This window comes from Gopherus evgoodei, chromosome 4 (genome assembly GCF_007399415.2).
Source record: "Gopherus evgoodei ecotype Sinaloan lineage chromosome 4, rGopEvg1_v1.p, whole genome shotgun sequence".
Classification (NCBI taxonomy): domain Eukaryota; kingdom Metazoa; phylum Chordata; order Testudines; family Testudinidae; genus Gopherus; species Gopherus evgoodei.
In genome coordinates, this window is record NC_044325.1 from 128775984 (window position 1) to 128845739 (window position 69756).

The 69756-nt window shown below is 56.0% G+C and overlaps 1 long non-coding RNA gene across 2 annotated transcripts; it reads right to left on the minus strand.

The window, feature by feature from the left end:
• Positions 1-11240: 11240 nt before the first annotated feature.
• On the minus strand, positions 11241-34889 carry LOC115650722. Of its 2 annotated transcripts, none has more exons than XR_004000203.1 (4): positions 34565-34889; positions 32583-32717; positions 16385-16389; positions 11241-11253 (listed from the first exon to the last, which is right to left on the minus strand). It is a non-coding gene; the product is annotated as an uncharacterized LOC115650722 (long non-coding RNA). The 2 variants fall into 2 exon arrangements; XR_004000202.1 differs by lacking the exons at positions 11241-11253; positions 16385-16389 and adding exons at positions 14258-14270; positions 14367-14372.
• Positions 34890-69756: the final 34867 nt, after the last annotated feature.

The window sequence follows — 69756 nt, forward strand, 5'->3', positions numbered from 1 at the left end:
CATAGTACCAGATGTGCTGTGTTAGGGTAGCTCGTTCGAAGAACTGATAAGAGCCCTAGTTTCCCAGCCTCCTTGTCTTCACTCCCTGGTTTTGTTCTTTGTTTGTTTTTAACTCCTCTACATTTCTAACTTTAGGCATGCATGTATACTAAAGATGTCTAGTTTCTAGTTGTTAGAAGAAGGGGGTGGGTTGCTCTCGTGAATAATTTATGACGCGACGGAACTGTCTATATAGGCTTATACTAAGATGTAAAGGGCAGGCTGGTTCCCTCTGGAGATGAGCTGCTCTCTATTGATGCGTGCACTTGTGAATAAAGAGCTTTTGATCGGACCTTGCTGGTGTTGCCTGTCTCTCTCGCGGTCAGACAACGAACTTTGCCGTCGAGGTTAGAGTCCCTGACATCTTTGGTGACTCCCCCGGGACCCGTCTGACTCTCCGGAGGGGGATCGGACCCTGAGGCAACGCAGCGCACATCCTCCGGTTTAGAGGAGCCTTGCCTGGTGATCTGATCTCTGCGTCGGCGATAAGGTGTATTCTGTGAACCAGCTGAAGCTCGTAGAAATCCAGCAACGTCCACTTACCCGTTGAGTAGGGTCCAGGTTGTCAGGGTTAGAGTCCCTGACAACTTAGGCCTGGGTTAGAGTCCCAGTCCAGGTCTGGGTTAAAGTCTCAGTCCAGGTTTGCGCAGAATCCAAGTTGTCTGGGTTAGAGTCCCAGCCTGGGTTTGAGTCCCAGTCCAGGTGTGCAAGTCCCTGGAGAGGTAAGTGAGCTCTCAACACAGGGAGGTTGGGGTTAGAGTCCCTTTACCTTAACCCAGGGAAGAGGGGTTAGAGTTCCTTCATTAAAATGGGACAAGTTGGCAGTAAGTGCCTGGGGGACGCACCGTTGTCTCTGATACTAAGAGATTTCTGAGACCGCTGGTCTAGTTAAATTTAAGATGAGAAATCTGTGTTGGATCCAATGGCCATCACTTACCTTTCATTTGTCCCCGACTAGAGACTGACCGGAGGGTGAAACCTTTTCCACAGATAGAATGAACTCCTTAAGGGATATTTTGGTTGATCTTAGGCCGGGACAAATGGATTACTTGTTTGTATGGTATAATTATGAACCCATGGAGGGATGGATAGCTTTTGAAGCTGTTTGTATGGAGAGCTCTTGTAAAAAAGTCCCACACCATATGCCCCAGAGCTGCACCGGGAGGAGGACAATTTTGTTCCTGTTCTTCTCGGCCTGATGGAGTGCAAGGATTCAAAAGCAGGTTAGGGACAGTTCAGGGACAGAGGAGAAACAAGGGGGAGCTCAGAGTGATGTTCCCTCATCTTCAGAAGAATCAGGCAGCCTCACCCCCTCCGTGAAGCCTCCAGCCAGCCTTTTGCAAACTTGGTCAGGGACTGCTTTTCAAACACCCCCAATACTACAGCAGCCCTCGTCCTTGCCCTTGTGGACCCCCACTAGGTTACTTAACTCCATGAGGCAGAATGTTTCTGAGACACCCCTGATATTACAAGCCTCGTTGAGAACTTATCTGGTTCTACTGGTTGCTGGGGAACGTGAGATGGTTTTACCCATACTCTGTTTGCAACTTCAGATTTGTTTAACTGGCAGTGCACTATGCCTCACTTATGAGACTATCCTGAGGCAGTGGAAAGAATGTTCTGCACAATCTTTTTCACTCATGTGCCCACTTGGGCAAATGTAAATCAGTTATTAGATACTCTCATGACAGAAGATGAAAGACAAAAAGTAAAAGAAAAATCTGCAGCTTATTTGAATGCTCCTTGGCTAATTACTGACCCTAACTGGAATCCCAATAATCCAGCTCAAAAGACCAAGTTGGTTAAATTTTTGAAAGCTGTTTTGAATGGTATTAGAGATGCAGGGGAGGCTACTCCAAATTGGAGCAAGGTGACTGCTTGTGTTCACCATCCAGACAAGCACCCCTCTGACTTTTGTGCTCGACTGATTTGTGAAGTTAAAAAGCATGGGAATTTAAATCCTGAAACTGATCATGGAAAGGAGATGGTTAAAATGGTTTTCATGTCACAATGTGCAAAGGATATTGCAAAGAGATTTAGAGAGCATCCGGATGGTACGCAAGGAAAAAGTTTGTCTGAAGTAGTTAGCATTGCTACTAGAATGTTTAATGGGAGAGAGGAAAAGAAAAAAAGTTTTTGGTGTCTGTGACGTGTGTGAGTATGAAAGGGGCTTCGGGCTTGGGGCATTAATATTTTCCTGAGTGATGTGGGAGCGTTCCCAACACTCTCCTTTGGGTTGTTTTATTATTTTATTAATGAAGCTTTAAAATTCAGTTATATGGTGTGTTTTCTTTATCTTCCCCCAACGATCCTGTAGTGTCAGCCTGATCACCTGACAAGAGGGATAGATTGGTAACAGAAATTTGTCACAGTTTGGTGAGCAATTAAGAAGGGGGGAGCCCTGCAGAATTTACACCATCTATTTGTTTTACCCTTGTTATTTTGTGTTTGCTTTGCTTGGTACTGTCGGTGTTATATGCTGAGAACTGCATGAGTAAAAGTGAGTCCTAATAGGATAAGGAAACACTATCTGGTTCTGGTTCTGTTCTATTTAACCGGTTACTATTGTTTTTTTGCTCTGCTCATTTGGGTGTTAGGAGTGTGGGCGGAACTGAACCTCTCGTTTGTAATTCCTCGGAGTGGAAGCCATGTGTGCGAGAAAGCTCTGAGGTTGAATTGAGATCCTTCTGTCCCGTCCCCTGTAGCTGTCAGTGTATAGAAGTGGGAAAGTCTGGCTTAGACTGTAATTCCCTCTGATCTCTGTGTAATTCTCTTTTCTGTTTAAGTGTCAAACAGATGAATGAGTCTCTGGGTAAACCCTCTAAGAATAGTCCTTTAACTTATATGTTAAGTAAATGGCCTTTGCCGAATGGGCCATGTGTTTTTGTCCAGGTGGCAAGCCTCATGAAGGAGGACTCGGGTAGTCTTGTGAGTAAGAATGTTTAAGGGAAGAGACCAGGAGGGATGGGGGCTAATTGAGAAGCCCACCCTCCTAGCTAAACTGGTAGTGGAACAAGCCGGTGCCTATGGAAGGGACGGTTCAGTGAGAAAAGCAGGATTGGGCCCCAGGCGGGCAGGCAACAGACAGAGAGATTGGAAAACAGGTTGGAAAATTTTGAGGGTGTAGTGGAAGGAAGGAGTAAGTAAGTGTAAGCATGGAGATTTCAAATACTCAGGACTTACTTGGAATGGTGATTTGAGTTGATAAAAGTGGCTGTTGGGAGACAAGCAAGTGATTTAAGGGAGTGAGAAGTTAACTCTGTAGTTGCTGGAGAAAACAGCAGTTGATCTTTGTAAAAATGCTAAAGAGGAAAGTTCTTGGTGTCTTTGAAATGTTTGTAAATAAATTAAGGCAAAAAATTGTTAATTGCAATCATTTAGAATTTAGTTGAATTAGCTGAAGAATGTAGACAGTGCTATGTAATTGAAATTTTATTAGGCTCTAAGGGCGCTATAAGTGGTGATATTTTCTTTCAATGTTTGAAAGCAAGAGTTAAAAGTAAAAAGCAAGCCAGAAAGCATCTGTATTAATGCAAATTTTTAACTGATAAGGTAGAAGCCACTGAAATCTGGGCTACCTATGAAACACATAAAATATGGGATAATTCCTCTGTTTCTCCTGAAACCAACAAGGGTATTTGTCTATTTTAAGCAATGATTGACTGCTCAGAAGGGGTAGACCTCTGTTTTTTTTGTCTTTCAGATAATCAGAGAAAACTGATGCCAGCTGAACAGCATTCAACGTACCATGCATTTACTGGCACAATAGGAATTATGTTTTGTGTTCTATGTTCTGTCTTGTGGTGTTTGTCTTGTGGCCAGAATTGTTGTGTTTAGTGTTTTCATGGGATGGTCTGGTTTGGAATCAGGCAAAAAGGTTAAATTAAAATGCAGATACTTGTTTTGTTCAACTTGGAATACAAAGTGTTTGGATAAATCAGGAGAATGTGATATACTAAAGTTTAATGCATTTCCTTAAGTAAGGAAAAGAAACTTCATTGGTCAAACTGTTAATTGCAAAAATTGTTGTTAAAATTTGCATATCAACAGTCTTTGAAAGCAAGGACATGAAAAGTTAACCCACTCCCCATATTGTACATGGGATCCTTCTGGCTACCTCAGATTTCTAGCCAGAGGGCTGGGGATGGTGGGAAGCTATTGGACTAGAGGTTGTATTAAGTTAACTCCTCAAAGTGGGTGTGCTTGTCCTGGCCTGTTGCTCCAAAGTTCTGTAATAAAGTTATTTTAGTGAAAGGGTATATGTGGCATACATTGAATAATAAGACTAATGTACTGTATAATGGCAATGTTTATGTGTTCATGGTTGGGAAAAAGGTGTATAAGTAAAAGTGGAAGTTTCCTTTGCAAGTTAAAAGAAGCCAAGAAGGAAAGAAGAACAAAGAACAGAATGAGTTAATTGAAAAAAAAACCACAAAATAAAATAGCAAGCTCAGGCTATAGATAAGACACTAACTCCATTCAAGGACACTGCTCACAGTTAAGACTTGGCTAACAACCAGGAAAAGGAGGGCTTGAATTTGCCCACGCAGCTATAAGGTTTGCAAAACACTGCCAGGCACTAATGAAATGTGTTAAGTTTCTTTTCTCACAGGTAAAGAAGCGCTACCCAAAGACCCTAGCAGCCCTGCCACTCCTTGAAATCAGGAAACTGGATTGATGCAAAGGTCCACTAATGAAAGACTGCCTTGGCTCCACCCTGGAAAGGCCCTTATCAAGTCCTGCTATCTACCAACACCACTGTAAAGTGCCAATGGCTGACTGCTTGGACCCATGATTCTCACTGCAAAAAGACCCCTCCAACTCAGGAGAATTCTCCTACTGATGATTAGCCTATTTCTCCTTCTAGCTCCACTGTGTCTTCTGGACAGTAGGGAAAAAGTACAAGGTGACGTGCTAGTAACCTCTCCCTTGTCCACCGACAGATCTATTGTGCCTTTGAATTTTTCTACAAAAAGCAAAGCCATTACAGGGTTGTGCTAGTAACCTCGGCCCTGTAGGATGCTGCACCACGACTGTTTTGGGAAAGAAGAAGGAACACTCACTCCACTGAAATTGCCAAAGTCCAGGAATTCCTGACTAGAAAAGACATTAAGAACTGACCCTGGTGAAGAAACAAAGAATTGTACACTGGCAGAAAAAATTTGTGGGACCCATGCTTGAGAATGTGGTATTGATTGGATGTTGGGGTTTATTCTACAGGCTGTGCCCTGTGTTCTGGATAAATTTTTCAGCATGTATTGCTCTCTCTAATTGGATTTTAAATAACAAGTACCCAAAGAGTTTGTTCTGCCACTGGAAATTTTACCTGTATTGAAACCATTCCAGTGACTAATAATGTACCCCCCTCCTATGCTATTAATGTCAATGCCTTTTTAAAAGTACCTGAAAATAGTTAAATAACAAATGTAATATAGTACTACACCAAGGAAAGATGGTATTAAATATCACTGAGGCTGGGAAGGCATTGCAGTGGGATCTAGTATGTTTAGGAATTCAGAATTTCCTGAATGACCAGCTGATGGCCATTCGGAGTGATCTTGAATACCAGAGTTGGCCCACTGCCCTTACAGACACATCAGCAGTACCATCTGATCTGTGGTCATGGAGATATACTAAAGACTTTCTGGGTGGAAGTGTGAACATTTACAGTGCTCCTTCCAAGCATTTGGACCGGGGGGTGTGGGCTTCCACATACCGAATCCTGACGGGTCCATAGGGAGGATGCACATGGGACTGGATTATTCACTGAAACATCTGGGAAATTAAACCACTTGGTATACCTAACTGATTTATAGTCAGTGCCCCAATCCCTTAGTTGTCAGACAAACAGGATTCCACTCTTTTGTCCGTGCACTCATTCCTGGATTGTGGGTGGCTAAGCTCAAGAGAGCAGTTGTAAATATTTCTGCAGAGCTTGAAAAAAACAGCTAATGCATTAATAGACACTTTCCAAAAGTTGCAACGAGAGACTGAAGTGGCAAAAGTGACTTTGCAAAATAGACATGTGCTAGATGCCATGAATGCTGAATTAGGGGGGGCTTGTGCTCGCATCAGGGAAAAATGTTGCTTTTCTGTTAATCACTCTGGCTTAATTGACAAGGATTTATAAGCTATTAAGAATGTTGCCGTTGTTTTCCATGCTGTATCTCTTGATCACACTTTAGTTTTGAGGACCTCCATCCAGACCTTGGGTCATGGTTTACTAGCCTCTCCCGTACAATTGTTAAATGGATATGTGTCCCAAGAGTCCCATTATGGTCCTCTAGGGACAAAGGGGGGATTGTTAGGCCTGAATAAAGATATAGCAGTCAAAACCAGGTATGCCAACCTGACCAAAGTCAGGCTAACAGAGGTTTGTGGGTAATCCCTTTGTGGAAGACACTGAGAAGCAGCAGCATGTCTCACAAGCGCTGGGAAAAAGTGAGATAAGAGAGAAGCTACATTCCTGGCATAGTACCAGATGTACTGTGTTAGGGTAGCTCGTTCGAAGAACTGATAAGAGCCCTAGTTTCTCAGCCTCCTTGTCTTCACTCCCTGGTTTTGTTCTTTGTTTGTTTTTAACTCCCCTACATTTCTAACTTTAGGCATGCATGTATACTAAAGGTGTCTAGTTTCTAGTTTTTAGAAGAAGGGGGTGAGTTGCTCTAGTGAATAATTTATGACGCGACAGAACTGTCTATATAGGCTTATACTAAGATGTAAAGGGCAGGCTGGTTCTCTCTGGAGATGAGCTGCTCTCTATTGATGTGTGCACTTGTCAATAAAGAGCTTTTGATCGGATCTTGCTGGTATTGCCTGTCTCTCTCGCAGTCAGACAACGAACTTTGCCATCGGGGTTAGAGTCCCTGACAGCACGCTGCCCCCACTCTAATTCTCCTCCCCTCCCAGGCTTTCCTCACTAAACAGCTGATTGACACCGCAAGCCTGGGAGGCGGGAGAAATGGAGCGGCACCGGCGTGCTCAAGGGAGAAGGCGGAGCAGAGGTGAGCTGGGGTGGGGAGCTCCTGCAGAGGGGGCTTCCCGGCTCTTCCCCATGGTCCCCGCCCCTGCTCCACCCCAGCCCCGGACCCCCCGCGCCTGCACTCACTGCATGGTTAGTGGAGTGACCGAGCCCCAGCCTGGTCCACTCCTGTGGTTCCCAGCCACGCTGCCGGCGAGTGCTGTGGGGCGGTTCCCCCCTCCCCCCAAACTTGGGAGCCAGGGGAGCAGAGCAGGCTCGGGCCCCAGGCCTGTGTGGGGGGAAGCAGACAGGATGTCAAGGTTCCTCTCCCACTCTGAACTTTAGGGTACAGATGTGGGGACCTGCATGGACACTTCTAAGCTTAATTACTAGCTTAGATCTGGTAACTCTGCCACCATCCAAAAATTTCAGTGTCTGGAACACTTCCTGTCCCCCCAAAACCTTCCCGTCCCTGGACAGCCTTGAGAGGCATTTTCACCAAGTTCCTGGTGAACACTGATCCAACCCCTTGGATCTTAACACAAGGAGAATTTAACCATCCCCCCCTCCTTTCCCCCACCAATTCCTGGTGAGGCCAGATCCAATCCCCTTGGATCTTAAAACAAGGAAAAATCAATCAGATTCTTAAAAAGAAAGCTTTTAATTAAAGAAAGAAAGGTAAAAATCATCTCTGTAAAATCAGGATGGAAAATACTTTACAGGGTAATCAGATTCATATAGCCCAGAGGAACCCCCTCTAGCTTTAGGTTCAAAGTTACAGCAAATAGAGGTAAAATTCTCTCAGTAAAAAGGAACATTTACAAGTTGAGCAAACAAAAATAAGACTAACACACCTTGCCTGGCTGTTACTTGCAAGTTTGAAACATGAGAGACTGATTCAGAAAGATTTGGAGCGCCTGGATGGACGTCAGGTCCCTCTTAGTCCCAAGAGTGAACAACCCCCAAAACAAAGAGCACAAACAAAAGACTTCCCCCCCACCAAGATCTGAATGTATCTTGTCCCTTTATTGGTCCTCTGGTCAGTTGTCAGCCAGGTTTACTGAGCTTCTTAACCCTTTACAGGTAAAAGAGGCATTAACCCGTAACTATCTGTTTATGACAGGGGGGCTGGTCCCAGGCCTCTGTGGGGGACGGAGTGCTGGCTACTTCCTGCGAGAAGTGGAGTGATCTGGCCCCAGTCTGCTCTACTGCCCTAGTCCCAGGCTTGTGTTGATGTGGTCTGGATTTGTGCACGTTTTTGTGTATATTAGGAATTGTGTGTGTGTGTGGCTGGATTCATGCATATGTTTGCAATTGTGTGTGTGTGTGTGTGTGTGTGTGTGTGTGTGTGTGTGTGTGTGTGTGTGCATTCTGCTGCCCTCTGCTGGCGTGACAACCATTTCTCCGTATGTCACAGCCCCCATACCGTCGACCCCGGTGGTGATTTCATCTTACAAGGGCTGGCTGGCCTGACCCTTCTCCCCTCTGTGGAGTGTGACGGGGGCTGCAGCTCACCCCCTGTGGGGCAGAAGTGCCAAGGTGTGGGGTGCTGGGCTCCAATGCACCTGGAGAGCAGCTCAGGTGAGGCGGGGCAAGGCGTGTGGTGTCTGTTCTGCGTTGCCTGGTGCTGGGCCATTGCACAATTCCCAACCACGCCACACAGCATGCCCCGGGAGGGAGTGGGAGGCCAAGCAGATGATCCAGCATGAGGGGGTCATTCTCATTGTTAGCTGTCCAGTGGCAGTGAGTTCAACAGGCCTTGGCACATGCTGTGTGGGGCAGGAGGACCTTGTATTTGGAGCAGTGGGAGTGAACTGAGTGCAGTTGCGTCTCTGAGCACAACTGTGAATGTTATGGTGTGTGTGGGAGAGTGATTGTGAGTGTGGCTGGGGGTGTGTGATTGTTGTCTCTTTGGGGGTTGGGCTAGCATGTCCCTCTGGGTGTGTTGTGTGTGAGTGTTCTTGGGATTGTGTGAGTCCCTTTGAGTGTGTGTGTGTCACTTGCTGCAGAATACAAAATCCTGCAAAGCCATTTCCTAGTGGTTAGCCCAGCAACACACTGATACAAACAGTGTCACAGCTGCACACACACACAGAGCAGGGCTCAGCCCCACCAGCAGAGGGCAGCAGGGACACACACGTCTCCCCTGGCCCAGCTTGGACAATTTCCCATCATGACCCAGCACAGTGCTGGTGCCCCCACACGGGGGTTGGTAGTGATCGGGCGGGGGGGCAGATGTACTGGACCTGTAAAAGCAGCAAAGAGTCCTGTGGCACCTTATAGACCAACTGACGTACTGGAGCATGAGCTTTTGTGGGTGAATCCCCACTTTGTCGGCTAGATTCAGAAGGAAGCACTTTGGGAAAATCAGTCAAGGCCCTTAGCAGAGCTGGGACACAGACCCAGTGACCCCTGTACCACTCTGGGAGGGCAGTGGAGTTTAGGGGTCAGAGCAGGGAGGGGGCTGGGCACCAGGACCCCTGGGTTCTATCCTTGGCTCTGGAAGTGGAGGGGGTCTAGAGCAGGGGGACTGGGATCCATAGGGGAGACTGTTTTTCCCTGTGCTTCTCTCCCTAGAGATCCCAGCCCAGCTCCCTAGTGGAAACTGAGCAGGAGTGGGGGGACTTGTTCTCCCACTTTGGAGTTATGATTCAAACACCTCCCACAGATGCTGTGATATTACAGAATCTGCCCCCCTCAACACAGAGAAAACTAGGGGGATTAGGAGGGCTCTAGCTACAGACACCCCTTGTCATTACAAGACATCTCCAAACCTACTTGCACCCACAAAACACCCTCTCAGGGTATACATCCCCTGCTAGGACAGGACTTCTTGCTCCCACCACTATTCTTATCACCACGAGCTGCTCCCAGCCAGGCACCACACCCGATTCATACACCTTTTGTCACTACGTAGCTCAGTGGCCCCGAAGTGACTCCGGTGCAGGCACTCTGCACACGAACTCCCCACACCGGATTCTGTCCACACACAGAGAATTCTCTCTGCCTGGCTCCTTCAGTTCATTTCGATGCTCTCCCTACTGCCACCAGACACTGCTCATCTGCATAACCCCGCCCATGGAAACGTGACCCCTTCGGTCCTGCCGGTTTCAAGTGACTGAGTTGCCCTTGGGGAGTGGGCAGGTCACAGCAGGTCACAGCCCCAATGCACGTCACAGCCCCAACCAGCGAGGGCCCCAGGCACCAGCTCAGCAAGCAGGTGCTTGGGGCGGCCAAGGGGAAGGGGCGGCACGTCGGGCTCTTTGGCAGCAATTCTGCGACAGGTCCCTCGGTCCCTCTCGGAGGGAAGGACCTGCCACCGAATTGCCGCCGAAGAGAAAGGCGGCACAGTGGAGCTGCCACCGATTGCGATCGTGGGTTGTTTCTTTTCCCCACTGCTTGGGGTGGCAAAAACCCTGGAGCCAGCCCCGGTCCCAGCACACGTCATAGCACGTCACAGCCTGGGGCAGGGAGATATTGGGGGAGGGGATGGGGGGAGGGAGAGACTCAGCCCCATAGACCCGTAGGGGCAGAGGATATTGGGGTCAGGAAGAGAGGAGAGGGGGTTGGTAGAGACCCAGCCTGGGCTGCAGGGGAAATGGGGTGGGGTGAGGGAGCTGGGAGACAGAAGAGACGTGTGGAGTGTGAAATGTTGGTCCAGGGAAACTGAGTCACACCCAGGACATGCTGTGCAGGGGTGAGCACAGGAGCAAGGAGAGAGACCCAGCCCCACAGAGCCCAAGAGGGATATTGGGGGCAGGGGATGGGATGAAGGGGTGAGAGACCCAGGCCCATAGACCTCCCCTGGCTCCCAAGTTTCGGGGGACGGGGGAACCGCCCCACAGCACTCACCGGTGGCGTAACTGGGAGCCAGGGGAATGGACTAGGCTGAGGCTGGGTCACTCCACTTACGATGCAGTGAGTGCAGGGGCAGGGGCCTTTGGGAAGAGCCGGCCAGTCACCCCTGCAGCAGCTCCCCACCCCAGCTCACCTCTGCTCCGCCTTCTCCCTTAAGCACGCCAGTGCCGCTCCACTTCTCCCGCCTCCCAGGCTTGCAGTGCCAATCAGCTGTTTAGTGCGGCAAGTCTGGGAAGGGAGGAGAATTAGAGCGGTGGCGGCGTGCTCAGGGGAGAAGACGGAGCAGAGGTGAGCTGGGACAGGGAGCTGTTCCCCTGCAAGCCCCCCGTTACTTGCTGCTGGCAGCCCTCCCCTGCACCCCCCCAAACTCCCTGCCCGAGCTCACCTCCACTCCACTGGCACCCCTGAGTGCGCTTTTTGGTGCCCCCAACCACCTGGCACCCTAGGCCGCCAACTAGTTCGCCTAGTGTTTGCACCGGCCCTGGACACTGCCTATCAGCAGGATTCCTCCTCCTCCTCCTCAGTGAGATTAAATCTCCACACCTAGACAGCCTCTCCATCCGCTACACCACAATCCCCCATGCCTGAGCCTTCCTGCCAAAGCCCTGCACCCGGCTCCAGAGAATTAAGTCTCACATCTCACTGGGAACTCAACTTCTTGTGCCCAGAGAGTCTCGGCCCCCCTCAGTAGCTGACCTGAGAAACACAGTGTCTGCAAAAGCAGCAAAGAGTCGTGTGGCATCTTATAGACTAACAGCATTGTTAGCATTGGAGCATGAGCTTTCATGGGTGAATCCCCACTTCGTTTGATGCATCAGTGTCTGCCTTTTCCAAAGAAGTGCTTGGAGGGCCTTTTTCTATGTGTCCTGAAGGACTTCGGATCAGGCGATTAAGAGTTCGAGTCCCTTTGTGGTTGTGCTTGTGCAGTTTTACCATTGTGCTGAAAGTCCTGCTCCCTTCAGAACTGGAACCTCTTCTGGGCTGCTCAGACCAATGCTCTGGCTGCAGCTAGAGCCCCAGGAAGGAGTTGGGGGTTGGATGTCACAAAGGCTGGGGCAGGAGCCCCAGGTGCTTTCAGTCTAGCCTCTGGCCTTCCTGACTTGCCAAAGAAAATGGGCGGCTGCCCAGGCCAGTGTGTAGAGCAGTTTCCCTCTTCCAAAGGTGCTCCAGTCCCTGTGCTTGAGGGGGTTGCTACATAGTGCTTTGGGAGCCTGGGTGTTTCTCTGCTTCTCGCCAGCTGGCGAAAAGCCTCTTGGGGTAAAATCTCCTGCCCCACTGCAAAAGTGAGCACCTTGAGTGGGAAAAGTAAGAGGCCCCACCAGGGGGTCTGGCCCTGCTTTCCTACCATCTTGTGACGTTGGCCACAGAGCATCAGCGGTCGCAGGTGGCCTTCAGTGAGTGTTTGGCATGGCAGGGAGCAGCCTGGTTGAGTGTTTTTGTGCCTGTCTGAAGACCATTCATAGGCATGGTCCTGCCCTCCTATTGCCCTGACCTTGGTTGTTCTCTGGCATTTAAGGCTTCCCTTGGAGCCCTCAGTGCCACCCACCTCTCCTCTAGGTGCCCAGAGGAGGAGAGATGTGCTGGGCTCCAGCCTGGGAAGCCTGGATCTGGCACTCCTTCCTTTAAATGCCATGTGGGCAAGAAGAAGAGCTGCAGCTTCAGGGACCAAAGTTGTGGACATCAGGTGAAGCAGCAAGAAACCTCTCCATCAGTTCAACCCGCAAGAATCTCTAGCCAGACAGTTAAGTTCTAGGACCCCACCCTACAGCGGCCAGCTGGACCAAAGACCTATCTGCAATGGGCATCAGTGACCCAGAAGGAGGAGAAAAAATGCTTTAGTTCACCCAGGTAGAGGGTAACCATACACATTGAACGCCAAGCTTTGCAGCAAACCACAATATCTCCAGGAAGTCCCACTGAGTTTTGGACTCAGATTCCAGGATTCAAAGTCCTGCAGCCTGCCCATTACACCATGGAACCAGCTGCTGTTTTGTTTTCTAGACCCCTGTGTCTCTTGGCTGGCTGGTTTGCACTCTGCACTTACTGCTTCCAACCAGCGGCTTCCTCTCACAAGACTCTCTCTCTCCTCCTGCAGCGACTGTGGTCCTGCACTATGGGATCCGCGGGTCCTGCCCTGAGTCCCCACATCCCCCTGCTTGGTCTCCATTCCCTGCAGGCTGCAAAAATGTCAGGGGAGGCCTCTCCTCTCTTCACTCGGTGCTCCCGCTCATATCGGCCAGCTGCAGCCTCATCTCCTGGAACTCGGGCAGGTGTCACTTGATCCGGTCATACATTCACAGGCTGAGTGGCTTCCCAGCCTGGATGCTCTTGTGGAAATCCCACAGGTGACACTGCAGAACATGGCACCGTTGGTTTCTTTGATGTTGCGGTGTTTGCCTGATGACTGGAACAAAGCCGCCAACTCCTCCCTCACCGACTTCCGTCAATCCCCTGGTTGCCATAGAACCCTCTGATGCTTTCCTGTTCTGCCAACACCGCCAGGCCTCGCCCCCCTGCTCTTTTATCTTGCAAGCTCGGGATGTTCAGCTTCCAATGTCCTCTGCCCTGGGTCAGGGACAGGGGCGGCTCCAGGCACCAGCGCAGCAAGCGCGTACCTGGGATGGCAAGCTGTGGGGGGCTGCCTGCCGGTCACTGTGAGGGTTGCAGTCAGGCTGCCTTTGGCAGCATGCCTGCAGGAGGTCTTCTGGTAATGCGGATTAGGTGACATGCCTGCAGGAGGTCCTCTGGTAATGCGGATTAGGCGGCATGCCTGCAGGAGCTCTGCCAGTCCCACAGCTTCCATGGCAATTCGGCAGCGGGTACGCTGAAGGCGCGGGACCGGCAGACCTCCTGCAGGCATGCCACCGAATCCGCGTTACCAGAGAACCTCCCGAAGACATGTCGCCGAAGGCTGCCTGACTGCCATGCTTGGTGCGGCAAAATACATAGAGCCGCCCCTGGTCAGGGAATTGCCCACATTGAGCACACTGTGAGAACTGCGTGATCCGAACAGTCCAAAGGCACTACCCTGTACTGGGTTGTCGACGTGCTCTCCTTCATGTAAATCCGGTCAATGCAACTCCTGGTCTGTCCCCGCAGAAAGGTGAACCCTCTTTGGGGCTGGTGTGAGCTCCTCTAAGCCCACCTCACTACATATCTGCGCCAGGTAGTACTCATTGTAAAAACGTTTCGTCTGACAGTCAGGAAAACAGGACCAGCAGTCCACAGGCCAGCTGACACAATTAAAATCCCCCCAACACCAAACAGTCCAGAGGAAGAGAGCCAGTTTCTTCCACTGATCTTTCCATTCATGCCTTAACTGGGGACCATACACACTAATATAGCCGTAACCAGTGCTACAGAGCACAAAGCCCACCAGTAATGCCTTCCCTGGTCAGAGCTCCACCACCTTCTGTACTCACACCGTGAATGTGAAGAACAAGACCCCAACCCTATGGTTCTTCCCTGGCCTGGAGGACCAGAGAGATGGGCCCTTCTTCCACTCAACCTCTTCCTGTTAATCTACCCTAAACTCATGAATGTGCATTTTCTAAACACCCACCATGTCCAAGTCCAGCTTCCCTAAGGCACTGAACATCAAGTGCCTCCTCCTTGGCCCCCAAATCCCTTTCACACAGCTGTTTTCACAGATGCCCTTTCCAGGGTACTGCCCTTGCTAAGATGCACAAAGGAGTTTTCATCCCCAGTCCCGGCCTGTCACTGCCCAGCAGTCCTCTGGCACCATTCCTGAGGGCCACCCTGTCTCACTCTCTTCCTGCCATATTGGGTGCACCAATAACTCATGTAGTAGAGACAGCTCCTTTCCCTCATTGTTGAAGGTCAGGCCAGACAACTAGAGGCAGAAGCCCACAGTATCTTTTTCTACTGCAGAGCCCAAGCTCAGGGACTCACCTTGGGTGCAGACACTGCTGTGCTCCCAGAGAGCAAGCCATCCCTGCACAAAGAAAGATGAAAGGACCTGCCAAAGCCTGGGATTTAACCCAGGACCTTTACATCTTCAGTCTAATGCGCTCACAGCTGAGCTACTTTGGCAGCTGTATGGGATTACTTTGGCCTGTTGCCTCTCTCTTCGGGATGTTTTTGCAGCAGTTGTACACAAAAAGGACGTCATTGTCAGCGGCCCATGAAGACAAGTCTCACTTTGGCCTGCTTTGATCAGCTTGACTTGCTGCCTCACCCGGTTCCTGCCCTAGTGCCTGGGTTGACCTGGTGGTGGAAGGGGACTGGGGGCCAGTGGCGCGGGGAGGAAGTTGAGCTGGACCCTGAGCTAGACTAGACCCTGGCAGTGAGAGTCTGGTCACCATTTGCCTCCCCACTCTCCTGTCCTAGCTTCCCCCACTGGACATCATTTTGGGAGGGAAGTGGGGCTTCTGCCTCTCCTCCCCGATTTTCACACGGCAGAGGAGTGCAAACAGGAAAATGAACAGCTGCTCCACACCCCCACCGGAGGAACCTGATGCCCTTAGCTGTGGTGAGTAAGAAGTGTCTGTTGGCTGACAGGGCCTGTCCCCGGGGAGCTGGAACAGCAGCTGCTGCCTCCCTCTTGGCTCCAGGCTGTGGGAAATGCTCATTGCCTGGCTGCATGGGCGGATGCTGCTCCGTGCTCTGGAGAGCGTCTATATTGCTCTGTCAACCTACCCCGGGTTATGTAAGAAAGGGGCAGCACAGGACTCTGGGCCATGTCTCCCCAGCCCCTCGCTCCCACACGCTGGCGAGTTGGGTAACTGGCGAGGGATTGCACAAGAGAGAGTCAGAGACAGGGGAGAACCCAGGAGTCCTGGCTCCCCCCCGACATACACTCTAACTATTGTACCCCACTCCCCTCCCAGGGCTGGAGATAGAACCCAGGAATTCTGACCACCAACCCACCCCCCCTGCTCTGACCACTAGACCCCACATTCCCTTTTTAGATTTTAGGCTCGCTGCCTCTTCTATCCATCCACCCCACCTGTCCATCCCTTTGCTGCAGGTTTCTGGGGTGTCACCCCTGCTCTGCACTCCCCCAGTGCAGCCCAAGGCTTTTCCTCTCCCCAACCACACATCCTCTCCCCCTCGTGCTGGATCATCTGCTTGGCCCCCTGCCTACTCTTAGGGCATGCTGTGCGGTGTTGCTGGGGATTGTGCAACGGCCCAGCACCAGGCAATGCAGAACGGACACCACAGGCTCTGCCTCGCCTCACCTGAGCTGCTCTCCAGGTGCATCGGAGCCCAGCGCCCGGCACCTGGGCACTCCTGCCCCACAGGGGGTGAGCTTCAGCCCCCGCCACGCTCCGCAGAGGGGAGAAGGGTCAGGCCAGCCAGCCCTTGTAAGATGGGGAAATCATCACTGGGGTTGATGGTATGGTGGCTGTGACAAACAGAGAGACAACTGTTGAGCCAGTAGAGCATGCACACACGCACACACACAATTGCAAACATACACAAACACATGCATGAATCCAGCCACACACACACACAATTGCTAATATACACAAACACCCGCACAAATCCAGCCAACATCAACACAATTGCTAACAGATGCAAACACATGCACAAATCCAGCCACATGAACATATACACTTGCACAGACACAAACACAACCCCCACAGCTGAAATAATACACCCCCCTACACAAAACCCATACAGAAAACCACACAAACACATACAGAAATCCATCCATCCATCCCCCCCTCCCCACATACACACCCATCCCCATTCTGTGCACAACCTTGGGTCACTGTGACACTGAATACTTCAATTGGATGGGGGACCCAGCACCATGGTTATTCCCTGCCCCCCAGGACTGGCAGGGGGTTGATTGGGGGCACAGGCAGTGCAATCCAGTGCCAGCCAAGGGGAGATTAGAGGTGGGGACGGGGGCTGTGGTTTCTGCACCACCCGGTTCCTGGCACAGGCTCCTTCGAGGATTTGCTTTTCTTGGTAGTTTTCACCCCATCACCACTTCCTGCCCAGTCCCCTCCTGCTGTGCTAGATGATTTGGCGGGGGATGGGAAGAACCCAGGAGTCCTGGCTCCCAGCCCCACCTAACCCCAGTGCTGGGACTGAAACCTAGGTGTCCTGACAACCATCTTCCTTTCCTCTAACCACTAGACCCCACTCCCGCCCTTTTGGGGAGCCAGGGCTCCTGGGTTCTGTCCCCAAGACTGGGAGAAGAGTGGTGTCTAGTGGTTAGAGCAGGAGGAGCCAGGACTCCTGGGTTTTATTTTCAGTGCTGCTGTGTGACACTGGGCCTCTGTTTCTCATCCCACTTTTTGGGTATGGAGCCTGTAAACTCTCTGGGGCATGGCCTGTCTCTCGCTGTGTCTGGGCAGTGCCTGACCCAATGGGGCCTTGATCTCAGCTGGGGCAGGGACTGTCTCTGTGTCTGTGGAGTCCCCAGCACAAAGGGGGCCTTGATTCTGTCCTGGTCTCTGTAGGTACTGCTGTTGTGCAGATAAATAGTTGTGATACTAAAAGGCGTGGCAGTGCGTGAGTGCACCACCATTGCAAGGGCTAAATGTGATTCTTATCCTTGTGACCTCCCGTGCACCGTCCCCCCCAGCTGCCCGATTCTGCACCCTGAGCCCCTTGTGCCGCTGCCCTTGTCAATGGCAGTGCTGAAAGCCATCCAGCCCTAGCGCCAAAAGAAGAAGATGGGGGGGAGGAGCTTTGCAAAAATTGGTCACACCAATAGGAAACCAGCCCCAGCAGTTTGTGACTTCACGTTCCAAAATTAGATGTATGCGCCAACACACACACACACACAAACACGCACACGCACACACACACACAGAGCCCCCTGTGCCAATGCACCACCTCACCTCGTCCAGGGAGGTCTAGGCGGGGAGCTTTGTGTGGGAGTGGCGATGGACGGCACCATCAAGGTAGGTTCTGGAGATGGTCCTCCAGGTGTGGGCATCTCAGCTCCAACTGGCACTGGGCTCACGCTGGGCTGCATTCAGTTCCTTTCTCTGTTGTGCACTCCGGCTCCACAAACGCCCCCTGTCATAATATAATTCCCAATTCTGAACCTTAGTGTCCAAAATATGGGTACTATCATGAATTCCCCTAAGCTTAATTACCAGGTTAGATCCTGTAGTGCTGCCACCAATCAGGACTTAGAGTAGAGCGCCTGATAAAACCTGGTCTCCCCCAAAACCTTCCCTGGGGACCCCAAGACCCAAATTCCTTGAGTCTCACAACAAAGGGGAATAAACCATTTCCCTTCCCCCTACTTTCTTGCTCCCAGCTCCTTTCTGCCCTGGGTACACTAGGAGATCACCATGATTCAAACTCCTTGAATCACCACACAGAGAGGATTGATACCTTCCCCCCTCCTCTTTTCCCTCCCCCCCCGCTCTCTTTCCCTTCTCCCCACCAATTCCTTGGTGTGTACAGACTCAGTTCCTTTGAGCCTTAACTAGGAGAAAAAAATCAGACAGGTCTTAAAGCAAAGCTTTTAATAAAAAGAAAGAAAAAAGGTAAAAGTTTATCTCTGCAATTTAGATGGTAAAAAGTTACAGGGTCTGTCAGCTTATAGAAACTAGAAAGAAGCCTCTCCCCCAGAAAAATACAATTTAAAATACTTCCAGCAAACTACACATTTGCAAATAAAGGAAAACAAATAAAAAGACTATACCGCCTTTCTACCTTTGTACTCACAAAATTGGGATAGAAGATTAGATAGCCTATAGGTACGTGTGGTCACTCTCAGAGCCCAGAGAGAACAAAGCAAAACCCAAAAAAACCAAAAAAAGGCTTCCCTCCACCAAGATTTGAAAGTACCTTGTCTCCTGATTGGTCCCCTGGTCAGGTGTTTGTTTCCCTGTTTGTTAACCCTTTACAGGTAAAAGAGACATTAACCCTTAACTATCTGTTTATGACACCCCCGCCCCCTGCTCTTTCCTTCTGGTACAAAAAATATCCTCTTCTTTGGCCCCAGAGAGAGACACCCATGGTGATGCTCAGCACGCCTTCCCCCCACCTTCCCCCCATTCCCAGGAGCGTTTGGGAAGGGGGTCAAGATTGGGGAGAGCTGGCATCCCGAGGGGAGGATATGCAGGGCCGACGAGGGGTGGGAGGGGAAGCCGGTACAAATTACCGGGGCCCGGCTGTCTAGAAGGGGGCCCGGGGCCTGGCTTCCCTGGCTTCATTGGCCCTGTTTAGCTGCTCTGGCCTTGCTGAGGGTCCCCCAAAATTTTTTTCACCAGGGCCTGTACCAGCTCTAGGAGGCCCTGAGGGGGCTTGCCCCCTCCACAGAGCATGGGGCTGCCAATAGGCACCTATGCATGGTCCCCCTCAGGCAGGGCCAGGATGGAAATGGGGGGCCTGTGCCCCCAACATGGAGACTCTGGTGTGCAACCTTGCTTAATAGGTCAGTCTGTCCTTTCTCTGACTGTCCCATTCCAGCTTCAACTAGCGCTTGTGGTTCATTCATTCTTTTTCATTCCTTTCCTTCTCTAGCTTGTTTGTTCTTGCTTTCTTTTTTCCCCTCTACCTTTCATGCTCTTCCTTTCTTTCTTCTTTTTCTAATATTTTTTTCTCCCTTTATTTCTTTCTCTGCCTTTCACGTTCTTTCACTTGCTCTCTCACAAGTTATTTTTTTCACTTGCTCTTTTCCTCGCACCTTCCGAGCCAAGCGGGTTGTCCTCGCACACACATTTTGACAGGTTTTCCTCCTGATCAGCAAGTGGATTAAGCATGTCTTCAGTGGGGGTTTGGCATGCCAGGGAGCAGGCTGGCCGGTGTCTTCGTGGCTGTCTGCTGGCTACGCATAGGCATGGTCCTCCCCTCCTCTGGCCCTGTCCTCAGTTGCTCTGTAGCTTTTAAGCTTCCCTTGGAGCTGTCAGCACCAGCTGCCTCTGCTCTAGGTGCCCAGAGGAGGAGAGGTGTGCTGGGCTCCAGCCTGGGACTCTGTCTCCCTCCTGCCTAGCCCTGACTATCAAGCCTGGCCCTGGCACTCCTTCCTTCAAGTGCTGTGTGGGCAAGAGGAAAAGTGTGGCAGGAAGCACAAGGGCCAAACTTTTGGGCCCCATGTGAAGCAGCAAGAATCCAAACTACCTGGTCAAACCACAGGCATCAGCAACCAGGATAGCAAGTGCTAGAGCTCCAACCAATTTTGGCTATCACAACCCAGCTCCAGTGGGCAAGTCACCCAGCAGGAGGGGAAAGATCTGCTCTTGTACAGCTGGAGACAAGGAAGTTGAGCAATGTGAGCTTCAGGGCTTTACCACAAGCCAACACAAGGTCCCACTGAAATTTGAACTCAGATTGACAGGACTCAAAGTCCTGAGTGCTACCCATTACCCCATGGGACCAGCTCATGCTGCTTCCTTTGCACATCAGTGACTCTCACAGGGCTGGCTCATGTAAGGGACTGTTGGCCCTTTACTAAAACTTACTGGGGGTTTTGGCTGGTTAGTTCCCAGTCCCAATAGAAGGAGGAAGGGCCAATGGGAAATCAGGACCCTGAGACTGACAGTCCCCAGGGACAATGTGGAGATGCCAAAGCTCCAAGTTAGCCACACTAACAGGCCAGGCAGTGTAATGAGGGAGTCACCCCGCCAGGGGGTCCCATCCTCCTTATGAGCTGGAACTACCTGGGCCAGAGTGGGGCAGAGCTACGGAGAGAGCAGGAGTCTGAGAAGAGCTGGGCAGCAGAGCTGCACCAGCCAGGGAGAACCAGGACAGATCCCTGCTGGGAGCCGAGCAGCAGCAGCACGAGCCATAGAAGCTTTCCAGGGAGCAGATCTGTGCTGGAAGAAGAGCTGCAGCAAGCAGAGCCAGAGAGTCTAGAGGAGCAGGCCAGGGCAATGGAGGCAGAGCCGCAGCAGCACTGGGGCTGGAGTTGGGTGCAGTGGGCAGCTTGGGAGAGTGAAGGGGACCCTGGGCAGAAGGCCCAGCACAAGGAGATGCCACCAGGCAAGAGGCCTTGCAGGCCAGACTTTCAGGGGTTAGGGAGATCGTATCCCCTACATGGGGGCTGACACTGGGAACAAGGGGCCTGTCACCTAGAGCATGTGGCCACTGCCAGAGCAAGTGTCCAGCCCATGATGTCCCTGCAGCACAGCCAGTGTTAGCCAAATAGGCTCGTTTCCCCCTGGAGCTACTCAATTACCCCAAGGAGGCACAGAAGACAAGATGACGGATACCAGACCTTTATTCTCGATCAGCTGAACAGGTGCCTCTTTCTCGACTAATGCCAAAGGAAGAGGACACACTTTACAAGCTCAGAGTCAGCCTTCTTATACTTTGTAACAAACAATTTAGCGTGCATACATTCCATTAACCTATACATTGTTTACATTCCTTTTTAGGGGTAATCAGGATGCATCTGCCTAGCGTCTATCCTGAGTGAGTGGGGAGGAAACAGCCTATATGATAAGCGAATAGTTCACATAGTTAACCCTTGCTCTAACACTAGGTTACAAACATCCTTTTCGTGCAGAGCTTCCATTTCTCAAGTTCCTTTTACAGACAAGTTGGTTCCGCTTAACATCTTTCTCCTATGTATTTTGTCTACGTGCATTAAGTAGGGTTACATACATGCAAAGATTAGCTGGGAAGATAATGGGCGGATAAGCAGAAGTTGCCAAAAGCAAGGAATTGGCACTCCCTTTTGCTCCAACACCAGGGCCTGGGAAGGAGGCCTGGGACATGTGAGGGAGAGACTGTGACCTGCCTTGACACTCCAGAGACACTGGTTGTGATCTCCCTGCACTACAGAACGGTGACCTGTTTTCCTTTTCCATCTTTCTTTATGTTTTACATTAATTGCTGGGTAATAAATGGTATTGGCTTGATGCTCATGCAATGAGGAGTGAATCAGGGAAGTGCCCAGAGCTGAGAGAGTACCCCAGAGTGGGGACACCATAGCCCTGTTCAAGTGATCATGACAAGATTGGGGGTTGGCCAGGGTTACATGGTCTCTGCCACACATAAGAGTGGAAAGAGTCCTCAAGGTTAGGCAGCCTCTGGGAAAAAGAGTGGGGACTCATATCCTTCTGCTGGCCAATTCCACCAGGGAAGTTCCCCCCAATAGCCAGACCAGAATCTCCCTGCACTTGCCCTCATTGCTTCTCTTTCTCCCCAACCCACCTCTGCTGATCTCCCTCTGGACTTTCTCAGCACCTGGCCCCACAACACTTCCTGGCAGCCAGAAACAGTGCTTTCTACACCTGTTCCTGGGGATGTGGCCTCTCTCTTGGCTGCTAATGAAAGGAACCTTTCCAGGAAATGGCCAGGGCTTCTGAGAATTTGCATGTGGCTGTGAACATGATTTGAGTGCTGGCACACAAGGCAACTTGAACGCTGAGTACCCAGACTGAGGCTTGAAAACCCTGGACCCTCAAATTAAGAGCCTGATGCTCTACCAACTGAGCTAGTTGAGAAGAGTTTCACTGCTCACCACAAGAGCCAGCAGGCAGGCAAACGTGAGGCAAAAACAGTCCCAGGAACCCCTCCTCTTGTTCTGCACAGACACTGCCTATCAGCAGGATTCCTCTTCCTCCTCAGTGAGACTATATCTAAGCACCCAGACAGCTGGCCTGACCGCTGCACCCCAGGACCGGCGCTAGGGGTTTTAGCGCCCTAGGCACATGGCAATTTTGCTGCCCTACGTGCTTGTCCCGCAGCTCCAGTGGAGCTGCCGCAATCGTGCCTGCGGGAGGTCCACCGGAGCCGAGCAGCCGACTGTCCGCAGTCGCAATTGCAGCAGCTCCACCAGAGCCGTGGGAGCAGCTGACCGTCCGCAGCCATGACTGCGGCAGCTCCACCGGAGCCGCCTGCCACCCCCTCCGGCAAAACGCCGCCCACCAATAATCCTGGCACCCTAGGCGATTGCCTAGGCCACCTAAATGGAAGCGCCGGCCCTGCTGCACCCCAATCCCGCATGCCTGAGCCTCCCTGACAAAGTCCTGAACTTGGCTCCATTGAATTAAGTCTCACATCTCGCTGGGAACTTGACTTCTTGTGCCCAGAGAGTCTCAGCCCCCCCACTACATGCATCTGACGAAGTGGGGATTCACCCACGAGAGCTCATGCTCCAAAACGTCTGTTAGTCTATAATGTGCCACAGGATTCTTTGCTGCTTTTACAGATCCAGACTAACACAGCTGCCCCTCTGATACTCAGCCCCCCTTAGCAGATGACCCAAGAAACACAGTGTCTGCCTTTTCCAAAGAAGGGCATGAAGCAGCCTAGCTCTTGTGACTACATGACCTAATGGATAAGGCCTCTGACTGTAGATCAAGTGCATGTGGGTTCAAGTCCCTTGGTTGTTGTGTTGCTGCAGTTTTACCTTCATGTTGAAAGTCCTGCTCCCTTCTGGGCTGGAACCTCTTCTTGGCCGCTCAGACCAATGCTCTGGCTTCAGCTAGAGCCCGGGAAGGAGTTGGGGGTTGGGTGTCACAAAGGCTGGGGCAGGAGCCCCAAGTGCTTCCAGTCTTGCCTTTGCCCTTCCTGACTTGCCAAAGAAAATGGGCGGCTGCCCAGGCCAGCGTGTGGAGCAGTTTCCCTCTTCCAAATGTGCACCAGTCCCTGTGCTTGAGGGGGTCGCTCCATAGCGCCTTGGGAGTCTGGGTGTTTCTCTGCTTCTCGCCAGTTGGGGAAGCCTCTTAAGGTAAAATCTCCTGTCCCACTGCAAAAGTCAGCACCATGAGTGAGAACGGTCAGAGAACCCACCAGGGGCACTGGCCCTGCTTTCCTACCATCTTCATTAATGACCACAGAGCATCAGCAGCCCCCCCACATGATGGTCTGTGGGTGGCCTGCAGGCAGGGAACAGGCTGGCCGGATTTCTTGTTGCCTGTCTGCTGGCCACACATAGGCATGGTCCTGCCCTTGTTTAGCCCTGCCCTCAGTTGCTCTCTGGCTTATAAACCTTCCCTTGGAGCTGTCAGCACCAGCTGCCTCTGCTCTAGGTGCCCAGAGGAGAAGAGGTGTGCTGGGCTCCCACCTGGGACTCTTCCTCCCTCCTGTCTATCAAGCCTGGCCCTCCCACACCTTTCTTCAAGTGCCATGTGGGCAAGAGGAAAAGTGTGGCCACAAGCACCAAACTTGCAGGCATCAGGTGAAGCAGTAAGACATCCAACCACCAGACAGCCACAGCCACTTCTAGACCCCAACCAAAGACCTGCCTCTAGTGGGGAAGGAGTTACATGACTCACTCTTGTAGAGCTAGAGATAGGAAAGCACTTTGAGCACCTGGTCTTTACCATCAGCTAACACAAGGTCCTACTGAAATTTGAATTCAGGTTGCAGGATTCAGAGGCCTGAGTGCTGCCCATTACACCATGGGACCAGCTTGGGTTACCTTCTCTGGACTTTGGTAACTCTCATAGGGCTGGCTTGTGCAAGGGACTGTTGGCCCTTTACTATAACTTAGTGGGGTTTTGGTTGGCTAGTTCCCAGTCCCAATAGAAGGGGAAAGGGTCAATGGGAAATCAGGACCCTGAGACTGACATACCCCTGGGGCAATGGTCACCAACTGGTAGGGAACAAGTGAGAATTTGTTAATGGAGAAAACTTCCTGGTGAAAATTGGCAAAGCTGTGGAGATTTTGAAAAGTTCCAGTGAATTTACACATGAAGATACAAAAAGAGAGACAAACACACAGAGAGAATGAGAAAATCACACACTGCACAGACCCACACAGACATAACAAAAACCAAATCCACACAGCACACAGAGCCATATACACATAAGGGAAAGCCACACAAAATATAGAAAGAACAAATCCACACGAAAAAATACCTCAAAAGCCCACAACAAGAAAGCACAAAACCCACATACCAAAAGAATACTAAGCAAAAAACCAATCTGCATGCAAAAATCATACACACACCCACGCACACAAAACTATGCAAGGTATCCACAAAAATCACACAGGACCCACATGCACATCAACACGACAGACGAAAACCACACCAACATACAGAAAGCCAGGCAGGCTTTGAGTCTCACAGCGAAGAGGGTGAGCACAAAGGTGGTTTGGGGAGCAAAGATTGAGTGGGAGTTGGGGGCAGTGCTCTGGGCTCTGCTTGACCCCTCTTGACACAGGCAGCTGGTGGAGAGCAGAGCCGGGTAGATCTGTGGAATCTGCCCTGCTCTCTGTAAAGCAAGAAGACCTCAGTGTCTTCTGAGCTGGAATTGTATTTTCTGCAGGACAAAATGATTGGCAGAAGCAATTTGCTTAAAGAAAACTAGCACTCCAGGTGAGGTTTGAACTCACAACTTCAGCATCACTACTATAAGTCCTGCATACTAACCCATTGCATTTCTGGTACCTAGCTGAGGGCCTTGTTTCCTTGATTCATGGATGGATTAGGGGTTGAGGGGGTTGCATTAGCTAAAACAAATCCATATTAATGGCTGCAGGATGGCAGCAACAGAGGTGGGGAGTCTCCTTCTGTATGATAGAGCTGGTTCTCCCTTCCATTTCTGAGGGGAAGGTTGGTGTTTTGAGCCCACCCGGTGTTGGAATGCCCCATGGGTTAGATTAACAAGACTCTTGAGAAAAGAAGGGAGGGGAAGTCTTTTCTATTCCTGCCTAGCTCCATTGGTCTCCTGTGGCCCTTTCGGCTTTCTGCTCCCCTGTGGGGGAGATGCAGAGACAAGCCCCCATCTGAGTGAGTCACCGAGAGGCTGTGTCCCATGGAGTGTGTGTGGGAGACGGGGAGGGTTGGATTGGGCTCAAGGGGAGAAGGCTGTGTGTGACAGTGTGTGGGGGAGGGTGTGTTCTGTAGGATATAAATGATGGAAAACACAGGGGCAGTGACAGTGAAGCCCCGTGTCTCAGTGTTATGACCCTGTGTGGTGCTGCCGTTCACCTTCCCCTCCTATGGTCTCATCTTTCATTGAATCCAGCATTTTTTCACCTGTCATCACCACAGAGGTGTCCCACATGCCCAGGGCCAGCTCTAGCCATTTTGCCACCCCAAGCACGGCGGCACGCTGCGGGGAGCGCTCTGCCGCTCGCTGGTCCCGCGGCTCCAGTGGACCTCTCACAGCCTGCGGGTGCTCCACCGCAGCCACGGGACCAGCAGACCTTCCGCAGAAATGCCTGCGGGAGGTCCACCGGAGCCGCCTGCTGCCCTCCCGGCAACAAGCAGAGCGCCCTCCATGGCGTGCCACGCCAAGCAAGCGCTTGGCATGCTGGGGCCTGGGGCTGGCCCTGCACATGCCTCAGATACAGAGTGTCCCTCTTAGAGACGCTGAGGCCTGGAACTGATTTCAGCTGCTGGACAGCTCTGCTAGGTATTTATTCATTTGCATAGGAAAATGCTGAGTGTTTAAATTCATTTCAAGCCCCCTGCCCCCATTCAGCAATCTCCTGAACATACTGGAGTTGGGTCTGGAAATCGATTTTCATTAGAAAAAGTTTTTCAAGGGAATCACTTGGATTGGAACTAGGAACCTATTATCCTGCAGGGAAACATTCACCCACTGATCTATGCTCACAACAAAGAGTGTCATGTATAGCCCAGAGCAGGAACAGTTTTTAACCTGAGGGTTAGTAAACTTTATACAAACACCACAGCTTACAAACTCCGCACTCCCGCTCTGTGTCACCAGAGCACAACAACAACTCTCCTTGGAGCACACACAGCTCCCCAGCTCCATGCCTGTCAGTCTCTCCAGCATTGCTCCAATCCCTTAAAGCAGGCTCTCAACCTCAATTTACCTTAGGGCCAGTGCCAATCCTCCAATCCTCCCAGTGAGCCAATAATGTCACTCTTACCACTCAGAACCCGCCTCCCAAAACTCTGCCTCTCAGCTGCCTAAGGCTCCGGGAGGGAGGTTGCGTGGGGGGAGTAGGTCTAGGTTCAGGCCCTGGATTGGGGCTGGGGATTGGGGCACAGGCTCCGGGTGCAGAAGGGGTGAGAGGCTGGTCTCTGGGAGGGAGTTTGGGTGCGGGAGGGTTTCTAGGGTGCAGGCTGTGGGATGGAGTTTGGGTGCTGCGTGCAGGCTGGAACAGGGTGTAGGGGGAACAGGAGGAGGAGGAGGGATGGGGGTGCAGGCTCTGGGAGGGAGATTGGAGGCAGGTGGGAGAGGGTGTGTGGAGGGACGGGGTGCAGGCTGTGGGAGGGAGTTGGGGGCAGGTGGGAGAGGGTGTGTGGAAGGATGGGGGCAGGCTGTGGGAGGGAGTTGGGGGGCTAGGAAGTGTGGTGGGATGGGGTGCAAGAGCTGGGAGGGAGTTTGGGGGCTGGGAGGTGTGGAGGAGGTGCAGGCTCTGGGAGGGAGTTTGGGGGGAGGAGGGTGTATGTGGGGAGGGGGTGAGGGTGCAGGCTCTGGAGGGAGTCAGGGGTGCATCGCTTACCCGGGGCTCCAAGGCGGGGCGGGCTGGGGGACCTCCGCATGCTTCTGCCCCCGGGCATCACCTGCGCAGTGTCTCATTGGCTGCAGGGGCTTGGGGTGGGGACAGCTCGTAGAGGCACAGCTCTGCCCCGCCCTGCCATGGGGAGGGGCCAGCAGCCACTGGAGCAAGCAGGCAGATGCCGCTCAGCTCCACTGCACTGCCCGGGGCCCTGGGAGGGGAGTGCCTGGGGGCAGCAGGTGGGGCCAAAGGAGTGACCCGGTCCCAAAACTGCTGGAGCCCCACGGGCAAGATGTGGGGACCAGGACTGCCAGCCAGACAAACACCTTTAAGAGGAGGTGTCCCTCTCCCTGTCACAAACTGATCTTCCTCCTTCAGTTCAGTGACAGCCTGAATTGTTCCTTATCCCGGCAGAGCCAGAGGATTCAAAGCAGCAACATCAAACCTCTGTGTAGTTCGCAGGAATGGACATAAGCACTCCCTGCTATCTGAAGAGATGTTCAGCTTTGCCCTTGGTCAACTACAAGGCTAAAGGGAAAGGAGGTGGTGCCAGATATAAAGAGTGAAACACGACACATCATAGTTATACCCATGGTAGCTGCAAAATCTTTTTATTTACTTCTTGTTATCTGCAGTGTATTGTTTTCTCTGGAGTCTAGGCCTTGACCAAGAAATTTGTACCTTGATAAAATAATCAACTGCCCTTGGTGAAGGCAATGGACTTGATACCCACTCGGGTGTCCCTACACAGGTACAAGTACTAACAACAGAGGCTGCCTTTTAGCCATAGTTTTTAATCAGGGCAATAAATTGAAACAAACCCCTGTTAAATCATTTCTCAGCCCAAGTCCTTCACCCACATTCCCTAGAGCATTGGGCCACCATGTGGACGTTTCATTTCCTGCCTCAATTTCACACAGAGACAATTTCCTTTGCACAGATCCATGAACAGCAAAACCTCCCCGTGTCTCTGGTCTGAGCCAGGGTATTCGATTCCAGTGAACCCTTCTTTCCTGCAACTGCGATGGGCAGACAGAGGGGACATGGTACCTGCATCCCTGCCAGTGAGATATTGGCTCGGCTCTTTCTTTCTGCTGCTGCTGTTAGTCCAGGAAACATCAAGGGTGCAATGCAAGACTGAGTTCATGCACCAGCCCCTGGAAATATTTCAGTGTCCCAGAGAAATCCTGCCCTCTGCTATTGGAACGATGTGCTGGAGATTTGACTAGGAAAGGGAGTGTCTGAATTGTCAGAGTGGGGAATGAACAACAATCTACAGCAATGTTGTTCACACAAACACACTCTCATCCTGCTCCAGCCAGAAGGGAAATGGGCAGAAATTCTCGCTGTTCAGCCAAGGACACACTTACACTGATGCGCAGACGTGAGTGTGCTGGGGAAGCTGGTCTGAGCAAACAATTTGAAGTGACAATTCAGTGAGAACAGAATCATCATGTAGTAAAATGGGTGTATGCCAAGTGGTTAAGGTGCTGGACTAGAAATCCATCGGGGTCGCACTGCGCAGGATCAAATCCTGCCAACTATGCAAGCACTGTGCTGCTGCTGCTGTTGTTATTGTTGTAGTCTCAATGTCTGAGCATTCACAGTGTGAACTGGAGCCATATCTAGTTTCACTCTGTCTACACTGTGGCACTGCTATAGCACTCTGGAGCAGACAGCAACTGGAGGGGTTTTCTCATCCCTGTAATAGCTACATTGACAGAACAGTTCTTCCTTTTCTTTAGCACTATCTAACCAGGGCTTAGGTCAGCTTAACTCTATGGGTTTGGGGGTGGAGGGTTTTCACACCCTGAGAGACATCGCTCTGCTAGTTCAGTGCCCAGTATACACCAGCCCTTAGATCCCTCTTGGTATTTCAACGCAGGTACTGACCTGTGAGAGGAAAACATCAGCTCACAAACACAGAGACTGAATTCCCCACATTTAATCTCTCTGCACTTTCCAGAAAGTCACAAAATTCAATTCATTCTTGCTAGGACAGAGAAAAATAAGTGACACTAAGTTTTTGGCTTGATTAAATAAAATTAAGTGTTTAATTAATATAGTAAAAATCTGAACTGATTACTCTAACAACACAGCGTGAAATAGGAACAGAGAAAAATCTTGTCAGTGATGACTAATTTCACAAATGATCTTCCCATTATTAATTTCCACTGGAGGTCTGGGCATCTCCAGTATCATTGCTCTGCATTCACCTTCCCTTAGAATTGTTCTCAGACATTGGCCTTCCTCTGCAGCGTGGGGCTCGGGTCACTTGCTGGAGGATTCCCTGCACCTTGAGGTCTTTAAGCCATGATTTGAGGACTTCAATAACTCAAGACATAGGTTAGGGGTTTGTTATAGGAGTGGGTGGGTGAGATTCTGTGGCCTGCATTGTGCAGGAGGTCAGACTAGATTATCAGAATGGTCCCTTCTGACTTTAAGTCTATGAATCTATGAATCTATTCCCAAATTTGGAAAATTGTGCAGTTCAGAATGTGAGTAGTGACCCCGTCTGCTTCCTGCACCTGCTCTACATTGCTCCACAGCAGCTTCTCCCCCTGCAGAGTCACCCCAGCAGTGCAGTGCAGCCGCCCAGGCGTCAGCAGGGGCCCCTGGCAAGGACAGTGGGTGCAGCTAACAGCCCAGTCTGCCTGGCATTGAGTCAGCTGTAAAAAAGTAAAACTCCCTCCCAGAAGTACAGAGACTGAATTCCCCAACTTTAACATCATGACCCCTGTAGAAAGCCACATGTGTCAGTTGTATTTTCACAGGGAGATGCAAAAATCAGGTGACACAAATATTTAAGTTGAGTAAATAAAGTTGAGGAGACAGTTATTAACCTCACAGAAATATACTAAAGATCCCTCAACATAACACCTGAAGGGGAAATATGAACAGAGACAAACCTTGTTAGCAAAGGCTCATTTCCCAAACAAGCCTCAAAATGTTACTAATTCCCACCCCTTCTCCACAGGAGCTCTGTGCAGTGTCACTGTTCTGCAGGTAGCTTCCCATTCAATGCTGTTATGGGACATTCCCAGGCCTGGAAATGTACCAACAACAGAATTTGAAGAGCAAACCTGGCTCCCCACACCAGGCAGGATTTGAGTGTTTTGCCCCTGTCATTTTGTCTTTGTCAATAGTACAGACGCCAAAGGAGGGATCCTGGCATAGGGGCTGGTGGGGGAGAGAGGACTGTAGATTCTGACCTGTGCTCTGGAGAGGAGGTAATAGTTGAAAGGGGCATTTCTGACTCCTCCCCTTCTCAGTGTCCCTGGGCTGGAATTCTACAGTCCACAGGACAAATGAGAGGGTGAAGCTGTTCGGTTAATAAAAACCAGGGCTCTCAGCACAGCTCCTCTCAGCACTGTCCTGTAAGCACTGTGCGCTAAGCAATTGCGCCACTGGAGCATCTGCTATTCCAGGTTCTCTGAGACCCCTAGGTTGATAAGGGCGAGCAGTGACCCCCAAAGACTTCTCCGTGGGGTTGAGAGCAGCTAGCAACAAGTGTTGGTACTTGGTGAGGTGGATTCTTATTAAGGGTTCCAGGCACCATTTGATCCTTTTGTTCTTCCATGTGTAATAACAGAGCTGGTTAAGACTCAATGGAGAGTCTTGCTGCAGACCAACAGATCTGAAATCACTGATAGTAGTAATAAGCTCGATAGTATTCATCACCATACAAATTTTGACAGGTTTCCACGCCCCTTTTAGGGCTTATGTCTCGCCTTCCCACCCTCCATTTCCGTTGGCGCCAAAGTGTGGCGCCGTCGGCCATTTTGAAAAAAATGTGTGTGTGTATGTGTTTGACTAGGGGAAGTGTTGTGTATGTTTATGCTTGGTGACATGAAGAGAAAAAAGTTGAAAGAAGAGTGTAAAGAGGAAAAAAGAGAGTCTGAGTAAGGTTTAGAGAAAAAAGGAAATTTGAAAGAAGAGAGGTAAGTTATTGAAGAAAAGAGGCTGGTTATGAAAGAATAGAAAGATTTTTGTTTTTAAAGGGTTAGTTAGTTTGAAAGAAGAGAGATTTTTAGTGAGTTTGAGTAAGGAGAGAGGATGGTAAAGGCTTAGTTTGGTAGGCAAGTAAAGAATAGAAATTTTTGAGATAAATGTAAAAGGTGTATTAAATATCAGGGTGGGTTAAGAGAAAAGTTAAATAATATTGAAAACTAGGTTTATAAAGGGAATTGACTAAGGCAAAACCTGTTTGGTAAGCACAAGATAAAAAAGCATTGCAACTATTCAATACCAATGTAGGTTAAGAAAAAAGCATTTAAAAACATTAAAAACTAGGTTTAAAAAGGGAATTTACTACGACGGAGCCTGTTTGGTAAGCACAGGGTAAAAAAAGTGAATAAAAAAGCATTGAAACTATTCAATACCAGTGTAGATGAAAAAAAAAAAGAGAAGAGCCCCCTTTGCAACGGGCAAAGATAGACAGCACATGATGGAATCAAAAAAAAGAGAGAGAGAAAACAACATTGGCGCCAAAGTGTGGCGCCGACGGCCATTTTGAAAAAGTGTGTGTGCGTGTGTGTTTGACTAGGGGAGGTGTTGTGTGTGTATGTGCTTGTGTACATGGAGAGAAAAAGGTTGAAAGAAGAGTGTAAAGGGAAAAAAGAAAGTTTGAGTAAGGTTTAGAGGAAAAAAAGGAAATTTGAAAGAAGAGGTAAGTTATTGAAGAAAAGAGGCTGGTTATGAAAGAATAGAAAGATAGAACTTTTTTAAAAAAGGAAATATTTGTTTTTGAAGGGCTAGTTTAAGAAAAAAGTTAAATAATATTGACAACTAGGTTGAAAAAGGGAAAGGCAAAACCTGTTTGGGAGTCCCAGGGTAAAAAAGTGAATAAAAAGGCATTGAAACTATTGAATACCAATATAGGTTAAGCAAAAAGCATTACAAACATTAAAAACTAGGTTTAAAAGGGGAAATTTACTAAGGCAAAATCTGTTTAGTAAGCACATGGCCAAAAACTATAAAGGGGGTACTAAGAAAAAAGCATTTAAAATGATTAAAAACTAGGTTTAAAAAGGGAATTGACCGAGGCAAAGCCTGTTTGGTAAGCACAGGGTAAAAAAGTGAGTAAAAAAGCATTGAAACTATTCAATACCAGTGTAGGTTAAGAAAAAGAGAGGTTAAAAAAAAAGAACAGGACAAGAAAAAAAAAGAGCAAAGAGCAAAAATAGAGAGCACATGGTGGAATCTGAATGAGACAGAGAGAGAAGCAGGCAGAGCCTGTTTAGTAAGCACAGGGTAAAACAGTGAATAGAAAAGCATTCAGAATCAGGGTAGGTTAAAAGAAAGAACAAGACAAGAAAAGGGAAAAGAGAGCCCCTTTTGCAAAGGGCAAAGATAGACAGCACATGGTTGAGTCAGAGAGAGAGAGAGAGACAGAGAGAGAATTCTCACCTTTTACTTCTTTCTGTAGAATGAGACAACTTTTCTGGTTCAGACCCTCTCAGACTTGTTATCACCGCCTTTGGATCGGCCCAATCAGAGGTGGTTTTACAGCAGCATCATAGAATTCATTTTCCGGAACCAATCCTAGAGTTCCAAGATTTTAAACAAGAGCCAACTCCCTCCTATCCCCCCCTCCCCTCCCTTTTAGCTCTTTTATTCTTATCTAAAGAAACAGACCCCCCCAGCATTTTCCCGCCACGTAGCCCTTTTACAGAGGGGTTTTTATAAAAGTTAAATCCATAAGCTTTTAGTAACACACCATTTTTTAAAGTTTTCCCCTAGGTTTTAAACTAATAGGGTTTGTTTCTTTTTTTTAGTAAAAACAATGTGAAGCTGCAGCAAAGCTCCTGTTAGCAAAGCAGCCTCTGTGAATCAGTGGATCACAGAGAAGGACTTTGCTTTTTTACCTGCTTTTTAACAAACACAGGCTAAAGTTACATTAAGTTTTGCAAAGGGATAATGGCTTAAAAAGACAAATCTAAGACACATCCCTTTTATATTTGTGTTGTAATAAAAAAAACGAACAGGCAGAAGCACCCCAGGTTTTTAGTAACAGACAGTTTATAAACCCCTTATTTTGTAAACCACTGAATTAGAGAGAAGACGATTGCTTCTTTCCCCACTTTTTAACAAACAGAAGTGAAAGTCTTGTAAAGGTATAAACACTTGAAAAGACATATCTAAACGAAGACACCTTTTTTTTATATAACCCCCTTGGTGTAAGTGTTTCAATGAAAGAGTGGGCAGAGGGATTTTTATAAAAAAAGTTAAAACCATAAGCTTTTAGTAACAAACAATTTTTAAAAGTTTTCCCCTAGGTTTTAAACTAACAGAGGTTATTTTTTAGTAAAAACAATGTGAAACTGCAGCAAAGCGCCTGTTAGCAAAGCAGCCTCTGTGAGTCAGTGGATCAGAGATAAGAAGGCTGCTTCTTTCCCAAACTTTTTAACAAACACAAGTTACAATTACATTAAGTTTTGCAAAGGGATAATGACTCAAAAAGACAAACCTAAGACACTACCCTTTTGTATGTGTTGTAATAAAAAAGGAGCAGGCAGAAGCATCCTAGTCTTAAAACCCCAGGTTTTTAGTAACAGATGGTTTATATTCCCCTTATTTTGTAAACCATTGGATTAGAGAGAAGAAGATTGCTTCTTTCCCCACTTTTTAACAAAGGGAGGTAAAAGACATGCCAAAATGAAGGCACTGTCCTTTGGTATAGGTGTTTTAATAAAAAAAGAGCATGCACAAACAGTCTAGGGTTATAAAAGTAATGTATAGTGACAACAAAAAAATTTTTCCCCCTAAGTTTTAGACTAGCACTGCTTATTTTTCAGTAAAAACTGTGAAGCTGCAGCAGAGCCCTGCTCTGCTCTTATCTAAACAACCAAGACCCTGTAACAGAAGCTGAACAACACATACTATAAACTATTTTAAAACGTGTTTTTGAAGTAATGTCTAAAACCCCCTCTTTTTAACGGATTAAATAAACGCATGAAATAACAAATTTACTTGAAGACACATTTCTTTATTTGTAGGGGTGTTTCAATTAAAAAAAAAAGAGCATGCAGAAGCATCCCAGACCTAAACCCACAAAACCCTTACAAAGAAAAAGTCCCTCCCCCCAAGGCTTTTAGTGTGAACCACTTGAAACAGCCTTTTGAAGCTAGTGGACTAGAAAAGAAGACCCCTTTGAAAAACAGGCTACCTGAAGACACTTTTTTTTTTTTGGTATTTAGTCCCCTTGGCATAAGTGTTTCATTAAAATGTAAAAGAGCAGGCAGACCCCCCCCCCTAGATTTTTAGTAACAGACGGTTTATATACCCCTTATTTTGTGAACCATTGGATCAGAGAGAAGAAGATTGCTTTTTTAGCTGCTTTTTAACAAAGAGAGGTGAAAAGGAATAAACAGTTGAAAAGACAAGCCTACCTGAAGACCCATAACCTTCATTTAGCCCCTCAGGCATAGGTGTTTCAATAACATGCAAGTCCGCAGAAACAACCCAGGCTTAAAAACACAGAAAGTTTTTCCCTAGGTTTAGGCTAGCACTGGTCATTTTTTAGTAAGGACAGCAGGCTTTTGCAGCAGAGCAGCTGTCAGCAAAAACAGCCTCTGTAAACCAGTAGATCAGAGATAAGGCGGCTGCTTCTTTGCCTGTTTTTTAACACATACAAGTGGAAGTTATATTAAGTTTTGTAGAGGACAACACTTTTTTTAGTAAAAACAATGTGAAACTGCAGCAAAGCGCCTGTTAGCAAAGCAGAAGCACCCCCGGTTTTTAGTAACAAACAGTTTATAAACCCCTTATTTTGTAAACCAGTGGATTAGAGAGAAGAAGATTGCTTCTTTCCCCACTTTTTAACAAAGAGAGGAAAAAGACATGCCAAAATGAAGGCACTGTCCTTTGGTATAGGTGTTTTTATAAAAAAAGAGCATGCACAAACAGTCTAGGGTTATAAAAGTAATGTATAGTGACAAAAAAAAAGTTTTTTTCCCCCTAGGTTTTAGACTAGCACTGCTTATTTTTTAGTAAAAACTGAAGCTGCAGCAGAGCCCTGTTCTGCTCTTATCTAAACAACCAGGACTCTGTAACAAAAGCTGAACAACACATACTATAAACCTGTGGGGTTTGCTCACCTGTCCCCATCGAACCTAGTTTAAAGCCCTCCCTTAAAATGGTTTATAGTATGTGTTGTTCAGCTTTTGTTACAGGGTCCTGGTTGTTTAGATAAGAGCAGAACAGGGCTCTGCTGCAGCTTCAGTTTTTACTAAAAAATAAGCAGTGCTAGTCTAAAACTTAGGGGAAAAAAAAATTTTTTTGTCCCCTAACCCCTTGGGGCCCTAACTCTAGCTCCAGGGGCCCAACCCCTGGGTCCCCTAACCCTACCTCCACGAGCCCAAGCGCTGGGGGCACTAACCCTAGCTCCGGGGGCCCTCTCCTTGTGTCCCCTATCCCTAGCTCCATGGGTCCAATCCCTGAGGGCTCTATCCCTAACTGCAGGGGCCCAACCCCTGGGTCCGCTAACCCTAGCTCAAGGGGCCCTCTCCCAGGCTGCCCTAACCATACCTCCAGGAGCCCAACTCCTGGGGGGCCTAACCCTAGCTCCAGGCGCCCTACCCCTTGCGGTCGTAACCCTAGCTCAAAGGGCCCAAACCCTGGGTCCCCTAACCCTAGCTCCAGGGGCCCATTCCCATGGGCCCTAACCCTAGCTCCAGGGACCCCTTCTCTGGATTCCCTAAGCCTAGCTACAGGGGACCTTTCCCCAGGGGCCATTACCCTAGCTCCAGGGGCCCTTTCCCTGGGAGTTCCTAACCATAGTTGTACGGGTCCTACCCCTGGGGGCCCTACCCGTATCTCCAGGGGCCCAACCCCTGGGGGCCCTAACCCTAGGTCCAGGGGCCCTACCCCTTGGGGTCCTAACCCTAGGTCAAAGGGCCCAAACCCTGGGTCCCCTAACCCTAGCTCCAGGGGCCCATTCCCATGGGCCCTAACCCTAGCTCCAGGGACCCTTTCTCTGGGTTCCCTAAGCCTAGCTACAGGCGTCCTTTCCCCAGGGGCCATTACCCTAGCTCCAGGGGCCCTTTCCCTGGCAGATCCTGACCATAGTTGTACGGGACCTACCCCTGGGGGCCCTAACCCAAGCTCCAGGGGACCTATCTCTGGGTCCCCTAACCCTTGCTTCAGGAGCGCAACCCCTGGGGGCCTTAACCCAAGCTCCAGGGGCCCAATCCCTGGGTCCACTAAACCTAGCTCCAGGGGCGCAACCCCTGGGGGCCAAACCCTAGCTCCAGGGACTCAACTCCTGGGGGCCCTAACCCCAAATCCAGGAGCCCAAACCCTGGGGGCCTTAATCCTAGCTCTAGGTGCCCAACCCCTGGGTCCCCTTATCCTAGCTCCAGGGGCCCAACCCCTGGGTCCACTAACCCTAGCTCCAGGGGCCCTTTCCCTGACTGCCCTAACCATAGCTCCAGGAGCCCAACCCCTGGAGGCCCTATACCCTAGCTCCAGCGGCCCAACCCCTGGGTCCCCTAACCCTACCTCCATGGGCCCAACCCCTGGGTCCACTAACCCTAGCTCCAGGGGCCCTTTCCCTGGCTGCCCTAACCATAGCTCCAGGAGCCCAACTCCTGGGGGTCCTAACCCTAGCTCCATTGGCCCAATCCCTGGGTCTCCTAAACCTACCTCCAGGGGCCCAACCCCTGGGGGCCCTACTATAGCTCCAGGGGCTCTACCCCCTGGGGTCCTAACCCTAGCTCAAAGGGCCCAAACCCTGGATCCCCTAACCCTAGGTCCAAGGGCCCATTCCCTATAGGCCCTAACCCTAGCTCCAGGGATCCTTTCTCTGGGTTCCCTAACCTTAGCTACAGGGGTCCTTTCCCCAGGGGCCATAACCCTAGCTCCAGAGGCCCTTTCCCTGGGAGATCCTAACCATTGTTGTAGGGGTCCTACCCCTGGAGGCCCTAACCCAAGCTCCAGGGACCCTATCCCTGGGTCCCCTAACCCTTGTCCCAGGAACGCAACCCCTGGGGGCCAAACCCTAGCTCCAGGGACTCAACCCCTTGTGGCCCTAACCCCAGATCCAGGGCCCCAAACCCTGGGGGCCTTAATCCTAGCTCCAGGGGCCCAACCCCTCGGTCCCCTTATCATAGCTGCATGGCCCCAACCCCTGGGGGCACTATCCCAAGCTGCAGGGGTCCTCTCCTTGAATCCTCTAACCCTAGTTCCAGGGGTCCAATCCCTGGGGGCACTAGCCCTAGCTCAAGGGGCCCAACCCCTGGGCCCCCTAACCCTAGGTCCAGGGTCCCTTTCCTTGCCTGCCCTAACCATAGTTCCAGCAGCCCAACCCCTGGGTCCCCTAACCCTACCTCCAGGGGCCCAACCCCTGAGAGCACTAACCCTAGCTCCAGGGGTCCTTTCCCTGGGTCCCCTAACCCCAGCTCCAGGGGCCCAAACCCTGGTGGCTTAGTTCTAGCTCCAAGGGCCCAACCCCTGGGTCCCCTTATCCTAGCTCCAGGGGCCAAACCCCTGGGGACACTAGCCCTAGCTCCAGGGGCCCTCTCCTTGAGTCCTCTAACCCTAGTTCCAGGTGTCCAATCCCTGGGGGCACTAGCCCTAGCTCCAGGGGCCCAACTCCTGGGTCCCCTAACCCTAGCTCCAAGGGCCCAACCCCTGGGGGCCCTCACCCAAGCTCCAGAGGCCCTATCCCTGGGTCCCCTAACCCTAACTCCAGGGGCGCAACCCCTGGGGGCCGAAACCCCAGCTCCAGGGACTCAACCCCTGGGGGCCCTAACCCCAGCTCCAGAGGCGCAAACCCTGCGGGCCTTAATCCTAGTTCCAGGGGCCCAACCCCTGGGCCCCCTTATCCTAGCTAGAGGTGCCCAACCCCTGGGGGCAGTAACCTTAGCTCCAGAGGCCCTCTCCTTGAGTCCTCTAACACTAGTTCCAGGGGTCCAGTCCCTAGGGGCACTAGCCATAGCTCCAGGGTCCCAACCCCTGGGTCCCCTAACCCTAGGTCCAGGAGCCCTTTCCCTGGCTGCCCTAACCATAGCTCCAGGAGCCCAACTCCTGGGGGCCCTAACCCTAGCTCCAGCGGCCCAAACCCTGGGTCCCATAACCCTACCTCCAGGGGCCCAACCCCTGAGGGCACTAACCCTAGCTCCAGGGGTCCTTTTCTGGGTCTCCTAACCCCAGCTCCAGGGGCCCAAACCCTGGGGGCCTTAATCCTAGCTCCAGGGGTCCAACCCCTAGGTTCCCTAACCGTAGCTCCAGGGCCCCCTTCCCAGGGACCCCTAACCCTAGCTAAAGGGGCCATTTCCCTGGGTCCCAGAACCCTTGCTCCAGATCCCTAACCCATGGGGGCCCTAACCCTAGCTCTTGGGTCCCAACTCATGGGAGCCCTAACCCTAGCTCCAGGAGCCCTTTCCTGGGTCCTCTAACACTAGCTCCAGGGGCCCATCCCCTGGGGGACCTAACCCTAGCTCCAGGGACCGAACCCCTAGGGCACTAACCCAAGCTCCAGGGGTCCTTTTCCTGGGTCCTCTAATTCTAGCTCCAAGGACCCTCACCCTGTGGACCGTAACCCTAGCTCCCGTGGCCATTTCCTTGGGGGCCCTAACCCTATCTCCAGGGGCTCAACCCCTGGGTCCCCTAACCCTAGTCCAGGGGCACTTTCCCTGGCTACCCTACCCTTAACTCCAGGAGCCCAAACCCTGGGGGCCTTAACCCTAGCTCCAGGGGCCCAACCCCTGGGTCCTCTAACCCTACCTCCAGGGGCTCAACCCCTGGGGGCCATAACCATAGCTTCAGGGGCCCTTTGCCTGGGGGCTCTAAGCCTAGCTCCAGGGGCCCTTTCCCTGGGCCCCTAACCCTAGCTACAGGAGCCCTTTTCTTGGGTCCCCTAACCCAAGCTCCAGTTGCTCAAACCCTGGGGGCCCTAACCCTAGCTCCAGGGGCCCTTTTCCTGGGTTCCGTAACCCTAGCTCATTGGCCCAATCCCTGGATCCCCTAACCCTAGCCCCAGGAGCCCAACACCTGGGGGCCCTAAACCTTGCTCCAGGGGCTGAACCCCTTGGGGCCCTAACTCTAGTTCCAGGGGCCCAACCCCTGGGTCCCCTAACCCTAGCTCCACGGGCCCAAACCCTGGGGACTCTAACCCTAGCTCCTGGGGCCCAATCCCAAGGTCCCCTATCCTTAGCTCTAGGGGCCCTTTCCCTGGGTCCCCTAACCCTTGCTCCAGGAGCCAACCCCCTGGGGCCATAGCCCTAGCTCCAGGGCTCTAACCCTGGGTCCCCTAACCCTAGCTCCAGGGGCCCTTTCCTTGGAGGACTTAACCCTAGCTCCAGGGGCTGTACCCCTTGGGGCCCTAACCCTAACTCCAAGGGCCGAAACCCTGGGTCCCCTAACCCTAAAACCAGGGGCCCTTTCCCTGGGTGCCCTAACCCTAGCTCCAGGGGCCCTTTACCTGGGTCCCCTAACCCTAGCTACAGGGGCACTTTCCCCGGGGCCATAACCCAATCTCCAGGGGCCCTTTCCCTGGGAGGTCCTAACCATAGTTGCAGGGGTCCTACCTCTAGGTCCCCTAAACCTACCTCCACGGTCCCTTTCCCTGTGAGGTCCTAACCATAGTTGCAGGGGCCCTACCCCTATGTCCCCTAACCCTAGCTCCAGGGGTCTTAACCCTGGGTCCTCTAACCCTAGCTCCAGGGTTCCTTTCCCTGGGAGCCTTAACCCTAGCTCCAGGGGCCCTACCCCTGGAGGCTCTAACCCTAGCTCGAGGGGCCCTTTCCCTTGGACCCCTAACCCTAGGTCCAGGGTCCCTATCTCTGGGTACCCTAACCCGAGCTCCAGGGGCCCAACCCCTGGAAGCCATAACCCTACCTCCAGGGGCCAAACCCCTAGGTCCCCTAACCCTAGCAACAGGGGCCCTATCTCTGGGTCCCCCAACTCTAGTTCCAGGAGCCCAACCCCTGGGGGCCCTAACTCTAGCTCCAGGGGCCCAACCCATGGAGGCCATAACCCTAGCTCCTTGGGCTCTTTTCTCTGGGTCCACTAACCCGAGCTCCAGGGGCCCTTTCCCTCCGTCCCTTAGCCCTAGCTCCAGGGACCCAAACCCTGGGGGCATTATCCCTAGTTCCAGGGGCGCTTTCCCTGGGTCCGCTAACCCTAGCTCCAGGGGCGCAACCCCTGGGGGCCCTAACCCTAGTTCTAGCGGCCCTTTCCCTAGGTCCCCTAACCCTAGCTCCAGGGGTAAAACCCCTGGGGGCCCTAACCCTAGTTCCAGGGGCCCAACCCCCGGGGGTCCTAAACCAAGCTTAAGGTGCCCTGTCCCTGGGTCCCCTAACCCTAGCTCCATGGCCAACCCCTGGGGGCCCTAATCTTAGCTTTAGGGGCCCAAACTCTAGCTCCAGGAACCCAACCGCTGGGAGCCCTAACCCTAGCTCCAGGGGCCCTTTCCCTGGTTCCCCTAACCCTAGCTCCACGGGCCCATTCCCAGGGTCCCCTAGCCCTAGCTCCAGGGCCCCAACCTCCGGGGGCCCTAACCCTAGCTCCATGGGCCCAATTCTGGGGGCCCTAACCCTAGGTCCAGTGGCCCTTTCCCTGGGTCCCCTAACCCAAGCTTCAGGGGCCCAACCCCTGGGTGCCCTGACCCCAGCTCCAGGGTGTCAACCCCAGGGGGCCCTAACTTTAGCTCCAGGTGCCCAATCCCTAGGTCCCCTAACACTAGCTCCAGGTGCCCAACCCATAGGGTCCTCTAACCCTACTTCCAGGGGCCCCTTCCCTGGGTCCCCTAATGCTAGCTCCGGGGGCCATTTCCCTGGGTCCCGGAATCCTAGCTCCAGCGGCCCAACCCATGGGGGCCCTAACCCTAGCTCTAGGGGCCCAAACCATGGGGGCCCTAACCCTTGCTCCAGGGGCCCTTTCCTGGGTCCCCTAACCCTAACGCCATGGGCCTATCCCCTGGGGGACCTAACCCTAGCTCCAGGGGCCCAACCCCTAGGGCCCTAACGCTAGCTCCAGGGGCCCTTTTCCTGGGTCCCCTAACGCTAGCTCCAGGTGCCCTTTTCCTGGGTCCTCTAACTCTAGCTCCAAGGGCCCTTATCCTGGGGACCCTAACCCTAGCTCCTGTGGCCATTTTCCTGGGGACCCTAACCCTATCTCCAGGGGCCCAATCCCTGGGTACCCTAACCCTAGCTCCAGGGGCACTTTTCCTGGCTGCCCTAACCCTAGCTCCAGGAGCCCAACCGCTGAGGGCCATAACCCTAGCTCCAGGGGCCCAAACCCTGGGTCCCCTTTCCCTACCTCCAGGGCCCCAAATCCTGGGGGCCCAAACTCTAGCTCCACCTGCCCTTTCCCTAGGGGCTCTAAACGTAGCTCCAGGGGCCCAACCCCTGGGGGCTTTCACCCTAGCTCCAGGGGCCCATTCCCTGGGACCCCTAACCCTAGCTCCAGGGGCCCAACCCCTGGGGGCTCTCACACTAGCGCCACCCGCCCTTTCCCTGGTGACCCTAACCCTAGCTCCAGTGGCCCAACCCCTGGGGGTTCTAAGCCTAGCTCCAGGGTCCCAACACCCAAGGTCCCCTAATCTTAGCTCTAGGGTCCCTTTCAATGTTTCTCCTAACCCTAATTCCAGGACCCTAACCCCTGTGGGCCCTAAACGTAGCTCCAGGGTCCCAACCCCTGGGATCCCTAACCCTAGCTCCTGGTGCCTTTTCCCAGGGTCCCCTAACCCTAATTCCAGTTGCCCTTTCCCAGTATCTCCTAACCCAAGCTCCAGGGGCCCAACCCCTGAGAGCCCTAACCCTAGCTCCAGAGGCCCAACCCCTGGGTGCCCTAACCCAAGCTCCAGGGTCCCTTTCCCTGGGTCCCCTAACCCTAGCTCCAGGGGCACAACCCCTGGGGGCCCTAGCCCTAGCTTCAGGGGCCCAAACCCTGGGGGCCGAAGCCCTAGTTCCAGGGGCCCAAACCTGGGAGCCCTAACCCTAGCTCCAGGGGCCCTCTCCCTGGTTCCCCTAACCCTAGCTCCCAGGGTCCTTTCCCTGGGTCCCTAACCCTACCTCCAGGGGCCCAACCCCTGGGGGCCTTAATCCTAGCTCCAGGGGCCCAACCCCTGGGTCCCCTAACCCGAGCTCCAGGGGCCCAACCCCTGGGAGCTCTAACTCTACCTCCAGGGGCCCTCTCCCTGGGTCCCCTAACCCTATGTCCAGGGGCCCAGTCATTGGGGGCCCTAGCTCTAGCTCCAGGGGCCAAATCCCTGGGGCCCTAACCCTAGTTCCAGGGGCCCTTTCCCTGGGTCCGCTAACGATAGCTCCAGGGGCCCAACCCCTGGGGGCGACAACCCTAGCTCCAGGGGCACTTTCCCTGGGTCCCCTAACCCGAGCTACAGGTGCCCTTTCCATGGGTCCCCTAACGGAAGCTCCAGTTGCTCAACCCCTGGGGCCCTAACCATAGCTCCAGGGGCCCAACCCTTGCAGGCCCTAACCCAAGCTCCAAGGGCACTTTCCTTGAGTCCCCTAACCCTAGCTACAGGGGCGCAACTCCTGGGGGCGCTAACACTAGCTTCAGGGGCCCAACCTCTTGGGTGCCCAATCCCTAGCTCCAGGGACCCAACCCCTGGGGGCTCTAACCCTAGCTCCAGGGGCACTTTCCCTGGCGGACCTAACCCTAGCTCCAGGAGCTCAAACCCTCGGGGCCCCATTCCTAACTCCAGGGGTCCAACCCCTGGGAGCCCTAACCCTAGCTCCAGGGGCCCAACCCCTAGGTCCCCTAACACTAGCTACAGGTGCCCAACCTCTAGGTCCTCCAACCCTACTTCCAGGGTCCAGTTCCCTGGGTCCCCTAACGCTAGCTCCGGGGCCATTTCCCTGGGTCCCGGAACCCTAGCTCCAGGGGTCCAACCCATGGGGGCCCTAACCCTAGCTCTAGGGGCCCAAACCATGGGGGCCCTAACCATGGCTCCAGGGGCCCTTTCCTGGGTCCCCTAACCCTAGCGCCATGAGCCTATCCCCTGGGGGACCTAACCCTAGCTCCAGGGGCCCAACCCCTAGGGCCCTAACGCAAGCTCCAGGGGCCCTTTTCCTGGGTCCTCTAACTCTAGCTCCAATGGCCCTTACCCTGGGGACCCTAACCCTAGCTCCCGTTGCCATTTTCCTGGGGACCCTAACTCTATCTCCAGGGGCCCAATCCCTGGGTTCCCTAACCCTAGCTCCAGTGGCACTTTCCCTGGCTGCCCTAACCCTAGCTCCAGGGGCAAAACCCCTGGGGGCCTTAACCCTAGCTCCAGGGGCCCAACCCCTAGGTCCCCTAACCCTACCTCCAGGAGCCCAACGCCTGGGGGCCCTAACCCTAGCTGCAGGGGCCCTTTCCCTGGGGGCTCTAACCTTCGCTCCAGGGGACCTTTCCCTGGGTCCCCTACCCCTAGCTACAGAGGCCCTTTCCATGGGTCCCCTAATCCAAGCTCCAGTTGCTCAACCCCTTGGGGCCCTAACCCTAGCACTAGGGACCCAACACCTGGGAGCCCTAACCCTTGCTCCAGGGGCCGAACCCCTTGGGGCCCTATCTCTAGCTCCAGGGGCCCAACCCCTGGGTCTCCTAACCCTAGCTCCACGAGCCCAACCGCTGGGGGCTCTAACCCTAGCTGCAGGGGCCCAACCCGTAGGTCCCCTACCGTTAGCTCTAGGGGCCCTTTCCCTGGGTCCCCTAACCCTAACTCCAGGAGCCCAACCACTGGTTGCCCTAACCCTATCTCCTGGGGCCCTTTCCCTGTGTCCCCTAATGCTAATTCCAGGGGCCCTTTCCCTGGGTCTTCTAATCCTAGCTCCAGGGGCTCAACCCATGGGGGTCCTAACCCTAGCTCCAGGGGCCGAATCCCTGGAGGCCCTAACCCTAGTTCCAGGGGCCCTTTCCCTTGTTCCACTAACTCTAGCTCCAGGAGCCCAACCCCTGGGGGCACTAACCCTAGCTCCGGGGGCCCTTTCCTTGTGTCCCCTATCTCTAGCTCCACGGTTCAAATCCCTGAGGTCTCTAGCCCTAGCTCCAGGGACCCAACCACTGGGTCCACTAACCCTAGTTCCAGGGGCCGTTTCCCTGGCTGCCCTAACCATAGCTCCAGGAGCCCAACCCCTGGGTCCCCTAACCCTACCTCCAGGGGCCCAACCCCTGGGGGCCCTAACCCTAGTTCCAGGGGCCCAATCCCTGGGAGCCCTAGCCCTAGCTCCAGTGGCCCAATCTCTGGGGGCCCAAACCCTAGTTCCAAGGGCACTTTTCCCTGGGTACCCTAACCCTAGCTCCAGGGGCCCAACCCCTGGGGGCCATAACGCTAGCTCCAGAGGCCTAATCCATGGGGATCCTAACCCTAGCTCCTGGGGCTCCTTCTCTGGGTCCACTAACCCTAGCTCCAAGGCTCTTTCCCTCAGTCCACTAACCCTAGCTCCAGGGGCCTAACCCCTGGGGCCCTAACCCTAGCTCCAGGGGCCCTTTCACAAGGTCCCCTAAGCATAGCTCCAGGGGCCCAACCCCTGGGGGACCTAACCCTAGCTCCAGGGGCCTTTTCCCTGGGGACTCTAACCTTAGTTCCAGGGGCCCAAACCCTGAGGGCCCTAACCCTAGATCTAGGGGCCCTTTCCCTGGGTCCCCTAACCCTAATTCCGAGGGCCCTTTCCATGGGTCCCCTAACCCAAGCTCCAGTTGCCCAACCCCTGGAGGCCCTAAACCTAGTTCCACGGGCTCTTTCTTTGGGTCCCCTAACCCTAGCTCCTGAGACCCTTTCCCTGCATCCCCTAACCCTAGCTCCAGGGGCCCAACCCCTGGGTACCCTAATCCTAGCTCCACGTGTCCAACCCCTGGGGGCTCTAACCCTAGCTCCAGAGGCTCGACCCCCAAGGTCCCCAAACCTTAGATCTAGGGGCCCTTTCAATGGGTCCTTTAACCCTAGTTCCAGGAGACTAACCCCTAGGGGATCTAACCCTAGCTCCAGGGTCCCAACCCCTAGGTCCCCTAAACTTAGCTCCAGGAGCCCTTTCCCTGGGTCCCCTAACCCTAGCTCCAGGGGCCCAATCCCTGGGGGCCCTAACCCTACCTCCAGGGTCCCAACCCCTGGGTGCCCAACTCTAGCTCCTGTGGCCTTTTCCCTGGCTCCCCTAACCCTAACTCCAGAGGCCATTTCCCTGGGTCCGCGAATCCTAGCTCCAGGGGACCAATCCATGGGGGCCCTAACCCTAGCTCTAGGGGCCCAACCCCTGGGGGCCCTAACCCTAGCTCCAGGGGCCCTTTCCCTGGGTCCTCTGGCCTTAGCTCCAGGAGCCCAACCCCTGGGGAACCTAACCCTAGCTCCAGGGGCCCAACCCCTAGGGCCCTAATCCAAGCTCCATGGGCCTTTTTCCTGGGTCCTCTAACCCTAGCTCCAAGAGCCCTTACCCTAGGGACCCTAACCCTAGCTCCCGTGGCCATTTCCTTGGGGGCCCTAACCCGATCTAAAGGGGCCCAACCCCTGGGTCCCCTAACCCTAGCTCCAGGGGCACTTTCCCTGGCTGCCCTTACCCTACCTCCAGGGGACCAACCCTTGGGGACCTAACCCTAGATCCAGGTGCCCTTTCCCTGGGGGCTCTACCCCTAGTTCCAGGGGCCCTACCCCTAAAGGCCCCACCCCTAGCTCCAGGGGCCCTTTCCCTGGGTCCCCAACCCTACCTCCAGGGGCCATTTCCATGGGTCCCCTAACCCAAGCTCCAGTTGCCTAACCACTGGAGGCCCTAAACCTAGCTCCAGGGGCTCTTTCCCTGGGTCCCTTAATCCTAACTCCAGGGGCCCTTTCCCTGGGTCTCCTAACCCTAACTCCAAGGGCACAACCCATGGGGGCCCTAACCCTAGATCAAGGGGCCCAACCCCTGGGGGCCTTAGCCCTAGTTCCAGGGGCTCTTTCCGTGGGTCCCCTAACACTAGCTACAGGGGCCCAACTGCTGGGAGCCCTAACCCTAATTCCAGGGGCCCAAACCCTGAGGGCCCAAACCTGAGCTCCAGGGGCCCTTTCCCTGGATCCCCTAACACTAGCTCCAGGGGCCCAAATCTGGGGTACCTAACCCTAGCTCCAGGGGCCCAACCCCTGGCGCCCTTATCCTAGCTCCAGGGGCCCAACCCCTGTGTCCCCTAACCCTAGCTCCAAGGGCCCAACCCCTAGGGGCACTAACCTTAGCTCCAGGGGTCCTCTCCCTGGGTCCCTTATCCCTAGCTCAAGGAGCCCAATCCCTGGGGGCCCTAGCCCAAGCTCAACGGGTCCAAGCCCGGGGGCCCTAACCCTCGTTCCAGGGGCCCTTTCCCTGGGTCCCCTAACCCTAGCTCCACGGGCTCAACCCCTGGGGGCCCAAACCCTAGCTCCAGGGGCCTTTTCCCTCAGTCCCCTAACCCTAGCTCCACGGGCCCAATCCCTGGGGGGACTAACCCTAGCTCCAGTGGCCCTTTCCCTGGATCCCCTAACCATAGCTTCAGGGGCCCAACACCTGGGGACCCTAGCCCTTGCTCCAGGGGCCGAATCCCTTGGGACCCTAACCCTAGCTCCAGGGGCCCAACCCCTGGGGGCTCTAAGCCTAGCTCCAGAGGCCCAACCCCCAAGGTCCCCTAGCCTTAGCTCTAGGGGCTCTGTCAATGGGTCCCCTAACCCTAGCTCCAGGAGACCAACCGCTGGGGGCCCTATCCCTAGCTCCAGGGGCCCTCTCCCTGGTTCCCCTAACACGAGCTCCAGGGGTCCTTTCCCTGGGTCCCCTAACCCTAGCTCCAGGGGCCCAAACCCTGGGGGCCTTAATCCTAGCTTCAGGGGCCCAATCCCTGGGGGCACTAACCCTAGCTCCAGGGGCCCTAACCCTGTTGGCCCTAACCCTATCTCCAGGGGCCCAACCCCTGGGTACCCTAACTCTAGCTCCAGGGGCCCTTTCCCTGGCTGGCCTAACCATAGTTCCAGGAGCCTAACCGCTGGGGGCCCTAACTCTAGCTTCAGGGGCCAAACCCCTGGGTCCTTTAACCCTAACTCCAGGAGCCCAACCCCTGGGGGCCCTAGCCCTAGCTATAGGGGCCCTTTCCCCGGGACCCCTAACCCTATGTCCAGGGGCCTTATCCCTGGGTACCCTAACCATAGCTCCAGGGGACCATACCCTGCTGGCCTTAACCCTAGCTCCAGGGCCCCACCCCTGCAGGCCCTAACCCTAGCTCCAAGGGTCCTTTCCCTGGGTCCCCTAACATTCCCTCCAGGGGCCCAACCCCTGGGGGCCCTAACGCTAGCTCCAGGTGTCCAACCCCTCGTGACCATAACCCTATCTTCAGGGGCCCAATCCCTGGGGGTCCAAATGCTAACTCCAGGGGCCCAACCCCTGGGGGCCCTAACCCTAGTCTCAGGGGCCCTTTCCCTGGTGCCACTAACCCTTGCTCCACGGGCCCTATCACAGGGTCCCCTAACCCTGGCTACAGGGCCCAAACCCCTGGGGGCCTTAACCCTAGCTCAAGGGGCCGAACCCCTGGGGGCTCTAACCCTTTCCATGGGTCCCCTAACCCAAGTTCCAGTTGCTCAATCCCTGGGAGCCCTAACCGTAGCTCCAGGGGCCCAACCCCTGGGGGCCATAATCCAAGCTCCAGGGGTCCTTTCCCTGGGTCCCCTAACCCTAGCTCCAGGGGCGCAACCCCTGGGGCCTGTAACCCTAGATTCAGGGGCCCAACCCCTTGGGGGTCCAAACCCTAGCTCCAGGGACCCAAACCCTGGGGGCCTGAACCCTAGCTCAGGGGCCCTTTCCCAGGTTCCCCTAAGTCTGGCTCCAGGAGTCCTTTCCCTGGTCCCCTAACCCTAGGTCCTGGGGCCCAACCCTTGGGAACCTTAATCCAAGCTCCAGGGGCCCAACCCCTGGATCCCCTAACCCTAACTCAAGGGACCCAACCCGTGGGGGCACTAAACCTAGCTCCAGGGTCCCTCTCCCTGGGTCCCCTAACCCTTGCTCCAGGGGTCCAATCCCTGGGGACCCTAGTCCTAGCTCTAGGGGCCCAACCCTTGATGGTCCTAACCTTAGCTGGATCCCCTAACCTTAGCTCCAGTGGCCCTCCCCCTGGGGGCCGTAACCCTATATCCAGGGGCCCAACCCCGGGCTCCCCTAACCCTAGCTCCAGTGGCCCTTTCCTTCGCTGCCCTAACCATAGCTCCAGGAGCCCAATCCCTGGGGGCCTTAACCCAAGGTCCAGGAGCCCAACCCCTGGGTCCCGTAACCCTAACTCCAGGGGCCCAACCCCTCGGGGCACTAACCCTAGCTCCAGGGGCCCTCTCCCTGGGTCCCCTAACCCTAGCTCCAGGGGTCCAATCCCTGGGGACCCTAGTCCTAGCTCCAGAGGCCCAACCAATGGGGGCCCTAACCCTACCTCCAGGGGCCCTTTCTCTGGGGGCTTTAACCCTAGCTCCAGGGGCCCAAGCCCTGGGGGCTCTAACCCTAGCTCCAGGGGCCTTTTCCCTGGACCTCTAACCCTAGGTCCAGGCACCTTATCTCTGGGTACAATATCCCTAGTTCCAGGGGACTAACCCCTGGCGGCACTAACGCTAGCTCCAGGGGCCTAACCACTGTGGGCCCTTACCCTAGCTCCAGGGGCCCTTTCCCTGGGTCCCCTAACATTACCTCCAGGGGCCCAACCCCTGGGGGCCCTAACCCTAGCTCCAGGTGTACAACCCCTGGTGGCCTTAACGCTAGCTCCAGGGGCCCAACCCCTCGGTCCCCTAAACCTAGCTCCAGGGGCCCTTTTCCTGGGTCCCCTAACCCTAGCTCAAGGGGCCATTTCCCTGGGTCGCCGAACTCTAGCTCCAGGGCCCAATCCATGGGCGCCCTATCCCTAGCTCTAGGGGCCATACCCCTGAGGGCCCTAACCCTAGTTCCAGGGGCCCTTTCCTGGGTCCCAAATCCCAAGGTCCAAGGGCCCATCCCCTGGGGGACCTAATTCTAGCTCCAGGGGCCAAACCCCGAGGGCCCAAACCCTAGCTCCAGGGGCCCTTTCCCTCAGTCCCCTAACCCTAGCTCCAGGGGTGAATCCCCTGGGGAACCTAACCGTAGGTCCAGGGGCCCAAACCCTGGGGGTCCAAACCCTAGCTCCAGGGGCCCAACCGCTGGGGGCCCTAACCCTAGCCTCAGGGGCCCAAACCCTGGGGGCCCAAACCTTGCTCCAGGGGCCCTTTCCCTAGGTCACCTAACCCTAGCTCCAGGGGCCATTTCCCTGGGTCCCCGAACTCTAGCTCCAGGGGCGCATCCCATGGGCGCCCTAACCCTAGCTCTAGGGGCCCAACCCCTGAAGGCCCTAACCCTAGCTCAAGGGGCCCTTTCCTTGGTCCCCAAACCCTAGCTCCACGGGCCCATCCCCTGGGGGACCGAACTCTAGCTGCAGGGGCCAAAGCCCTAGAGCCCTAACCAAAGCTCCAGGGGCCCTTTTCCTGGGTCCTCTAACTCTAGCTCCAAGGGCCTTTACCCTGGGGATCCTAACCCTAGCTCCCGTGGCCATTTCCCTGGGGGCCCTAACCCTATCTCCAGTGGCCCAACCTCTGAGTCCCCTAACCCTAGCTCCAGGGGCACTTTCCCTGGCTGTCCTAACCCTAGCTCCAGGGGCCCAACCACTGGGGGCCCTAACCCTAGCTCCAGGGGCCGAACCTAATCCTAGTTCCAGGGGCCCAACACCTATGTCCACTAACCCTAGCTCCAGGGGCCCAACCCCTGGTGGCCTTAACCCTAGCTCCAGGGGCCAACCCCTAGGTCCCCTAATCCTAGCTACAGGGGCCCTTTCTCTGTGTTCCCTAACCCTAGTTCCAGGAGCCCAACCCCTGGGGGCCATAACTACAGCTCCAGGGGTCCTTTCCATGGTTCCCCTAACCCTGGCTCCAGTGGTGCAACCCTGGGGGCCCAAACCATTACTCCAGGGGCCAAACCCCAGGGGGCCCTAACCCTAGCTCTACGTGCCCAACCCCTACGTCCCTAACCCTAGCTCTAGAGGCCCTTTACCTGGGTCCCCGAACCCTAGCTCCAGGGGCCCAACCCATGGGGGCCCTAACGCTAGCTTTAGGGGCAGAACCCCTGGGACTCCTAACCCTCGCTCCAGGGTCCCTTTCCCTGGGTCTTCTAACCCTATCTCCAGGGGCCTAACCCCTGGGGACATAACCCTAGCTCCAGGGGCAAACTCCTAGGGCCCTAACCCAAGCTCCAGGGACCCTTTTCCTGGGTCTTCTAACTCTAGCTCCAAGGGCCTTTACCCTGGGGACCCTAACCCTAGCTCCTGTGGCCATTTCCCTGGGGGCTCTAATACTATCTTCAGGGGCCCAACCCTTGGGTCCCCTAACCCTAGCTCCAGGGGCACTTTCCCTGGCTGCCCTAACCCTAGCTCCAGGAGCCCAACTCCTGGGGGCCCTAAACCTAGCTCCAGGGGCCAAAACCCTGGAGGCCATAACCCTAGCTCCAGGGGCCCTTTCCCTGCGGGCTCTAACCCTAGCTCCAGGGGCCCTTTCCCTGAGGGCCCTAACCCTAGCTCCAGGGGCCCTACCCCTGGGGACCTTAAACCTAGCTCCAGGGGCCCAACACCTGGGTCCACTAACCCTAGCTCCAGTGGCCCAACCCCTGGGAGCAAAAACCCTAGCTCCAGGGGCCCTCTCCCTGGGTCCCCTAACCCTAGCTCCAGGGGTCCAATCCCTGGGGACCCTAGTCCTAGCTCCAGAGGCCCAACCAATGGGGGCCCTAACCCTACCTCCAGGGGCCCTTTCCCTGGGGGCTTTAACCCTAGCTCCAGGGGCCCAAGCCCTGGGGGCTCTAACCCTAGCTCCAGGGGCCTTTTCCCTTGACCTCTAACCCTAGGTCCAGGCGCCTTATTTCTGGGTACAATATCCCTAGTTCCAGGGGACTAACCCCTGGCGGCACTAACGCTAGCTCCAGGGGCCTAACCACTGTGGGCCCTTACCCTAGCTCCAGGGGCCCTTTCCCTGGGTCCCCTAACATTACCTCCAGGGGCCCAACCCCTGGGGGCCCTAACCCTAGCTCCAGGTGTACAACCACCAGTGGCCTTAACGCTAGCTCCAGGGGCCCAACCCCTCGGTCCCCTAAACCTAGTTACAGGTGTCCTTTCCCTGGGTTTCCTAACTCTAGCTCCAGGGGCCCAAATCCTGGGGGCCATAACCCTAGCTCCAGGGGCCCAACCCCTGGGGTCCCTAACCCCAGGTCCAGGGAACCTTTCTCTAGGTCGCCTAACCATAGCTCCAGGGGCCCAAACCCTGGGGGCCCCAACACTAGCTCCAGGGGCCTTTTCCCTGGGTCCCCTAACCCTAGCTCCAGGGGCCCAACCCCTGGGGGACCAAACCCTAGCTCCAGGGGCCGTTTCCCTGGGTCCCCTAACCCCAGCTCCAGGGCTCCAACCCCTGGGGGCCCTAAACCAAGTTCCATGGGCCGTTTCCCTGGGTCCCCTAACACTAGCTCCAGGGGTGCAACCCTTGGGGGCCCTAACCCTAGATTCAGGGGCCCAACCCCGGAGGGCCCAAACTCTAGCTCCTGGGGCTCAATTCCTGTGGGCCTTAACCTTAGCTCCAGTGGCCTTTTCCCTGGGGGCCCTAACCCTATCTCCAGAGGCCCAGTCCCTGGGTCCCCTAACCGTAGCTCCAGTGGCCCGTTCCCTGGCTGCCCTAAGCATAGCTCCAGGGACCCAACGCTCGGGGGCCTAACCATAGTTACAGGGGCCTTATCCCTGGGACCTGGAACCCTAGGTCCAGGGGCCCTATCCTGGGTACCCTAAACCCTATCTCCAAGGGTCCAACCCCTAGGGCCCTAAACCAAGCTCCAGGGGCCCGTTCCTTAGGTTCCCTCGCCATAGCTCCAAGGGCCCTTGCCCTGGAAGCCCTAACCCTAGCTCCACTGGCCATTTCCCTGGGAGCCCTAACCCTATCTCGAGGGGCCCACCCCTGGGTTCCCTAAGCCTAGCTCCAGTGGCCCTTTCCCTGGTTGCCCTAAACCTAGCTCCAGGAGCCCAACGGCTGGGGGCCCTAACCAGAGCTCCAGGGACCTAACCCCTGGGGGCCCTAACCCTAGCTCCAGGGGCCCTTTCCCTGGTTCCCCTAAACATAGCTCCATGGGCCCTATCCCAGGGTCCCCTAACCCTAGCTCCAGGCCCCAAACCCTTGGGGGCCAAACCCTATCTCCAGTGGCCCAACCCCTGGGGGCCCTAATCCTAGCACCAAGGGCCCTTTCCCTAGGTCCCCTAACTCTAGCTCCAGGGCCCTTTCCCTGGTTCCCCTATCCTTAACTCCAGGGGCCCAACCACTGGGGTCCCTGACCCTAGCTCCAGGGGCCGAACCCCTGGGGGCCATAACCCTAGCTCCTGGGCCCATCCACTGGGTGCCCTAACCCTAGCTCCAGGGGCCCAAGCCCAGGGGGCCCTAAACCTAGCTCCAGGTGCGTAACCCCTAGGTCCTCTAACCCTAGCTCCAGAGGCCCTTTCTCTGGGTCCCCTTACCCTAGCTGCAGGGGCTCAACTCCTGGGGGCCCTAACCCTAGCTCCTGGGGCCCTTTCCCTGGGTCCCCGAACCCTAGTTCCAGGTGCGCAACCCATGGGGGAACTAACCCTAGCTCTAGGGGCCCAAGCCCTGGGGGCCCTAACCCTAGCTCCATGGGCCTTTTCCCTGGGTCCCCTAACCCTAGCTCCAGGGGCCCAACCCCAGGAGGACCTAACCCTAGCTTCAGGGGCCCAACCCCTAGAGCCATAACCCAAGCTCCAGGGGCCCTTTTCCTGGGTCCTCTAACCCTATCTCCAAGGATCCTTACTCAGGTTCTCCTAACCCTAGCTTCGGGGGTACTTTCCCTGGGTCTCCTAACCCTAGCTCCAGGGGCTCAACCCCGGGGGCCTTAATCCTAGCTCCAGGGGCCCAACCCCTGGGTCTCCTAACCCTAGCTCCAGCGGCCCAACACCTGGGGGCACTAACCCTAGCTCCAGGGGCCCTCTTCCTGGGTCCCCTAACCCTAGCTCCAGGGGCCCAATCACTGGGGACCCTAGCCATAGCTCCAGATGCCCTTTCCCTGGCTGCCCTAACCATAGCTACAGGAGCCCAACCTCTGAGGGCCATAACCCTAGCTCCAGGGGACCAACCCCAGGGTCCCCTATACCAAACTCCAGGGGCCCAGCCCCTGGGAGCCCTAACGCTAGCTCCAGGAGCTCTTTCCCTGGGGGCTCTAAACCTAGCTCCAGGGGCCCAGCACCTGGGAGCTCTCTCCCTAGCTCCATGGGCCCTTTCCCTGGGACCCATAACCCTCGGTCCAGGGGTTCTATCCCTGGGTACCCTAACCCTAGCTCCAAGGGACCAACCCCTGGTGGCCCTAACCCTAGCTCCAGAGGCCCAACCCCTGGGGGCTCTAAGCCTAGCTCCAGGAGCCCAACCCCCAAGGTCCCCTAATCTTAGCTCTAGGGGCCCTTTCAATGGGTCCCCTAACCCTAGTTCCAGGAACCTAAACCCTGGGGGCCCTAACCCTAGCTCCAGGGTCCGAATCCCTGGGAACCCTAACCCTAGCTCCTGGGGCGCTTTCCCTGGGTCCCCTAACCCTAACTCCAGGGGCCCTTTCCCTGTGTCTCCTAACCCTAGCTCCAGGGGCCCAACCCATGAGGGCCCTCACCCTAGATCCAGGGGCCCAACCCCTGGGGGCCTTAACCCTAGTTCCAGAGGCCCTTTCCCTGGGTCTTATAACCCTATCTCCAGGGGACCAACCCCTGGGGGCCCTAACCGAAGCTCCTGGGGCCCTTTCCCTGGGTCCCGTAACCCTCGCTCCAGAGACGCAACCGCTTGGGGCCCTAGCCCTAGCTTAAGGGGCCCAACCCCTGGGGGCCCAAACCTTAGCTCCAGGGGCCCAAACCTGGGGGCCCTAACCCTAGCTCCAGGGGCCTTCTCCCTCGTTTCCCTAACCTTAGCTCCAGGAGTCCTTTCCCTGGGTCCCCTAACCCAAGCTCCAGGTGCCCAACCCTGGGGGCCTTAATCCTAGCTCCATGGGCCCAACCCCTGTGTCCCCTTACCCTAGCTCCAGGGGCCCAACCCCTGGGGGCACTATCCCTAGATCCAGGGGCTCTACCCCCAGGTCCCCAAACCCTAGCTACAGGGGCCCTTTCCCTGGGTTCCCTAACCCTACTTCCAGGGGTCCAACCCCTGGGGGCAATAACCCAAGCTCCAGGGGCTCTTTCCCTGGGTCCCCTAACCCTAGCTCCAGGTGCGCAATCCCTGGAGGCCGTAACTCTAGCTTCAGGGGCCCAACCCCTAGGGGGCCCGAACCTTAGCTGCAGGGGCCCTTTCCCAGCTTCACCTAACCCTAGCTCCAGGGGTCCTTTCCCTGGGTCCCCTAACCCTAACTCCAGGAGCCCAACGCCTGGTTGCCCTAACCCTTTCTCCAGGAGCCCAACCCCTAGTAGCCCGAACCCAGCTCCAGGGGCCCAACCCCTGTGTCCCCTAACCCTACCTCCAGGGGCCAAACCCCTGGGGGCCCTAACCCTAGCTCCAGGGGCCCTTACCCTGAGAGCTCTAACCCTAGGTCCAGGGGCCGTATCCCTGGGTACCCTAAGCCTAGCTCCAGGGGACCAACATCTGGTGACCCTAACCCTAGCTCCAGGGGCCCAACCCCTGAGGGCCCGAACCCTAGCTCCAGGGGCCCTTTCCCTGGGTCCCCTAACAGTAGCTCCATGGGCCCTAACCCAGGGTCCCCTAACCCTAGCTCCAGGGCCCCAAACCCTGGGGGCCCTAACCCTAGCTCCAGGGGCCCAACCCCCGGGGGCCCTAACCCTAGCTCCAGGGGCCCTTTCCCTAGGTCCCCTAACCTTAGCTCCAGGGGCCCTTTCCCTGGGTCCCCTAACATTAGCTTCATTGGCCCTTTCTCTGGGGGCCCTAACCGTAGCTGCAGGGGCCCGACCCCTGGGGGCCCTAACCCTATCTCCAGGGGCCTTACCCCTGGGACCCCTAACCCTAGCTCCAGGGGCCCTACCCCTGGGGTCCTAACCCTAGCTCCAGGGGCCCAACCCCCGTGGGCCCTAACCCTAGCTCCAGGGGCCCTTTCCCTAGGTCCCCTAACCTTAGCTCCAGGGGCCCTTTCCCTGGGTCCACTAACCGTAGCTCCAGGGGCTCAACCACTGGGAACCTTACCCTAGCTCCAGGGGCCGAACCCCTGGGGGCCCTAACCCTAGCTCCAGGGGCCCAACCCCTGGATCCCCTAACCCTAGCTCCAGGGGCCCAACCCCAGGGGGACCTAACCCTAGCTCCACGTGCCAAACCCCTAGGTCCCCTAACCCTAGCTCCAGGGGCCTTTTCCCTGGGTCCTCTAACCCTAGCTCCAGGGGCCCAAACCCTGGATCCCCTAACCCTAGCTCCAGGGGCCCAACCTCAGGGGGACCTAACCCTAGCTCCACGTGCCAAACCCCTAGGTCAACTAACTCTAGCTCCTGGGGCCTTTTCACTGGGTCCCCTAACCCTAAATCCAGAGGCCATTTCCCTGGGTCCCCGAACCCTAGCTCCAGTGGCTCAACCCCTGGGGGCCCTAACCCGAGCTCTAGGGGCCCAACCCCTGGGGATCATAACCCTAGCTCCAGGGGCCCTTACCCTGGTTCCACTATCCCTATCTCCAGGGGTCCTTTCCCTGGGTCCCCTAACCCTAGCTCCAGGGGCCCAAAACCTAGGGGCCTTAATCCTAGCTCCAGGGGCCCAACCCCTGGGTCTCCTAACCCTAGCTTCAGGGGCCGAAGCCCTAGGGGCACTAACCCTAGCTCCAGGGGCCCCACTCTGGGTCCTCTAACCCTAACTACAGAGGCCCAATCCCTGGGGGCCATAGCCGTAGCTCCAGGGTCCCAACCTCTGTGGGCCCTAACCTTAGCTCTAGGGGCCCTTTCCCTGGGGGCTCTTAACCTAGCTCCAGGGGTCCAACCCCTTGGGGGCTCTCACCTTAGCTCCGGGGGCTCTTTAACTGGGACCCCTAACCCTATGTCCAGGTGCCCTATCCCTGGGTACCCTAACCCTAGCTCCAGGGGACCAACTCCTGGTGGCCCAGACTCTAGCTCCAGGGGCCCAACCCTTGCAGGCCCTAACCCTAGCTCCAGGGGCCGAACCCCTGGGGGCCCTAAGCCTAGCTCCAGGGGCCCAACCCCTGCTGGCCTTAACCCTAGCTCCAGGGGCCCAAGCCCTAGGTCCCCTAACCCTAGCTACAGGGGTCCTTTCCCTTGGTTCTCTAACCCTAGCTCCTGGGGTCCAACCCCCGGAGGCCCTAACCTTAGCTCCTGTTGCCCCTTCTCTGTGTCCACTAACCCTAGCTCCAGGGGTCGTTTTCCTCAGTCCCCTAGCTCCAGGGGTTCAACTCCTGAGGGCCCTAACCCTAGCTCCAGGGACCCTTTCCATGGTTCCCCTAACCCTAGTTCCAGGGGCCCAAACCATGGAGGCCCTAACACAATCTCCATGGTCTGAACCCCTGGGTCTCCTAACCCTAGCTCCAGGGGCCCTTTCCCTAGGTCCCATAACCCTAGCACTAGGATCCCAACCCCTGGGGGCCCTAACCCTTGATCCAGAAGCCCAAACTCTGGAGGCCCTAACGCTCGCTCCAGGGACCCTTTCCCTGGGTCCCCTAAGCCTAGCTCCAGGGGCCATAACCCTGGATCCCCTAACCCTAGCTCCAGGGACCTAACACCTGGGGGCCCAAACCATATCTCCAGGGGTCCAACGCCTGGGGGCCTTAATCCTAGCTCCAGGGGCCCTTTCCCTGGGTCCCCTAACCCTTGCTCCACAGGTCCTTTTCCTGGGTCGCATAACCCTAGCTCCAGGGGCTCAACCCCTGGGAGTCTTAACCCAAGCTCCAGGGGCCGAAATCCTGGGTCCCCTAACCGTAGCTCCAGGGGCCCAAACCCTGGGGGCCCTATCCCTAGCACCAGGGGCCCAACCCCTGCGGGCCCTAGCGCTAGCACCCGAGGCCCTTTCCCTCGGTCCCCTAACGTAGCTCCAGGGGCCCAAACCCTTGGGGCATTAATCCTAGCTCCAGGGGCCCTTTCCCTGGGTGCCCTAAACCTAGCTCCAGGAGCCCAAACAATGGGGGCCCTAACCCTAGCTTCAGGGGCCCGACCCCTGTGGACCCTAACTTTAGTTCCAGGGGCCCTTTCCCTGGGGGCCATAATCCTAGCTCTAAGGGCCCTTACCCTGGGGGCTTTAACCCTAACTCCAGTGGTCCTTTCCCTGGGGGCCCTAACCCTATCTGCAGGGCCTAACCCCTGGGTCCCCTAACCCTAGCTCCAGGGGTACTTTCCCTGGCTCACCTAACCCTAGCTCCAGTGGCCCAACCCCTGGGGATCCTAACACTTGCTCCAGGGGCCGAATCCCTGGGGGCCCTAACCCTAGCTTCAGGGACAAACCCCTGGGTCCCTAACCCTAGCTTCAGGGGCCCAACCCCTAGATCCCTCATCCCTAGCTGCAGGTGCCCTTTCCCTGGGTCCCCAACCTTAGTTCCAGGGGCCCAACGCCTGGGGGCCCTAACCCAAGCTCCAGGGGCCCAGGCCATGAGGGCCCTAACCCTTGCTCCTGGGGCTCTTTCCCTGGGTCCACTAAGTCTAGTTCCAGGGGCCCTTTCCCTCAGTCCCCTAACCCTAGCTCCAGGGGCCGAACCCCTGAGGGCCCTAACCCTAGCTCCAGGGGCCCTTTCCCAGGGTCCCCTAACCCTAGCTCCAGGGACCCAACCCCTGGGGGCCCGAACGCTAACTCCATGGGCCCAAACCCTGGGGGACCTAACACTAGCTCCAGGGGCCCAACCCCTGCAGGCCTCACCCTAGCTCCAGGGGCCGAACCCCTTCTTCCCCTAAGCCTAGCTCCAGGGTCCCAACCCCTTGGGGTTCTAAACCTAGCTCCAGGGATCCAACCCCGGGGAGCCCTAACCCTAGCTTCAGGGGCCCTTTCCCTGGGTCCCCTAACCCTAGCTCCAGGGGCCTTTTCCCTGGGTCCCCTAACCCTAGCTCCAGGGACCCAACCCCTGGGGGCTCTAACCTTAGCTCCAGGGTCCGAACCCCTGGGTCGCTGAACCCTAGCTCCAGGGGCCCAAACCATGGGAGCCCTAATCCGAGCTCTAAGGGCTCAACCCCTAGGGCCCTAACCCAAGCTCCAGGGGCCCTTTTCCTGGGTCCTCTAACCCTATCTCAAAGGGCCCTTACCCTGGTTCCCCTAACCCTAGCTGCAGGGGTCCTTTCCTTGGGTTCCCTAACCCTAGCTCCAGGGGCCCAACCCCTGGGGGCTTTAATCATAGCTCCAGGGGTCGAACCCTTAGGGCCCTAACCTAAGCTCCAGGGGCCCTTTTCCTGGGTCCTCTAACTCTAGCTCCAAGGGCCTTTACCCTGGGGACCCTAACCCTAGCTCCTGTGGCCATTTCCCTGGGGGCCCTAACCCTATATTAAAGGGCCCAACCCCTGGGTCAAATAACTCTAGCTCCAGGGGTACTTTCCCTGGCTCACCTAACCCTAGGTCCAGGAACCCAACCCCTGGGGGCAATAACCCTAGCTCCAGGGGCCAAAACCCTGGAGGCTCTAACCCTCGCTCCAGGGACCCAACACCTGGGGGCCCGAACCCTAGCTCCAGTTGCCCTTTCCTTGCTGCCCTAACCATAGCTCCAGGAGCCCATCCCTGGGTGCCCTAATCCAAGCTCCAGGGGCCCAAACCCTGTATCCCCTAACCCTTCCTCCAGGGGCCCAACCCCTGGGGGCCCTAACCCTAGCTCCAGGGGCCCAACCCTTGGGGGCTCTAAGCCTAGTTCCAGGGGCCCTATCCCTGGGTACCCTTTCCCCAGCTCCAGGGGACCAACCCCTGGGTCCCCTAACATTACTTCCAGGGACCCAACCCCTGGATCCCCTAACCCTAGCTCCAGGGACCCAACCCCAGGGGGCCCTAACCCTAGCTCCACGTGCCAAACCCCTAGGTCCCCTAACACAAGCTTCAGGGGCCTTTTCCCTGGGTCCCCTAACCCTAGATCCAGGGCCCAACCCATGGGGGCTCTAATCTTAGCTCCAGGGTCGCAACCCCGGGGTGCCCTAACCCTAGCTCCTGGGGCCTTTTCACTGGGTCCCCTAACCCTAAATCCAGAGGTCATTTCCCTGGGTCCCTGAACCCTAGCTCCAGGGGCCCAACCCATGGGGGCCCTAATCCGAGCTCTGGGGGCCCAACCCCTGGTGGTCCTAACGCTAGCTCCAGGGGCCCTTTCCTCGGTCCTCTAACCCTATCTCCAACGGCCCTTACTCTGGTTCCCCTATCCCTAGCTCCAGGGGTCCTTTCCCTGGGTACCCTAACCCTAGCTCCAGGGGCCCAACCCCTAGGGGCTTTAATCCTAGCTCCAGAGGCCCAAACTCTGGGTCTCCTAACCCTAGCTGGAGGGGCCGAAGCCCTGGGGGCACTAACCCTAGGTCCAGGGGCCCAATTCCTGGGGGCCCTAGCCCTAGCTTCAGGGTCCCAACCCCTGTGGGCCCTTACCCTAGCTCCAAGGGCCCTTTCCCTGGGGGCTCTTAACCTAGCCCCAGGGGTCCAACCCCTAGGGGCTCTCACCCTAGCTCCAGGGGCCCTTTCCTTGGGACCCCTAACCCTAGGTCCAGGTGCCCTATCCCTGGGTACCTTAACCCTAGCTCTAGGGGACCAACCCCTGGGAGTCCTTACTCTAACTCCAGGGGCCCTTTTCCTGGGTCCTCTAACCCTATCTCCAAGGGCCCTTACCCTGGTTCCCCTATCCCTAGCTCCAGGGGTCCTTTCTCTGGGTCCCCTAACCCTAACTCCAGGGGCCCAATCCCTGGGGGCACAGCCCTAGCTCCAGGGTCCCAATCCCTGTGGGCCCTTACCCTAGCTCCAGGGGCCCTTTTCCTGGAGGCTCTTAAACTAGCTCCAGGGGTCCAACCCCTGGGGGCTCTCACCCTAGCTCCAGGGGCCCTTTCCCTGGGACCCCTAACCCTAGGTCCAGGTGCCCTATCCCTGGGTACCCTAACCTTACCTCCAGGGGGCCAACCCCTGGTGGCCCTAACCCTAGCTTCAGGCGCCCAAACCGTGCGGGCCCTAACCCTAGCTCCAGGGGCCGAACCCCTGGGGGCCCTAAGCCTAGCTCCAGGTGCCCAACCCCTGGTGGCTTTAACCCGAGCTCCAGTGGCCCAAGCCTTAGGTCTCCAAACCTTAGCTACAGGGGTCCTTTCCCTGAGTTCTCTAACCCTAGCTCCAGGGGCCCAAACCCTGGGAGTCCTAACCCTAGCTCCAGGGACCCTTTCCCTGGTTCCCCTAACCCTAGTTCCAGGGGCCCAACCCCTGGGGGCCCTAACCCTAGCTCCAGGGTCTGAACCCCTGAGTCTCCTAACCCTAGCTCCAGGGGCCCTTTCCCTAGGTCCCCTAACCCTAGCTCCAGGATCCCAAACCCTGGAGGCCCTAACCCTTGCTCCAGGGACCCTTTCCCTGGGTCCCCTAAGCCTAGCTCCAGGGGCCCTTACTCTGGATCCCCTAACCCTAGCTCCAGGTGCCCAACTCCTGGGGGCCCAAACCCTAGCTCCAGGGGTCAAACGCCTGGGGGCCTTAATCCTAGCTCCAGGGGCCCTTTCCCTGAATCCCCTAACCCTTGCTCCAGAGGTCCTTTTCCTGGGTCCCATAACCCTAGCTCCAGGGGCTCAACCCCTGGGAGACTTAACCCAAGCTCCAAGGGCCCAAAGTCTGGGTCCCCTAACTCCTAGCTCCAGGGGCCCAAACAATGGGAGCCCTAACCCTAGCATTACGGGCCCGACCCCTGTGGACCCTAACCCTAGCTCCAGGGGCCCATTCCCTGGGGGCCCTTACCCCAGCTCTAAGGGCCCTTACCCTGGGGGCTCTAACCCGAGCTCCAGTGGTCCTTTCCCTGGGGGCCCTAACCCTATCTCCAGGGGCCCAACCCCTGATTCCCCTAAACCTAGCTCCAGGGGCCCTTTCCCTGGCTGCCCTAACCCTAGCTCAAGGAGCCCAAACCCTGGGGGCCCTAACCCTAGCTCCAGGGGCCCATTCCCTGTGTCCCCTTACATTAGCTCCAGGGGCTCTACCCCTGGGGGCCCTAACCCTTGCTCCAGGGGCCGAACCCCTGGGGGCCCTAGCCCTAGCTCCAGGGGCCGAACCCGTAGATCCCCTATTGCTAGCTGCAGGGGCCCTTTCCCTGGGTCCTCTAACCTTAGCTCCAGGGACCCAATGCCTTGGGGCCCTAACCCAAGCTCCAGGGGCCCAGCCCATGAGGGCCTTAACCCTTGCTCCTGGGGTTCTTTCCCTGGGTCCACTAACTCTAATTCCAGGGACCCTATCCCTCAGTCCCCTAATCCTACCTCCAGGGGCCCAACCCCTGAGGGCCCTAACCCTAGATCCAGGGGCACAAGCCCTGGGTCCCCTAACCCTAGCTACAGGAGCCCTTTCCATGGGTCCCCTAACCCAAGCTCCAGTTGCTCAACCCCAGGGTTCCTTAACCCTACCTCCAGAGGCCCAACCCCTGGGGGCCCTAAGCCAAGATCCAGGGGCCCTTTCCCTGGGTCCCCTAACCCTAGCTCCAGAGGCACAACCCCTGGGGGCCATAACCCTAGCTTCAGCTGCCCAACCCCTTCGTGGCCAAACCCTAGCTCCAGGGACCCAAACCCTTGGGGCCTGTACCCTAGCTCCAGGGGCCCTTTCCCAGGTTCCCCTAACCCTAGCTCCAGGGGTCCTTTCCCTGGGTCCCCTAACCCTAGCTCCAGGGGCTCAACCCCTGGTGACCTTGATCCTAGCTCCAGGGGCCCTCTCCCTAGGTCCCCTAACCCTAGCTCCAGGGGCCCAATCCCTGGGGACCCTAGCCCTAGCTCCAGGGGCCAAACTCCTGTTGGCCCTAACCTTAGCTCCAGTGCCCCTTTCCCTGGCTGTCCTAACCATAGCTCCAGGAGCCCATCCCTGGGTGCCCTAATCCAAGCTCCAGGGGCCCAACCCCTGGGTCTCCTAACCCTAGCTCCAGCGGCCCAACCCCTGGGGGCCCTAAACCTAGCTCCAGGGGCCCAACCCTTGGGGCTCTAACCCTAGCTCCAGGGGTCTTTTCCCTGGGACTTCAAACCCTAGTTCCAGGAGCCCTATCCCTGGGTACCCTTTCCCTAGCTCCAGGGGACCAACCTCTGGGTCCCCTCACATTACTTCCAGAGGCCCAACCCCTGGGGTCCCTAACCCTAGCTCCAGGGGCCGAACCCGTGGGGGTCCTAACCCTAGTTCCAGGGGCCAAACCCCTAGGTCCACTAACCCTAGATCCAGTGGCCCATCCCCTGGTGGCCTTAATCCTAGCTCCAGGGGCCCAACACCTAGGTCCCCTAATCCTAGCTACAGGGGCCCAACCCCTGGGGGCTATATCCCTAGCTCCAAGGGTCCAACCCCTAGGGTCCTAATCCAGGCTCCAGGGGCCCTTTCCTTGGGTCCCCTAACCCTAGCTCCAAGGGCCCATACCCTGGGGGCCGTAACCCTAGCTCCAGTGGCCATTTCACTGGGAGCCCTAACCCTATCTCCAGGGGCCCAACCCCTGGGTTCCCTAAGCCTAGCTCCATTGGCCATTTCTCCGGTTGCCCTAACCCTAGCTCCAGGAGCCCAACGCCTGTCTGCCCTAACCCTAGCTCCAGGGGCCCAACCCCTGGGGCCCGAACCCTAGCTCCAGGGGCGCACACCCTGGGAGCTCTAACCCTAGGTCCAGGGGCCCTATCCCTGGGTACCCTAACCCTAGCTCCAGGGGACCAATCCCTGGTGACCCTAACCCTAGCTCCAGAGGCCCAACCCCTGGAGACCCGAACCCTAGGCCCCTGGTGCTAGGGATAGGGCCCCCAGGGATTGGGCCCCTGGAGCTAGGGTTAGGGAACCCAGGGGGAGGGTCCCTGGAGCCCTCTCCGTGGATCCCATAACATTAGCTCAAGGGACCGAACCCATGGGGGCCCTAACCCTAGTTCGAGGGGCCCTTTCCCTTTGTTTCCTAACCCTAGCTCCAGGCGCCCAACCCATGCGGGCGCTAACCCTAGCTCCAGGGGCCCAACCCCTGGTTGCCTTAACCCTAGCTCCAAGGGCCCAAGCCCTAGGTCCCCTAACCTTAGCTACAGGGGTCCTTTCCCTGGGTCCCCTAACCCTAGCTACAGAAGCCCTTTCCATGGGTCCCCTAACCCAAGTTCCAGTTGCTCAACCCCAGGGTCCCCTAACCCTACCTCCAGGGGCCCAACCCCTGGGGGCCCTAACCCAAGATCCAGGGGCCCTTTCCCTGGGTCCCCTAACCGTAGCTCTAGAGGCGCAACCCTGGGGTCCGTAACCCTAGCTTCAGGGGCCCAAGCCCTTCCGTGCCCAAACCGTAGCTCCAGGGCCCCAAACCCTTCGGGCCTGTACCCTAGCTCCAGGGGCCCTTCCCCAGGTTCCCCTAATGTTAGCTCCAGGGGTCCTTTCCCTGGGTCCCCTAACCCTAGCTCCAGGGGCCCAACCCCTGGGGAACTTAATCCTAGCTCCAGGGGCCCAATCCCTGGTTCCCCTAATACTAGATCCAGGGGTCCTTTCCCTGGTTCCCCTAACCCTAGCTCCAGGGGCCAAACCCCTGGGGAACTTAATCCTAGCTCTAGAGGCCCAACCCCTGGGTCCCCTAACCCTAGCTCCAGTGGCTCAACCCCTGGAGCACTAACCCTAGCTCCAGGGGCCCTCTCCCTGGGTCCCCTAACCCTAGCTCCAGGGGTCCAATCCCTGGGGACCCTAGCCGTGGCTCCAATGGCCCAACTCCTGTTTGCCCTAACCTTAGCTCCAATGGCCCTTTCCCTGGGGGCCCTAACCTTATCCCCAAAGGCCCAATTTCTGGGTCCCCTAACCCTAGCTCCAGTGGCCCTTTCCCTGGCTGTCCTAACCATTGCTCCAGGAGCCCAATCCCTGGGGCCCCTAATCCAAGCTCCAGGGGCCCAACCCCTGGGCCCCTTAATCCTACCTCCAGGGTCCCAACCCCTGGGGGCCCTAACCCTAGCTCCAGGGGCCCAACCCCTGGTGGCTCTAACCATGGCACCAGGGGCCTTTTCCCTGGGACCTATAATCGTAGGTCCAGGGGCCCTATCCCTGGGTACCCTATCCCTAGTTCCAGGGTACCAACTCCTGGTGACCCTAACCTTAGCTCCAGGGGCCCAAACCCTGCGGGCCCTAACCCTAGCTCCATGGGCCCTTTCCCTGGGTCCCCTAACATTACTTCCAGGGTTCCAGCCCCTGGGGGCCCTAACCCTAGCTCCAGGGGCCCAACCCCTAGGTCTCCAAATCCGAACTACAGGGGCCCTTTCCCTGGGGGCCCTAACCCTAGTTCCAGAGGCCCAACCCCTGGGTGCCATAACCCTAGCTCAAAGGGTCCAACCCCTAGGGCCCTAACCCAAGCTCCATGGGCCCTTTTCCTAGGTCCCCTAACCTTAGCTCCAGGGGTCTTGTCCCAGGGCCCGCTAACCCTAGCTCCAGGGGCCCAACCACTGGGGCCCTGACCCTAGCTCGAGGGACCGAACCCCTGGGGACCCTGACACTAGCTCCAGGGGCCCAACCCCTTGGTCCCCTATCCCGAGCTATAGGGGCCCAACCCCAGAGGGCCCTAATCCTAGCTCCACGTGCCAAACCCCTAGGTCCCCTAACCCTAGTTCCAGGGGACTTTTCCCTGGGTCCCCTAACCCTAGCTCCAGGGGTGCTACCCCTGGGAGCCCAAAACATAGCTGGAGGGGCACAATCCCTGGGGGCCCTAACCCTGGCTGCAGGGGCCCTATCGCAGTTTCCCGAACCTTAGTTCCAGGGCCCCAAACCCTGGGGGCCCTAACCCTAGCTCCAGGGGCCCAACCCCTGGGGCCCTAACCCTAGCTCCTGGGGCCCTTTCCCTAGGTCCCTTAACCTTAGCTCCAGGGGCCCTTTCCCTGGGTCCGCTAACCCTAGCTCCAGAGGCCCAACCACTGGGGGCCCGACCCTACCTCCAGGGGACGAACCCCTTGGGGCCCTAACCCTAGCTCCAGGGACCCTTTCCCTGGTTCCCCTAACCCTAGTTCTAGGGGCCCAACCCCTGGGGGCCCTAACCCTAGCTCCAGGGTCCGAATCCCAGGGTCTCCTAACCCTAGCTCCAGGGGCCCTTTTCCTGGGTCCCCTAAGCCTAGCTCCAGGGGCCCTTACCCTGGATCCCCTAACCCTAGCTCCAGGGGCCCAACACATTGGGGCTCTAACCCTTGCTCCAGGGGCAGAACCCCTTGGGGCCCTAACCCTAGCTCCAGGGGCCCAACGCCTGGGTCCCCTAACCCTAGCTACAGGGTCTAACCCCTGGGGGCCTAACCCTAGCCCCAGGGGCCCAACCCCTAGGTCCCCTAACCCTAGCTCTAGGGGCCCTTTCCCTGGGTTCCATAACCCTAGCTCCAGGGTCCCAACCCTAGCTCTAGGGGCCCTTTCCCTGGACTCTAACCCTAGCTCCAGGGTCCCAACCCCTGGGTGCTCTAACCCTAGGTTCTGGGCCCTTTCCTTGGGTACGCTAACCCTAGCTCCAGGAGCCCTTTCCCTGGGTCCCCTATCCCTAGCTCCAAGGGCCCAACCCCTGGGGGCCCTAAGCCTAGTTCCAGGGGACCATTCCCTGGGTTCCCTAACCCTAGCTCCAAGGGCCCAACTCCTGGAAGCCCTAACCCTAGCTCCAGAGGCCAACTCCTGGGGGCAATAACCCAAGCTAAAGAGGCCCTTTCCCTGGGTCCTCTAACCTTAGCTCAAGGGGCGCAACCCCTGGGGGCCCTATCCCTAGCTTCAGGGGCCCAACCCCTGGGGGCGCAATCCCTAGCTCCAGGGGTCCAATGCCCCGGGCCTTATTCCTAGCTCAAGGGGCCCTTTCCCTGGGACCCTTAACCCTTGCTTCAGAGGTCCTTTTCCTGGGTCCCATAACCCCTCCAGGGGCTCAACCCCTGGGGTCTTAACCTTATCTCCAGGGGCCCGATCTCTGGGTCCCCTAACACTAGCTACAGGGGCCCAACCCGTGGGGGCCCTAATTCTAGCTCCAGGGGACCTTTCCCTGGGGGCCCTAACCCTAGCTCCAGGGGCCCAAACAATGGGGGCCCTAACCTTAGCTTCAGGGGCCCGCCCCCTTTGGACCCTAACCCTAACTCAAGCGTCCCTTTCCCTGGGGGCCCTAACCCGAGCTCTAGGGGCCCAACCCCTGGGGGTCCTTACCCTAGCTCCAGGGGCCCTTTCCCTGGGTCCTCTATCCCTAGCTCCAGGGGTCCAGCACCTGGGGGACCTAACCCTTTCTCCAGGGGCCCAACCCCTAGGGCCCTAACCCAAGCTCCAAGGGCCCTTTTCCTGGGTCCTCTAACCCTATCTCCAAGGGTCCTTACCCTGGTTCCCCTAACGCTAGTTCCAGGGGTCCCTTCCCTGGGTCCCCTAACCCTAGCCTCAGGGGCCCAACCCATGGTGGCCTTAATCCTAGCTCCAGGGGCCCAAACCCTGGGTCTCCTAACACTAGCTCCAGGGGCCCAAGCCCTGGGGGCACTAACCCTAGCTCCAGGGGACCTCTCCCTGGGTCCCCTAAGCCTAGCTCCAGGGGCCCGATCCCTGGGGGCCTTAGCCCTAGCTCCAGGGGCCCAACCCTTGTTGGCCCTAACCGTATCTCCAGTGACCCTTTCCCTGCGGGCCCTAACCGTATCTCCAGGGTCCAAACCCCTGGGTCCCCCAACCCTAGCTCCAGGGGCCCTTTCCCTGGCTGCCCTAACCATAGCTCCAGGAGACAAAGCGCTGGGGGCCCTAACCCTAACACCAGGGGCCCAATCCCTGGGTCCTCTAACCCTACATCCAGGGTCCCAACGCCTGTGGACCCTAACCCTAGCTCCAGGGGCCCTTTCCCTGGCAACCCTAACCCTAGCTCCAGCGGACCAACCCCTGGTGGCCCTAACCCTAGCTCCAGGGGCCCAACCCGTGCGGGCCCTTACCCTAGCTTCAGGGGCCCTTTCACTGGGTCCACTAATATTACCTCCAGGGGCCCAACCCCTGGGGGCCCAGCCCTAGCTCCAGGGGCCGAACCCCTGGGGGCCTTAAGCTTAGCTCCAGTGGCCTAACCCCTAGGTCCACTAACCCTAGCTCCAGCGGCCCAACCCCTGGTGACCTTAACCCTAACTCCAAGGGCCCAACCCCTAGGACCCCTAACCCTAGCTACAGGGGTCCTTTCCCTGGGTTCCCTAACCCTAGCTCCAGGGGCCCAACCCCGGGGGCCCTAACCTTAGCTCCTGTGGCTCCTTCTCTGCGTCCACTAACCCTAACTCCAGGGGCCGTTTCCCTCAGTCCCCTAACCCTAGCTCCAGGGGCCAACCCCTGGGGGCCCTAACCCTAGCTGCAGGCTCCCAACCCCTGGGTCTCCGAAACCTAGCTCCAGGGGCCCTTTCCCTGGGGGTCCTAACCCTAGCTTCAGGAGGTCAACTCCTGGGGGCCATAATCCTAGCTACAGGGGCAAAACCTGTGGGGGCCCTAACCCTTGTTCCAGAGGCCCAACACCTGGGGGCCCTAACCCTTGCTACAGGGGTTGAACCCCTTGGGGTCCTAACCCTAGCTCCAGGGCCCCCTAACCCTAGCTCCAGGGCCCAACCCCTGGGGGCCTAACCCTAGCTCCAGGGGCCAACCCCTGGGGGCCCTAACCCTAGCTGCAGGCTCCCAACCCCTGGGTCTCCGAAACCTAGCTCCAGGGGCCCTTTCCCTGGGGGTCCTAACCCTAGCTTCAGGAGGTCAACTCCTGGGGGCCATAATCCTAGCTACAGGGGCAAAACCTGTGGGGGCCCTAACCCTTGTTCCAGAGGCCCAACACCTGGGGGCTCTAACCCTCGCTCCAGGGGCCCTTTCCCTGGTTCCCCTAACAGTAGTTCCAGGGGCCCTTTCCCTGGGTCCCCTAACCCTAGCTCCAGGGGCCGAACACCTGGGGGCCCTAACCCTTGCTACAGGGGTTGAACCCCTTGGGGTCCTAACCCTAGCTCCAGGGCCCCCTAACCCTAGCTCCAGGGCCCAACCCCTGGGGGCCTAACCCTAGCCCCAGGGGCCCAACCCCTAGGTCCCCTAACCCTAGCTCTAGGGGCTCTTTCCCTGGGTTCCCTAACCCTAGCTCCAGGAGCACAACCCCTGGGGACTCTAACCCAAGCTCCAGGGTCCCAACCCCTGGGTGCCCTTACCCTAGGTCCTGGGGCCTTTCCCTGGATCCCCTAATCCTAACTCCAGCGGCCCATTCCCTGGGTCCCCTAACCCTAGCTCCAAGGGCCCAACCCATGGTGGCCCTAACCCTAGCGCCAGGGGCCCAACCCCTTGAGGGCCCTAAGCCTAGCTCCAGGTGCCCTTTCCCAGGGTCCCCTAACACTAGCTCCAGGAGCAAAACCCTTGCGGAGCCTAACGCTAGCTCCAGGGGCCGAACCCCTTGTTCCCCAAACCCTAGCTCCAGGGTCCCAACCCCTAGAGGCCCAAACCCTAGCTCCCGAGGCCCTTTCCCTTGGGGCCCTAACCCTAGCTCCAGGGACAAAACCACTGGGGGCCCTAACCCTAGCTTCAGGGGCCCTTGCCCTGGGTCCCCTAACCATAGCTCCAGGGGCCCTATCCCAGGGTCCATTAACCCTAGCTCCAGGGCCCCAACCCCTGGGGGCCTTAATCCTAGCTCTAGGGGCCCAACACCTGGGTCCCCTAACCCTAGCTCCAGGGTCCCAATCCCTGGGGGCCTTAGCACTAGCTCCAGGGGCCCAACCCCTATTGGCCCTAACCCTTGCTCCCGAGGCCCTTTCCCTGGGGGCCCTAACCCTAGATCCAGGGGCCCTTTCCCTGGCTGCCCTAACCATAGCTTCAGAAGCCCAACTGCTGGGGGCCCTAACCCTAGCTCAAGGGGTCCAACCCCGGGTCCCCTAACCTTACCTCCAGGGGCCCAACCCCTGGGGGCCCTAACCCTAGCTCCAGAGGCCCAACTCCTCGGTGCCCTAATCCTAGCTCCAGGGGCCCTTCCCCTGGGGCCCCCAACCCTAGCTCCAGGGGCCCTTCCCCTGGGGGCCCTCACCGTAGCTCCAGGGACCCAACCCCTGGTTGCCCTAACGCTAACTCCAGGGGCCCAACCCCTGGGGGCCCTAACCCTAGCTCCAGTGGCCCTATTCCTGGGTCCCCTAACCCTAGTTCGAGGGGCTGAACCCCTGGGGACCCTAACCCTAGCTCCAGGGGCCCAACACCTGGGGGCGCTAACCCTAGCTCAAATAGCCCTTTCCCTGGGTCCCCTAACCCTAGCTCCAGGCGCCCTATTTTTGGGTCCCCTAACCCTAGCTCCAGGGACCCAACCCCTGGGTCCCCTAACTCTAGCTCCAGAGGCCCCACCCCTGGGGGTTTTAATCCTAGTTCCAGGAATCCTTTCCCTGGGTCCCCTAACCCTAGCTCCAGGGGCCCAACCCCTGGGGGGCCAAACTCTAGCTGCAGTGGCCTAACTCCTGGGTCCTCTAACCGTAGCTCCAGGGGCCCAAACCATGGGGGCACTAACCCTAGCTCCAGGGGCCCTTTCCATAGGTCCCCTAACCCTTGCTCCAGCGACCCAACCCCTGGGGGCTCTAACCTTAGCTCCAGAGGCCCTTTCGCTGGGTCTCCTAACCCTAGCTCGAGGGGCCCTTTCCC